This window comes from Salvia hispanica, chromosome 4, assembly GCF_029641045.1.
Source record: "Salvia hispanica isolate PSC_SH4W2 chromosome 4, Shi_PSC_v1, whole genome shotgun sequence".
NCBI lineage: Eukaryota > Viridiplantae > Streptophyta > Magnoliopsida > Lamiales > Lamiaceae > Salvia > Salvia hispanica.
The window spans coordinates 19473252-19544957 of record NC_142695.1 but is presented as its reverse complement, the minus strand read 5'-3'; the positions used below and the strand labels follow the sequence as shown (position 1 = coordinate 19544957).

Genomic DNA, 71706 nt, shown 5'->3' with positions numbered 1-71706 from the left:
AACATTTTAATGTGTCTGTGATATTTTTAATACAATGTGTTGATTAGTAAGTGAGTTAACTATTAAAGAAAAAGTAAGCATTACATATCTATCCATCTCCAGTCACATACATAATTATATGTGCAAATATTCAATTGTGCTAGTGAATCAATCACTTACTAACTGACTTTAGTAAGACAGGGGTAGTAGTTTAAATATGTAAGCAAGATAGGGGTAGTAGTTTAATGGGAGGCAATGTCGTGCCCTCTATGATGCAGTAAATAAACAAATGGATTAGCAATATATATAATTAGTTAATGTTAATATAAATTAGGTTGATTAATTAAAGAAACATGCATATGTGACGAAGGCTGTCTGCAACAGTGGGAGTTGCCGAGGCCGCCGGCAGACCGTCGCTGTCGCGGACCAACATCTTTACCGGAAAAGGGCCGCTTGGTTGGATGCCTGACGTGGCCCCCCTGGGCCCCACTGTCACCCCAGCATTGCAGCCGAGACTACGTGTCGGGCCCCCACCTTGTCCCCTCCCCGTTTTTTACATTTCAATCCGCCCGCGTCCTCTTTCAATGCACGTTTATTTGCTGCGCTGACGTGTCATCCTTGCTCCCCTATATATATCCGCAATCCTGGGTACACCACCACCACCACCACCATCTCTCCTTGACAAATTAAAGAAATAGCTCTCTCTCTAGAAATAAAGATTGTGTTAGTAAGTAATGGCGGTTGAGTCGATTTTGTCGTCTCCCTTGGGCCCTCCGGCATGCGAAAAGGACGCAAAGGCCCTTCAGTTCATCGAGGAGATGACACGCAACGCCGACTCCGTTCAGGAGAATGTGCTGGCGCAGATCCTTGCCCGCAATGCCGACACCGAGTATCTGAAGAGCTTCAATCTCGACGGAGCCACCGATCGTCACACCTTCAAATCCAAAATCCCCATGGTCACCTACGAAGATCTCCACCCCCTGATCCAGAGAATCGCGGACGGCGATCGCTCCCCCATTCTATCTTCTCACCCCGTCTCCGAATTCCTCACCAGCTCTGGAACTTCAGCTGGTGAGCGAAAACTCATGCCGACTATCAAAGAGGAATTGGACCGTCGCCAGCTTCTCTACAGCCTTCTCATGCCCGTTATGAACCTGTGAGTATTTTCCACAATTTCAACCATCTCCTATTTTTTCAAATATATTTTGGGTGATGAATAAGAAAATGCATGTGTTAATGAAACAGATACGTGAGCGGACTAGACAAAGGCAAGGGGCTCTACTTCTTGTTCATCAAGTCGGAGACAAAGACACCGAGCGGGCTGGTGGCCCGACCCGTCCTCACCAGCTACTACAAGAGCGACCACTTCAAAACCCGACCCCACGACCCCTACAACGTCTACACCAGCCCCAACGAGGCCATCCTCTGCCCCGACTCCTTCCAAAGCATGTACACCCAGATGCTCTGCGGCCTCTACGACCGCCACCACGTCCTCCGCGTCGGCGCCGTCTTCGCCTCCGGCCTCCTCCGCGCCATCCGCTTCCTCCAGCTCAACTGGAACCAGCTCGCCCAAGACATCCGGGCCGGGTCACTCAACCCCAAGGTCACCGACCCGTCCATCCGCCACTGCATGACCCGGATTCTCCGACCCGACCCGGAACTCGCCGATTTCATCGTCTCGGAGTGCTCCGAGGACAACTGGGAGCGGATCATCACGAGAATCTGGCCCAACACAAAATACCTGGATGTGATCGTGACCGGCGCCATGGCGCAGTACATTCCGACGCTGGATTACTACAGCGGCGGGCTGCCGAAGGCGTGCACGATGTACGCCTCGTCGGAGTGCTACTTCGGGCTGAACCTGAACCCGATGTGCAACCCGTCGGAGGTATCCTACACCATCATGCCAAACATGGCCTACTTCGAGTTCCTGCCCCACGACAACAACAAAAGCAAAAACAACTCGGCGGCGCGGCTGGTGGACCTGGCTGACGTGGAGGTGGGGAGGGAGTACGAGCTGGTGATCACGACGTACGCGGGGCTGTCGAGGTACCGCGTGGGCGACATCCTGCGGGTGACGGGGTTCCACAACGCGGCGCCGCAGTTCCAGTTCGTGCGGAGGAAGAACGTGCTGCTGAGCATCGACGCGGACAAGACGGACGAGGCGGAGCTGCAGGCCGCGGTGGAAAGGGCGTCGAGGCTGCTGAGCACGACGAGCGTGGTGGAGTACACGAGCTACGCAGACACGGCCACCATCCCGGGGCACTACGTGGTGTATTGGGAGCTGCTGGGTGGGGCCCCCGAAGGAGGCGTGCTGGAGAGGTGCTGTTTGGAGATGGAGGAGGCGATGAACTCGGTGTACCGCCAGTGCAGGGTGGCGGACGGGTCCATCGGGCCGCTGGAGATAAGAGTGGTGCGGAACGGCACGTTTGAGGAGCTCATGGACTACGCAATCTCGAGGGGCGCGTCGATCAACCAGTACAAGGTGCCGAGGTGCGTGAGCTTCACGCCCATCATGGAGCTTCTCGACTCGCGAGTCGTCTCCACGCACTTCAGCCCTTCCCTGCCGCACTGGGGACCACACCGACGCCGGTAGGGCGGCCATCACAAGTCAATTAATGCTCATTTTTCTCTTTGGGGATTTTTGTACTAATTGTGATTACGTTTGTAAAGTAGAAAGCGATGGTAGGTTCAGTTAACATGTGAAAGAGATGTAATCTGGGTTTCTTCAATGCACTCAACTGTTTCTTCCGTCCAAGCAACGATTATGGTGACACCCAGATACTCCTTTTTCAAAAGACGAATAATAATGTTCTTCATTTATCTTATCATTATTGTTACTCAAATCTTGATTAAAAATGGAACATGTTATTAACTAAATTGCGTTTCATGAATGAAATTGTATAGCTGGATTTCTTAGTTTTCCCCAAAATGGGGGTTTTATTTTCACTACGGAGTATATCATTATCATTTATCAAAAATCAAATGTTCAAATGCATTTTTATTGTGCATCACTATAGCCACTCACATGTTGTATCTATTTTCTTCTTCACTTGCATTTTATTTATATAACACCAACTTTGTGCATCGCTTAAAACATATTACTTTTCTCCAAATGAAATATTACTTTTCACTTAAGAACATATTAAAACAAAAAATTTATAATATAAATTTATATTTATAAAATAAAGAGCGCGATCGCTTCCGCAACAGGAACCACTGCACATCTCACGGCGTTCTCCCCGCCTGGAACGATCCTCTCGCCCATCTTGATTCCTAGTGCCCCCTCCCCACTGCTAGCAAATGACTACTCCCTCCGTCCCAATTCACTTTTTACCATTTTGGATAATGAACCTCATATTCCACTAACTCACATTTTATTATAAAACTAGGACCCACATTTCATTAACTTTTTTAACTCACTTTTCATTATATTTCTTAAAACTCGTGTCCGGTCAAAGTGATACTAAACTATCTAGGATGCAGGGAGTATTAAATTATAGCATATGCATTTTAAGGATGAAATGAAATAAATTTTTTGTGAGCTGATAAAATTGGCTTTGTGCATGCCATGCTTTAAACATAGTACCATATAAAGTTTTTCATTTACATTACATTTAAATCGTCGCATAACTTTACATATTTAAGCATGAAACTTCTGCAGAACAGACCCAAATTAAACCTTCTAATTGAACTTATAGTAGTATTAAATTTCCAACATATTTGCGAGTACTGCATACTAGGCTACTAGCATGAGTACTAGACTACTAGTGCACCCAACATGGGTTGTTATTGAAATTGAAATTGAAATTAAAAATTGATTTGTTAATAAAATTGAGTAGAACTCTACTAGTATTATTTCCTAGTCGTCTTTAGGTCACCTACTACTCCATAGTTTAGACTTTCACATCTAACTTTAAATTTTTTTTATTTCTCGACTTGACATGATGTTGGACATTCATAGTAATTAGTAGGAATTATGCCACTATAATAAGTCTCCTCATATGTAATGATATTCCAAAAACTATGGATAAATTTATGAAGTGCAAGGTAAAACATATCTCGTAAGTAAGCACATATAAAATGTGATTCACCTTGCCACTGACTTACCAATGAATTGCAGACAAAGCAAAATAAATTAAAGGTTTATGTCAATGACTGCTGGGTAAAATTAAAACTAATTACAGTTAAGAAATATTTAGTCGAAACAAATTAATTAATTGTTCTTGCCGACTTTTGATAAAAGACAATATTATTACTCCTTCCGTCCCATAAAATTTGTCACTTATTTTAATTTTCGTTCGTACTTAAAAATTTGTCACCTTTCATTTTTTCCATTTTTGATAGTAGATTCCACATTCCACTATTTCGTTCTCACTCACATTTTATTATAAATTTATATATATAATTAGGACTCACATATGCCACTAATTTTTTCAACCTCTTTCTATTACATTTCTTAAAATTTTGTCAAGTCAAATGGTGACAAATTATAATGGACGGAGGATGTACTAGGGTTCCATTTTCATCCCATTCAGTATTCAACCAAAATTTTCTCGTGTATTAATATTTTGGTGTATGTATATAAAAATAGAAACATTCAATAATTGTACACCATATGCAACTAGTTATATTAGTTTCATAGGCAATTGATTTGTACACTATATCAGTAATAGTAATATAAGATAATTGGTAAATGCATTTTTCCTCTTCAGCATGGATATATAATAAATTGAAATTATATACTTGTAGTGCCTTTGTTATTTATTCATTAAAGTATAAGCTTTCAAATGCATTAGATCTTGGCAGACAAGAGTATTAGAAAGAGCATGTGAATGCAATTAATACACATTTTCTGAAAGAACAAGCTGCTTCATGACTAGCTAGAAAATTAAAAGGCCCTTCGTTTCAGTGAAAAATCCGAGCAATATTAGTAATCATATCCAATAATGAAATTAATTTTGTTTTCTTTTTTATAACAGTTCTTCGGCATTTTCTGGATTATTGATATACGACCGTCTAAGCTGCCCATTATTGGAACAAAACAATCTGAACCCACAGATTGATAAATTATGTCCTCTTTCTCTCTCTCGTTATATTTTATTTCAAATTTGATTCAAACGTGGAGCAATATAATCTACCTTGTTGATGCTCAATAATTAATCGAGTAGTTTATTTGATTTAAAAACAGTAGTATCACATCCATGCGATGCATGCACAACCCATTTATACTAATAAAATAATTTTATGAAATAATAAATATATACTCCGTCCGTCCCATTAGAAATGAAACATTTGTTTTTCGGCACATGATTGTATGTAGTGATTAATTTGTGAATTAATGAGGAAAGAATAAAGTACTAAGGCCACGTTTGGTTGCCCGGATTCTGGCAGGGAAAGTAATTTGATTCCTCAATTTTTAAATTCCAATGTTTGTTTGATTTTTAAAGAAATTAGGAAAGTAATCAGAATCCTAAAAATGTGGAAAGTTGGGCAAAATACGCGGATTATGATTCCCTAGCCTAACCCAATTATTCTTTTTCCAAACCTGAGGATTTTAAAAGATAGCAAAAAATATACGCAAAAAAAATCCTCTCTTCTCTTCTATTTATTTGCGGTTCTTTTCTATTCTCCACACTTTCACTTTTGATTTGCAGTCAGTCAAATTTCTGCCCAAATTCTCTTCAATAACAAGTAAGATTTTTGCTTCTTATCAAGAAATTTATGATTTATATTCTAGGTTTCTACAATTTTTTGTGCACTGAGTCGTATATATGCATATGACTGCTTCTGTTTTGTATTTTCATATATACACGTATATTTGTATTGTACTATGTATATAAAATGTGTTATGTCCGTGAGATCTTATGGTGTATAGCTTTTAAATGTCACAAATTTTCAATTCAGATTATTTTTTGTGAATATGTGCAAGCTATTGTTGTAGTTCTAATTATTTATTCTTATCAGCTTTATATTAGGCTTGTTTAGAAATAATTTTGTTTTAGTTTTTAAAAATTGTTATGTCTAGTTTAATTTCTCAGGGTCTCTTGGGAAGGATGATGAAAGTAAAATCAAATTTGGGAAAACATCTTTTCCTTCTAATTAGTACGCATATGAAGAGAATGGATACATTGAAGCTAATGATGCTTATGATTAGAGCTATTGTTGCACATCACTATCGAAAATATTATTTAAAGACCCCATATTCCGTAAGTGAGATTGACCGATCACGTTACATTCACAGACTGATCTATGAGAGTGATACCACATGTCATGAACAATTACGTATGGATAGATATACATTTAGGCGCCTAGTTCACATGCTTGGAACTATTGGACGACTAAGACCTACGAATAACCTGACAGTTGATGAGCAAGTTGCTATATTTTTGTACATCCTAGCCCATCATCAAAAGAATCGTACAATGAAAACTAATTTCATGCGGTCAGGTGAAACAATTAGTAGGTATTTCAATAGGGTACTCAATGCGGTTCTTAGGCTTCAAGGTCATTTACTAAAAGCTCCCTCCTCTATACCTGAGGATTCAATTGATGCGAAATGGAAATGGTTTAAGGTATCCTAAAAACACCTTCTTTTTCATTATATAAACAAATATCTTTAATATTGATTGAGTTAAAATTGTAGAATTGCATAGGAGCTCTTGATGGTATCCACATTGAAGTGAAAGTATCCGAGGTTGATAAACCTAGATATCGCAATAGAAAAGGTCATACTTCTACAAATGTTTTAGGAGTATGTTCATAAGACATGCAATTTATATATGTACTTGCGGGTTGGGAAGGCTCAGCGGCAGATGGTAGAGTGCTTCGAGATGCTTTAAGTAGAAGAAATGGGTTACCAATACAAGATGGTACGTAGCTAGACACTTTTAAAATTTTAATTCAATATATATGAATAATCTAATCAATAAATTTTTAAAATTAGGTTACTACTATTTAGTGGATGCGGGTTACACAAATGGCAAAGGCTTTCTTGCTCCTTTTAGAGGGCAAAGATATCATCTTAGTGAATGGAGGAATGGGCGTCAACCAACAACTCCAGAAGAATTTTTTAATATGAAGCACGCATCAGCTAGAAATGTTATTGAGAGGTGCTTTGGTATGCTAAAGATGCGCTGGGGCATTATTAGGAATCCAAATTTTTATCCAATCAAGCAACAAGGAAGAATTATAATGGCATGTTGTCTTCTTCAAAATCACATTAGAGAACATATGCCAGTTGATCCTATTGAAAATGATTATGGTGACAATTTGCGAAATGAAGAAGAGGCTATTGGACTAGATGGAGAATCAATTACTTCTGTTGAACCAACTCAAGAGTGGACAAATTGGAGATATAATTTAGCTAATGAAATGTTTAGTCAGTGGATGGAAAGTAGACATGTTGCTTGATATTAGTATTTTATTTTTTTCTTTCATAATATCTGAATTTACAAGTGGCAATCTGACATTTTGTGTTGATTGAGGTTATTAATATCTTTTTGTTGATTTATCCGATAAATTCTTTTAGCTTTCAGTTTGATTTTTTTTTATCTTTTATATCATAACATGTATGTTAGTTTCTAGTATATTTGCTCATGTTTGATATCAAGAATCTCAGTATCTTGCTTCTTTGGTGTTTTTTTATTTATGTTTGAAGCTCATTCATATAAGAGAATTGTACAGTACTTGTTTCTATCAATTTTTCAGATGGCTCGCCGAGGAAAGAGTAATCATGTATGGACTATTGAAGAAGATGCAAAACTCGTAGAATCCATTGTTGAGTTGAAGAGGAGTAAGAATTGGGATGGTGAAAGTGGAAGTGGGTTGAGGAAAGGTTATCAAAAGGAGTTGGAAAAAATATTACAAGAAAAGCTTCCAGGTAATGGTCTTAAAGAAAAGCCACACATCGAATCTCGTTGTAAGTTACTGAAAAAACAATATCATGCTATCTATAATGTACGTGCTAATGGAGAATTGAGTGGCTTTGGCTGGGATGATGAAAGAAAATGTGTTACTGCAAGTGCAGATGTTTGGGATGATTATTTGAAGGTAAAAATTTGTATATTTCTTATTCCATTTTTATTTATTTGTTGCATGACGAAATATTATAATGAAATTGTGTTATTGTGTGTAGAGCCATCCAGATTGTACTTTCATGAAAAACAAGTCTTTCCCTTACTTTGATCAACTATCAATTGTATGGGGTAAAGATAGAGCTGCTGGATTACATGCTGAAGTTCTAGTAGATGTAGTCGAGGAATTAGATAGAGAAGAAAATGTAGATCAAGTAGATGGAGAATCTGGTGAAGATGGTGTACCTTCATTAACTACACCTCGCGACGAAGGAACTTCAAAAAGACTTGATCGTAAGAGGAGAAGAAGTTCAGATGGTTTCATATCAAGTTTGGAGCGAATGACTAATGTGTTTGCTGCGCATATGGATAAGTCGAATGATCAAATGAACAAGATTCTGGAAAGTGTTACCGGAGGTGACAAAGAGAAAAAAGACAACCGTCGTATGCTTTATGAGAAATTGCAAGAGATTGAAGCGTTAACTGATTCTCAGAGACAAAAAGCTGCAATGAAACTTGTTCGAGATCCTGATTTATTAGATTACTTTTTCACTCTTCACGATGAAGGGGCGAAAAAGATGTTTCTAATAGAACTATTAGGATGGAATTACTTTTATACGTTTTTGCTACAAGACTAGACTTCTTCAATTTCATGTTATTGACTATCTAAACATTATTTGCTTTTTTAATTATATTCAATCCGTGTTTTTTTTTTAAAGTAAGTTTTGTATTGTATTTTCTATATTTTCATAATTTATTAGATGCATGTAATGAGAATTATATTTAAGTAATTATATTTAATTAGCATTATTGATATTAGAAGGATGATATATATATATATATATAGGGTTTTGATCTATGAAGACCAGATTTAACTACAGAAACGTAGAACAAAGTCATACGTAGGGCATTTTTAGGTCATAGTTAGTTTATTTTTCGGTCATGCTAACAAAGCATGACCTAAAATGATCTTAATATGACATAAACCCAAATCTTATAATATGACCTAAAACTACTTAATTATGACCTTCCGTATTTTTGGTTAATTATTGACCATTAGATCATCTAATCTTAGGGTCAAGATTTGGGCTGCATTTTTGGATTTAAATGCATTCTTATTTTGATCATCTCCCTATATATATATATATATTTTGATTAATTGTTGTAGTTTTTAGTTTAGTATTTAAAGTTAATATAAAATTCAAAATCTTGACGTTTTCCAAACACTGGAAAGTAAAATTATTGGGAATCATATTACTAGGAATCACTTTCCTGGAAATCACTTTCCCTGCCAACTTTCCTTTCCTTTACTTTCCTGACAACCAAACATGCCCTAAGAGATAAGAAAAAGTAGAAATGAAGTTATTTCCATTTTATGAAACATTTCATTTTTAAATGAGAGTATATTTACACGTAAAATTTTGTATTAAAAATGGTATTACCATTTTATTGAATATTTTATCATATACTACTATCGTGTAATTTTAAGTAAATGAAACCAATTAAATACGTTAGTTAATTAATTAAATAGATTAAAATTAAATAATTGATAACGCAATTAATTACGTGAAGCCAATATCTATGAATTACAATCCTTATTACTAATTAAAATTTATTAAAATTATTGTTAATCTAGACAAATATACTATATTATCAGTTTTCTGAAAACACATGATAAATACAATTAATTCTCATTTATTAAATTCATTAAGCACATTTAAACATTATATAGAAATGCCCATATAATTCTGAAAGAATATTACTATTACCCAAGCCCATATAATTCGTTTAGTAATAGTATTAATTATGTTACTATTAACCTAGAATGCATCTTTATAATTACGCGCATCCTTTATCTTCTCATTCATCCTCCTCGTTCTTTCGACTTCTAGATGAAAAATATCGAACTCGTTTCTTTTTTATAATCAATCAATTTAAAAATGAACCTGATTTGTTTTGTTTTCTGCTTCACTTGACAATTACACTTCAATAAATGGGATTCTAGTTATCCCACGTGAAATGCTACACTAATTTGTAAAAATATTTATAGTTAAAATAAAAGAAATTGCATGTGGGTATAATTTGGAAGAGGTGTCCCCTACTTTTGGCCGTGGCCCGGACACGAGGAACCCAAACTTTACTAATGCCGGCCACCTTTGTCAACATTTTTCGAAAAATTATTTTGATCATACCATAAAAAGCATTCAAATCAATGTCTCTAGCTTTCTGTTGTTTGATGTTTCTCCACTCTATTTTCGTTCATGAATCTTGAATTATATGCTTATATCATCGGTGTGTATTGCAATGATTTTTCCCACTCTCCTAAAGATAGATGTCTCGTATATTAATTGCGTCAATTAATGGTTTATCATGACATCGGTGAATTAAAAACAAACTAGTATGATAATAATGTAGACATAAATTTGGAAACAGATGTTAATCAGCTTTGGTCCGTGAATGTAAACATATAAATTTCGAGTTGTTTTTCGCAAAAACTATATCTATAAGAACAATTATTTATAACGAGATGAATTAATATATGCGACTTTTATAAGGTTTCGTTTAGTAATTAGATTCACGCAATAGTGCGTATAGAAAACATAAATTGTACTCTCTCCGTTTAGCTATAGTTGAGGCGGAATTTTTGGACACGAAGTTTTAGAAATGAATGTTGAGTGTGTTAAATAAATAGATAAAAAAGTAAGAGAGAGGAAAATGTAGGGAAAATAAAGTATAAAGTGAATAAAGTAGAGAGAATAAAGTAAAGGAGAGTAAAGTAAGCAATAGAAAAAAGTTACCAAATATGGAAATAACTCAACTATGAAGAAACTTTTCGAAATGGTAAAATGACTCAATTATGACGAAACGGAGGGAGTACTCTGCTACTTAGATTATTTAAGAATTTTGTCCGCAAAATTCATTTCTCTCTAAGTTATTGCAGTCAATGAAATTGCTAACCCCGTAACAAATGTGGATAGTTCTTTCTCATCTTTTCCTCAATTACCCAAGTCGCTTCTTCGACTCCGTGATTTTTCCAAACAACTTTTACCATTGGAATATCTATTCTTCGCAATTGTTTTCGTTGGTGGTCCACTATATTGATAGGTTCTTCTATATAACTCAAATTTTCAGAAATCTGTATATCAGGATCTTTCAGAACATGTGAAGGATCAGATCGATAAAGCTGACTCCTACTAACGCAGAAAATATTATGAATCTGTGCCAACTCTGGAGGTAATGTTAACCTATACGCCAATGGTCTAACTCTTTCAACAATATCTCACGGTTCAATATAATTAGGACTCAACTTACCTTTTTGCTCGAATCACATGACTCCTTTCTGAGGTGAAACTCACAAAAAGAATTTATCAAGACTCAGATAGTAATTCGCGAATCTCTGTCAATATATAAGATACTAAAATACCATATAAGCGTTTTCTGCGGATGATGATGCCAAATCTTCAAAGCAAAATAATGTCGCTAATAACAGATTCTGAACAGAATAAGAAACTTCGTGCACTTGCGATTGTTACGACCCATAAGCAATAAACTTTCCATGAAGTCAAAAGAAAACCAAATCCATGTTTCAGCGCATCACTATAAATAACATAATATCTTGTACCTGCGGAGATAACCAAAATAGGTGACATATTCAACCGATGCCTCCACTCATTAGAACTCTTTTGATATGCTTCACTCCATATGAAAGAAGAATTATGTCGTACTAACTTCATCATCAATTTAATAATAACCCTAAAACCAGTTCAATCTTTTGTAGATCCACTTCTATTCCATGACCTGACACCACGTATCCCAACAATACCACATGTTCTAGCAAAAACTCACATTTACTCAACCTTGCAATAATTTGTTTATCTCGCAGAACTTGTAATACTGACTGCAAGTGATTAACATGCCCATCTGTTAATAGCAAGTCAATTGAAATAATCACTAACGGATCCTGGAATAGTTGAGAGAATTTGTTCATCAATGCCATAAATAATTGTAGATGCAATAGTTTATTCGAAAGGCATAACCAAAACTCATAATGGTCGTACTGAGTTCAAAATGGTGTCTCTGCAATATTCTCTTTAGCTATCTTCAACTGATGAGATCTTGATCGAAAATTAGTACTCGAAAATAGTTGCATACCTTGAAATTGATCAAATAAGTCTTCTATTCTCGGTAATAGATATTTATTCTTCACTGTCACTCGATTCGACTTCCAATAGTATATATAATGTCGCAGTGTATCATCTTTCTTCTTCAAAAATAATATTGGTGCTCTTCAAGGTAAAACATTAAGTAATACATATCTCTAAAAACTCTTGTAACTATTTCTTCAACTCTCGAAACTCTAATGAAGACGGTTGATAAATATAAATAAAAATAAATGCAGTGCCCAATAGAGAAATATGTCTCCCGATAAGGTGAAAATCCAGATAAATCTGCACTTCCAATAAATCAAAAAGCCGATATAGATAATATAAGAAAACCTGGAACAATATATTGATTACCGTAAAATATCACTTGATCCCGTCTCGATGATTATATTACCATTTCTTTTACTTGACAAGCTACCTTGGTTCGATGAAGTGAAAACCAATCTATACCCATAATAATATCAAAACTTGTGTATGAACAAGAGAATCAATATCCGCTGGCAGCTCAATTGAATTAACTCGCAACATATTCTCTAGAAAACCGTGTATATTGAAATAATGACAGCTCATAATCAACAAATATAGTTCCTTGATTAAAGACAAAACCTTCTTTGCTTCTTATCACAGTGCACTTCTTTGCTTTAACATTGGGTTCTCTAGAAAAATCGTCTGAACTGAATACCAAAGGTTGTATTATAGCTTGTGGGACTGTTTCCCACCAAGAGTAAGTATTGCTTCAAAGAAGAGATACCCTATAATCAAAACCTTCTTCTGACATACAACTCATCTGATTGAACACCGGTTCTATCACTTTTAACTATATCTCAGCCTCAGTCAGATTAGTCCCATAAAATCAATAACTTCTACTTTTTCGAGCTCTTTTAAATTTTCTACCTCTTTACCTCATCATTGGTCCATGTACTCTTTGTTCTAAAGTCTGGGAAATCCTCATATGATGCAACATGTATATGAAATGTTATAATTAATTGATGATGTAGGGCGGCTGACCCTTCTCTCCTCGGTGAGACATGTTCATGATAATTAAAATGCAAATGAAACTTATGATCAAAATATATCATACGATATGCACGAATGCTATGTCCCAGCGGGATTCTATCCCCTCTCTGATACCACCTAAACTGTCACTCCTCAACCCTTATGACGTATGCACTTACTATAAATAAATTCTATATATTAAATAAATTAACTCACGCTTCAAGTACATATTTCAAACATTCTAAATTGTAGTGGGGCCCTCTCACCACTCTATATACTATATATTTATCTACATGCAAAAAATGATGAGGAGGAGAATGTTTCCAAAAATGCGTCAGCCGCCGACCCTGATAACATGTGGAGTTCCTATGACTCACGTCAACCCAAAAAGTTCACTGCTATCTTATTCCTGAAAAATATTAGTGGTTTATATGAGCCACAACTCAGTGTATATAAATCTTACCTTTAATCCCACATCCCAGATATCAATATATTCTTTAACCAATATATATAACAATAACCAACAATTATTAGAAACAATTTCATGCACATATGCATATGCCACACTATTCAGTTTATTATTATGTGACAAATCAAGTCTGGTATCTGCCCGGAATTCCATTGTATATGACCCGAAGGTCCCATTGCCTTTGTACACACACATATATATATGACCCGAAGGTCCATTACCATTGTATAATATGACTCGGAGGTCCCATTGCCATTGTATACATATATATGACCCGAAGGTCCATTGCCATTGTATATATGACCCGTAGGTCCATTGCCATTGTATATGACCCGTAGGTCCATTGCTATTGATATCAGACCCAGAGCATGACTGTCACAGATCCTTTTTAATCCAATGATTCTAATAATTCCAACACCATACATCAAACATATCCATTGCATCAATTACATATCCATATATTCCATCAATTAGCTCCAATACTACAGTTAAACATATCCATTACACAAATAACATATCCACGTCATATTAAACCATCAATATCAAATAACGTATAACTATTTCAGGCTCACATCATATAATTCAAACATTCACTCTAATTTAACACATAACAATCAATCACATAAAATATGTAAAATTAAAAGTGTGATTTATACACACCTGATTACGACTGATAGTTCAATCATGCTCCTAATTTCATCTCCTGCTCTATAATTCTCAATCTTTGTTCTTTTTCTTTCTATGTGCTCTCGGCTCAATTTACTAATATAACTCATTCTTCTCTTTTATAGTCGGTCAGCCACGTTATATATATGCAGATCAAATGAGATAAGAAGAACACTTGTCATTTCTTTTATTTAAAATATTACACGTTGTTAGCCTAAATAGTTGACAGGTTTCCTTCATTTTATTTTCTTTTAATAATTGCATAATATATTTACATAATGACCGAAGTGGTGTAGTAATTAATAATAGGAATACTATTTATATTCCTATTCCATACGTAGACTTTAATATGTTATCATACTATATTTTTATTTTTCTTAAAGCTCAACTACAAATATTTCCATGCACACTTTTATATCTTTTTAATATTTATGAAACAAAGTCCCATTATCCACAAATCCTCTCTTAATGACCGAACTAGAGACCAAATTTGGACCCTTAGATGTAGTTTTTAATGGATGAGATTAGACCATGCTTTATTAATTTCACTCCTTCATTAGTTAAACAATTTACTTCAATCCAGGGGTATTTTGGCCAAAATACATTTAGAGTAAAAATTTTGCAGCAACCTTCATTCAATTCACGTGATTTTCTTCATTTTCAATTCTCTCTTTATCTTCTTCTCCAAAATCGACGAATTTCTTCTACAAATCGACGAATCTTCTGCAAATCAACGGATCTTATCATCAATTGAATTGAATCTCCTCCTCCTCCGATGAGCTCAGCTGCAGCAGCAGCATACTACTACACCGGATGCGAACACGACTACGAGCCGCACTTCCTCGATTCCTGCTCCCCCTGCGGCAGATCGCTCTGCCAAAACAACGACATCTTCATGTACAGGTAAAATGAGGTGAAAATCCAAGAGATTTGGAGCTGAATTGGTTAGCGGAGTTTCTAATTTGGTGGATTTTTGCAGAGGGAACACGCCGTTCTGTAGCCAGGAGTGCAGGCAGGAACAGATAGAGATGGATGAGGCGATGGAGAAGAAGAAATGGAAGAGGTCTTCTTCCTCCAAGAGATCGAGCGCTGCGAGACAGAGCTCCGACGAATCTGACATCAATAAAGCTGTACGCACTGGAGTAGTGGCTGTGGCCTGAGATTATATACTTGATTCCAAATAATTAAGTATACAGTATTTGAGAAGAGACTACTGATAAGTTCATCGGTGAATTCGCAACAACTGGATTCATTATAACAACAATTTAGTTCATTCAGTTGTGTTATTACTTCATTATAACAACAATTTAGTTCAATAAGAGTCGAATTGATGGCATACTTTAATGTGCAAACAACACATCAGTTAAAGATGTTACTTCATTATAATGTTTTATTACTTCATTTTTGTTGTGATTTACTTCATTATTTTGTTGTGATTTACTTCATTTTAGTAATAAAACCTACTGTATAAATAGATCATTTATATTACTTCATTATCATAACTTATTACTTCATTATATGAATTCAATACTTCATACTAACTAGATTATAGTTAATAGGAAAACAGATCATTTATATTACTTTATTATCATAATTTATTACTTCATCTTATCAATTTACTATTTTATCAAAAAGAATATGCAGTTCATTTTAATGTGTTATAACAACAATTTAGTTCAATAAGAGTCGAATTGATGGCATACTTTAATGTGCAAACAACACATCAGTTAAAGATGTTACTTCATTATAATGTTTTATTACTTCATTTTTGTTGTGATTTACTTCATTATTATGTATTATTACTTCATTTTAGTAATAAAACCTACTGTATAAATAGATCATTTATATTACTTCATTATCATAACTTATTACTTCATTATATGAATTCAATACTTCATACTAACTACATTATAGTTAATAGGAAAACAGATCATTTATATTACTTTATTATCATAATTTATTACTTCATCTTATCAATTTACTATTTTATCAAAAAGAATATGTAGTTCATTTTAATGTGTTATAACAACAATTTAGTTCAATAAGAGTCGAATTGATGGCATACTTTAATGTGCAAACAACACATCAGTTAAAGATGTTACTTCATTATAATGTTTTATTACTTCATTTTTGTTGTGATTTACTTCATTATTGTGTATTATTACTTCATTTTAGTAATAAAACCTACTGTATAAATAGATCATTTATATTACTTCATTATCATAACTTATTACTTAATTATATGAATCCAATACTTCATACTAACTAGATTATAGTTAATAGGAAAACAGATCATTTATATTACTTTATTATCATAATTTATTACTTCATCTTATCAATTTACTATTTTATCAAAAAGAATATGTAGTTCATTTTAATGTGTTGTAACAACAATTTAGTTCAATAAGAGTCGAATTGATGGCATACTTTAATGTGCAAACAACACATCAATTAAAGATGTTACTTCATTATAATATTTTATTACTTCATTTTTACTGTGATTTACTTCATTTTTATGTATTATTACTTTAAAGCGAATTGACGGCCACCGGCGGGAAGGACAGCCACAGCAAGGTCCTGACATCGCGAGGGCTAAGAGACCGCTGCGTTCGATTAGCGGTTAACACCGCGATCGAATTCTATGATTTGCAGGACCGATTAGGCTACGATCAGCCGAGCAAGGCGGTGGAGTGGCTGCTCGCGGCAGCAGCTAGCTCGATTGCAGAGCTGCCGCCGATCAATTCCCCCTTTCCGGCGGCGGTCGGTGGTAGCAGCAGCTTCGAGACCTCGATTTCCAGATCTGAGAAGACGGTTAAGGAAAATGAGAAAGAGAAATCTTCTTATGTTGCTTCCTTCACCGAGCTATTGAGCGGAGGCAAGGATGCATCCGATGAGAATTCCAATAGCGAAGCGGCCAGGCTGGCGGTGGCAAGCGGGCAGCGAAGTAGCGAGTTGGAGGGAGCGGTGGTCGTAGAAGCACTAATGAGGGAGAGAAAGAGAGCTAGAGAAGAGGATACGGTGGCGCCTTCTCTACGATGAGAGAGAATTGTAGAGAAAGAAGTTGGTTGGAATTGAGAAGTGAGGATGAGCTGCACATTACTAAACTACCCTTTACCAATTTAATTGAGTAAAAAATTCAGAAATTATTAATAACCATTAGATGTGATTAATGCATGGATGAGATTTAGTCTCTAGTTCGACCCTTAAGAATGGTTCGACATTGATCACAACTCTTATGAAACATATGTAAATGTATAAACATCAAATATATAATATTTATTATACAACTAATAATATAAATAGGCAAAAATAAATAAAAAATATGTCAATATGCAAAAAAATGATACATGTTTCAGATTAGGGATGTCACATATTATGGTTATATGTGAGATATGCAAATGAGTCTTTTGGGGTAACATGCAAGTCAAATTGCTTATGCCCCGCTCATCATTACAATAATTTGGTGTTTTTTGACCTTAATTCGTAGTCACATTTATAGTAGCCTTTATTGATAATGTCAATTTCGATAGTTGAGTTGGACTTTAGCTTTTGTTAGTGATTTAATTTGACAACGAAAAATGGTCATAATTAGCAATCACAAAAACATCTGCATTTAACAACTTTTAGGAAATGGATTTATACATCTACGTCTCTTAAAGTGACAGCGTGACACCACATATCCAGCAATATTATAAACGCTACACAACAATATTATAAACGCTACACAATAATTTATAGATTGTTGTATAGCGTGTTGGATATTGCTGGCCGAGAAAAAATTGTTGTATACAGTGTTGTATATTGCATGCCGAGATTTTTACAATTGTGAATTGCTGTCAAGTGTATTGCATATTGCTGTATAGTGTATTGCATATTGCTGGCCGAGAAAATTTACCCTTTGAGCATTTTTTTTATTGTCACATGACAGCTTATTATTCGTCCATATATACAAATGATTGGCTATAAATAATAGTATGACGTTATTTTAAGAGGTGTTGTCATTTTAAAACTTAGATTAAATGGCTGGCTAGACATTACTGAAACATTAGACCACTTCTGGAGTGCAAAATGAACATTGAAAATTTTGAATGTATTTTCAAATTCCATATATGATCGGTTGCAGTGAAGTTTTGATGAGGTGAAAACTCGGTTTATAATTTTACTCCGTCCGTGATTAGGAGTTATTGTTTATTTTTACAATAAATAGAGTACTAAGTAGGTCTCATATTCTATTAACATATTTTACTTGTATTTTTATTATTAATGAAACCACATTCAACTATCTTTTTCTATCTATTTATTTTTTATTTTTTTTAAACTCGTAGACTCATCATAACTACTAATCGCTGTCGGAGATAGTATATAAATGGGTTGTTCAGTTTGCATTTTGCAAGTTTACATCTCATGATACGTAGTAAGTATTATGTTTGATAGTACATAAACTTGAATCTCACAACTTAATACTTACGTAGTAAGTATTATGTTTGATAGTACATAAACATGATACGTAGTGATAATTAGTCATAGTCACTCTATCTAACTAAAATAATCTCACAATTTAATCTTAGATGGATAATAATATACTCCATATGTTCATGATTAAATGTCTCATATTTGATTGACACGTGTCTTAAGAAATGAGATGTGTAACCTACTTTTATACTACATTATACTGGTTTTATACTATAAAATATGAGCGAAATGAATTAGTTCATTGTAGGTCCACTTATTATATATAGTAAAAGTGAAATGAAACATTTAATGGTGGATATATAAAAAAAGAATAATGAGATATTTAATGACGAATGGAGGGAGTAATAATAACTCAGACATGGTATACATTATTTTAAGTTTGAGTATGAGTTGTTAGTCGGCCCATTGGGCCCGACAGGAGCACGATCACGCCGTGGCTGAATATTTGCGGTAAGACACGAACGGGCCCAAATATTGCACACGTGTGGCTGAGTCCCGCCGTTGCGCCACCGCACATGTCCTGCCCGCCACTTTCGTATTGAGGCCCACAACCTGTTCGACGTTTTGACTCTATCGGAGATTTATATAAAAACTGTGGCTTGCAGCCCAGAGGGCCCGGGGAAAGAGCAGAAGAGAGAGAAACGTGGATCGGTTGTTCATGGCAACCTTAGCCTCTTTTCTCTCCTGTTCTCCTTCCCCTCATCCTTCCTCCCTTTCATTCCGCCGCCGTATTCTACCGCCTTCCCTGTCTCTTCTAGGTTTTACCCCTACCGCAAAATTTGGTAATCTCCGTCGATCGGGAATCCAGGTGTTTGCATCTTCAGCTCCTTCTTCGTCTGATTGGTTATACGCCGGTGACGAGAGTTCGGGTTCGAAGGTAACCAAAACTCTCAATTTCACCTCTTTTATGCTTAGTTTTTTGTCAATTCGGAATATCTTAGTCGTAATTTTATACGAAAAATAACTCTGAGCTCTTTACTTGCGAAGTTGTGTGTTAGTCGTCTGGGATCTCGGGAAACTTGTATTTTAGCAATAGGCTTTCTCCTTGATGTAGAAGCTGCAAAATTGAAGATAGTTTTCATGTTGTTGTTATATACCCAAATTTTAAGTATGGTAGAGATTTCCTTGCAATGGGAAAAACTTGGAAGCGAACTAAATGATGGTGTGCCTTTCAGAAATCAGTCCTTTTTAATTTAATACGAGATATAGAGCCCTTGGACGTGAGCCTTATTCAGAAGGATGTTTCAAATACCACTATAGATGCTATGAAGAGGACGATATCGGGCATGTTGGGTTTACTGCCATCAGAACAATTTCAAGTGATGATTGATGCTTTGTGGGAATCCCTTTCCAAGCTGTTGATATCCTCAATGATGACAGGGTATACTTACTCTTAGACCTTAGTTGATGTTATATTGATCAACTTACTGTCTACAAAATTGAAAGCCTTGAACATGTGGAATTCTGTTAAAATGCTTTAAAATGCAGTTTGCATACTTAACACTGATGATACAATGAGGAATGATGAACCTAGTATCCTGTTCCTTAACTTTGTGGCATATTTTAATAAAAACATGAAGCAGGCAAGCTATGTGTTTGAGCAACTAAACAGTAAACATTCAAATCGAATACATTGCAGAACATTTTTTTTTATAAAAAATGGCTTTATCTAGTATCTAAAACATCATGTATGGACTGGCTTATGTTTCATTTTAAGAGAACGTGTAGATTGATTGCTGAAACCTTCCTTGCTAAGGTAGCTGCCGTTGCATGTATAAATATGTGATGCTTCTAGTTGTTACCTATTTATCTCTTGATTCATGCAGGTACACTCTTCGAAATGCTGAATATAGGCTCAGCCTTGAGAGGAATCTTGAGATATATGAAGGAAATACCTATAACTTGAAAAATGAAGATTTGCAACTTGAAGCTGAGGAGGCACTGAACGAAGAGGGTAAGTGTGGAAATAACACCCAAGAGAGATTGTCACCATCTGATGCTTTTGAAGAGTGGACATGTAACATACCGAGTTTTGGTGAGATGACTCCTGAAGCTCGAAGATACATTTTGACGATGCATTCTCGTTTGTCTTCAGTTAAAAAGGTATGTTTCTAGAAGTTTGTGATGGATATAGTTTATATTCCCTGATTGACCTACCTTCTAGTTGATACTTGCTGTCATCTTGGAAACATTGACAGCTGGTCTTTTAGGATTAACTGGAGAATATAGTGGAGCATTTGCACCAAAAGTTTTATGAACATTATGAAACAACGAAGTATATTTTCCAATTTCCAGAAGACGTCTTACCATTATATCACAGCTTTTTTTTTACCATTACATCACAGATTGATTACGCTGGCAATGTTTAGGGATAAGTTTGTAGCATGTTTCTATTATTTAAGCTTTATTTGGAAACCTGTTGTCTAATTTTCTTGATGCGGCGGGGGAGCATAGTTATTAAAGGTGCAAGGTACACCTGTGGCACAAAGGCTCCTGGAGCCTTAAACACAAGTGTCCTGTTTGAACAAAAGGCACATATATAAGGGGTGGTACGAAACTAAACACTCCATCCATCCCATCTCAAGTTATCAATTTCTTTTTGGCATGAGATTTAAGAAATTATATTTATTGAGTTAATTGGAGAGAAAATAAAGTAGTGAGGTAAAGAGAGAATAAAGTGAGAGAGTAAGTGGGTTGTTTTTTACCTCACCATCGAAACAACCTTGCCCTCGATTTGTTAACCTCCATCCTCAAGTGTACATTTCACCGCAGTCGTTTTCCACTGCCACTCAGTTCCACCACAGTCTGCATCAGATGAAACCCTAGTTTCACGCACAACCTTGATTTCCTCCAACCCTGCTATTCTGCACCCCGTTTCCTGTATTGTTTCCATGCCATCACATGCTCCACCACTGCCCACTGCAGAAGAAACCCTAGTTTCACTGACCACTCGTACCCCGACCCGTGCTCCCCGTCACAAGTCACGACCTCATGTGCTCAATCTCACCTGGTCCGCTTCCACTCTGCTCCTGTGCGTGTGTATCCAATCTGACCCTACTGCACAACGTGGCTCTGCCCAACAGAGTTTGATGCCAACTGCCAAGTTTCACTTTCCTTAGGATGTGGTTGTAATTGCTTTGCACCTTGCTAGTGTTTACTTGTGGGTGCAATACTTTTCCCACTTGATGACAAAATTTGGGAGCTTACTGACAGTTGAGATATGTCAGTTGGAACAGTTTCAGACCTTATTATGCTGTTTAGATGGCAAGGCAATTGATTGCTGCACTCTAGTAATTGTTAGTTTTGTTAATTAGGTATCTCTTCATTTATTGTTGAGTCATATTTTATTAGTTGGGTCTCTAATTATTTTGTTTATTTTCAAATGTTAAGTTGTTAGTTTATACTATTATTGTTGCGTCAAGCCCATAAGTATATGGATCTTGGTTTAGGGTTTAGGCTGTAAATTTAGTTACTTCACTTTCTCATCTACAGCTATTGTTTCCTACATTTCATCATTTATTATGATTTGGAGTTTAGTAAATAGGTTGTGACAGTTTTTTTAGTTTTTTTCTTCTGTCCTTCGTTTGTTTTATCATCTCAACCGTCTTTACTCTACCATTGAACCTTTTGTTTTGTTCATATTAAACCCTTTGAATGTCCATGACAGGAACATCGAATATTTCAGATTGTAATTATTCATTTCGCCTCTTTTTTCCTTCTTTGAGTAAAGAATTAGAGGTAGAATACCATGCCACGTCCAGCCTCTGACATGAATACATTGTGGTATACTAGGATCTAATTACTAATATAATAATATATTCATATCTTTGTCTATTGTTTATGTGATAACTTGATAGATAGATCGAATCATGTTGTCCTTGATCTGGTATTCGAAAGCTATCTCCTGCATTATTCATTAATTTAAGAGACAATGACTTATGTATTTCAATTATTTTAGTCTTATCATTGTTTCCATTGTGTTTGTGGGTTATAAAATTGATAGTTTTGGTTTGCTTTATGTCTTTTGATGCCTTTTGTTTGAGATTTTAAGGCCTATTCTTGTTTTCTGAAATTTATATTTGATATTTCACCATTCTCAGGAGCTCCATGAAGTCAAGAGGAAAAGTGCAGCTCTTCAGATGCAGCAGTTTGTTGGGGAAGAAAAAAATGATTTGTTGGATTATTTAAGATCATTGCAGCCTGAGAAGGTGAGGCTTCCATTATTCCATATACTCACTAACAACTGTTAACTATGAACTAGTGCATGTTTTGCTTCGATTACTTTGGAAGGATAGTGAACTAAATTAGCTTTCTATTTAGTCATATATTACATGTCAATGGTTGTCACAGCTTTAAATCTCCAGCAAGCAACTAATTCCACCTCATTGAAGGCTTTATAGTTTCTCTCACTTTTCAACCTTTTTTTGTTTGCTAGGAGTTTATTTATGCTTCCAATGCATGTATTTTCTTTTATGTGTCAAAATCAAGTGTATGTTGGTCTATCTTTGAGTTTAATGTATTTATACCCTCCAACTTGATCATTAGTATCATTTTAGAGAGAGAAATAATCTTGGGAGAGATAAGTACATTTTAGAGATCTTCTAATGTAAATTTCTTGTTTGCTTACATAACATTGTCAAAAAGCTATATATCCCCCACTTTTTAAATAGAAGAAAGACAGGCTTCATAAAGTAGGATCATGGTTGCTTTCAGTCGACTTATTCTTCATTCCTTTTCCTTTTCTTTCTTATCTTGATGTTACCCCCATCTTGGTAATGAACAGGTAGCAGAGCTGTCAGAACCAACGTCGCCTGAACTAAAAGATACAATGCATTCAGTAGTACATGGTCTATTGGCTACACTTTCTCCAAAGATGCACTCAAAAGGCCCTGATCTGGCTAACAACAGCACTATAGGAACCGTAGATAGTGTAATCGAAGGAGATTGCATTGACCTTGTCGAGAACACCTCTCTTCAGTTTCAGCCTCTTATCTCATTGCCACGTGATTACCTCGCTCGTTTACTATTCTGGTAAGTCCATATTTTCTACCTGTTTCTACTTCCACGTCAAGACCTTAAAATCTAAAGCCATATAGTTTGCACTTAGTTTGTTTTCATTTATTTACATGAATGGATTCTTTGTTATATACAACCCCTGTACTGTTTCAAGTTGAATATTGGGAGAGCTTTTCGACCATGATTTCACTCCTATCCATTTCTCAAATCAAAAGTCGACAAGTTTATGAATCTTAGTAATTGGAAATATGATAGACCTGAACAAGAGATGGTGTTTGTTTATGGGAAGTAACAATAGGAATGTAATGTGTGTGTTTTTAGGTGCATGCTGCTGGGACATTACTTGAGGGGCTTAGAATACCGACTCCAACTTATGGAGCTCCTTTCATTACCAAACGACACTTCCAGTGGCCAACACTTTGTTTAAAGAGATATCAATAGTACTTGTCAGCAATCCCATCTTTCAAGATGCCTACAAATCAGCAAGTGATTTCTGGTGGAAACCTCGTCGATCAAAAAAAGATATCAACAATTGTCTTTAACATTTTCTTCATATGTCTCTGTATATGTCATTATGTAAATCATCTTCTTCTGTACCTAAACCTTGGATGGATTCAACATCTCAATTCTCAAGTGTAAAAGACTGATAATAATATCAAAGTTGGGGTTTTGTTTACTTATAAATTTGAGCTATTTGTAACCTCTAGTTCTAGCTGCAGAATCTCACCCCTTAATTTCGCAAGTTAAAAAACGTCATTTTGTAACTAATGAAACTATGAAGCGCTTATAATGCATTGCTTCCGAACCAGTAAAATAAAATCTCTATGAATCCGCTTGTCATCCGTGTAAATTGAAAATTTGAAAATTTCCCCTTATGAAATCTATGAATTTGCTTATCATACATGGGAATTTAAAATTTGTATGCTTCAAGACCGAAATCACGAATTCATTCAATAAAATAATGAATCAGTCCATGAGAGAGTTTTGAAAAAAAAAACACTAGCAAATTCTTATATCAAAATTTTTTTATTGAACGCGACAGATCTTTACAAAAAAAAATTATACAGTAAGGCTAAATTAAAGAATAAATTTTTGATAGCGATGGAATATTCGATGATGTTGTAATTGCATTTTTATAATGGATGCAATGTTGTAGATTTATTGTACACTAGTAATAATGTTGATCTTATTATTTCTTAACATTGTTTCAATTACTTTATCAGTTTATCTATCTATTTAGTTTTTCCTACTTAACAAATTTTTGCTTTAAAACTATCCAACATCTATGTAACATATAGGAGTATCTCTACTCATTTTTAAAATGGCAGAACAAATCATAATTTGTTCGAATTGCCTCATTATTGTTATGAATGTTTTTCACCATTGTTTAAACTTAAAATCAACAATGAAAGATTATTATCCGATACTCGCCCGACTATGCATTGCCTCAAGCGACGTCGTTCACTCTGTCTCCATCATCCTCGACTCAGTCACTCCGCCTCTTCAAATAACCCCACAAGCGACCTCTCCCGCCTGCTGCAGGGCCCCATCCCACGCGCTCAGCTTCTCCAAGTTCACGCTCGCGTCTTCCTCCTCCACGCACACCAGAACGACCTCATCGCCACTCGTCTCATCGGCCGCTACCCCTCCAATTCCGCTCTCAAAGTCTTCAATCATCTGCGAAACCCTAATGTCTTCCCCTTCAACGCGATCATCAGAGTGCTAGCCGAGGAGGGTTTTTCCTCCAACGCTTTTGTTATTTATAAACAGCTGAAATTCCGCCAAATTTCGCCCAATGATTTGACATTTTCATTTCTATTCAAGGCGTGTTCTAGAGGCGCTATCGGTGGGGATACTGTTAAGCTAGTGCATTCTGATCTCTTCAAATATGGATTCATCTGTGACCCTTTAGTTTGCAATGGATTGCTGATGGTTTACGCCAAGGCGGTGAAGGATTTGAGCTCTGCTCGCAAACTGTTCGATGAAATGCCTGACAGAAATTTGGTTTCTTGTTGGACTTCTTTGATTTCTGGGTATGCTAAGATTGGGTTGGCTAGTGATGCCTTGGAGCTTTTTGTGATAATGCTCAAGGAGAATTTGTGCCCTGAAAGCGATACTATGGTTAGTGTATTATCTGCGTGTTCAAGCCTCACTGCTCATCAAGTTGAGAAATGGGTGAATTCATTGACACAGTTAGTAAAGAGTGCAGCTTGCAGTGATTTAGCTCGCGATTATGTGAATACTGCACTCGTTTATTTGTATGGTAAATGTGGACATGTGGAAAATAGTAGAAATTCGTTTGATGAGATATCTGATGATGGAAAAAAGAGTGTTCTTTGCTGGAATTCTATCGTAGGTGCTTATGTTCAAAATGGTTGTGTATTGGAGGCTTTGGACGTTTTCAAATCAATGATGGAGGACTATAACTGTCGTCCAAACCACGTAACCATGGTTAACGTGCTCTCTGCCTGTGCTGAGGTCGGTGATTTGGATCTTGGCTCGTGGGTTCATGAATACTTGAGGAGTGGAGGGCAGAAGGGTTTGCTATCATCAAATGTCAATCTTGCTACTGCATTGATTGATATGTATTCAAAATGTGGGGATTTGGACGGGGCGAGAGGGGTGTTTGAGCAGATGAGCAAGAAGGACGTGGTCTCGTTCAACGCCATGATCATTGGCCTTGCTGTCAATGGCAAGGGTGATGAAGCTCTAAGGCTTTACTCCAAGATGCAAGAGCTTTGTCTTCATCCTGATTCTGGAACTCTACTTGGAGTGTTGTGTGCGTGTAGCCACTCTGGTCTGTTAGATACAGGGCGTGAAATTTTTGAAGGGATGCTCCAGAGCAATTTAGTTGTCCCTAAATTGGAGCACTATGCTTGCTATGTGGATCTCTTGGCCCGGTCTGGTCTAATTGATGAAGCACTTGGTGTGGTCGCCTCCATGCCTTTCGAACCTAATAACTTTGTGTGGGGCGCGCTGCTTGCTGGCTGTGTGCTCCACAATAGGTTGGAGCTGGTTCAGGCTCTCTCCACCGATCTTGTCAAGGTTGATCCCATGAATTCTGCTGGTTACATCATGCTGTCCAACTCGTTTGCCTCAGATTGTCAATGGCGTCGTGTCATGAACACTAGAGGGGTTATGAGGGAGAAGGGGGTCGCCAAGCAGCCGGGGTGTAGTTGGATCAAGATTGGTGGCATCGTGCACGAGTTTGTTGCTGGATCTGCGTCATGTCGTGAGTTTGAAAGTGTTCATCAAGTGTTGGAATCATTATCGAAAGAAATGAGAATAGTTGGTTCCTAGTCTATATCTTTTTCCTAGTATTTGGTGAAGCTCGTCGATGCAGAAAGAGGAGAGCCTCGTGTCAGATTGTCTGGAGATCGGAGCATCTGGTGATTTGAGATACCTTTAGCTCTCACATTATGTCAATAGGCTAATGTGTACATAGGCTGCCTCAGAAATAGTATAAAATTCAAACAAAAAAAAAAAAACATCATGCAGCAAGTTTGATTGCTGCATTGTTTGCCCGTTTGGAATACTACTGAATAAGCTCTGCTATGGAAATTTCACACCCCCATTATTATTTTGACACGAACAGATTTATTATTGATCACAGTCAGATTTAAGAGATTTGCAAATTACATACCGGACAGTGGCGGAGCCAGGAATTTTGGGGTGGGGGCCCAAGAAGAAGAAAATTTTGGCTCTACCACTGTTAATAGTTGTAGGTATCTGACTATTTGTCGATGACTTTTCCATCAAAATTAGTCAGAGGAAGACTCTTATGTTTTGCTTTTTTTCAATTATTTAAATTTTAGAAATAAATGCATATCAAGTAAATTTAATCGAATCAAGAATAATAGATATAAGTACTTTGTAATGCCCTTAAAAAGAATTTTACCTATAACCATTAAAAGTTATGAACTAGAAATATAGCATTGGGTAAAAATAAATTTTAAAAGTCATTCGATATATATGGCTCATATGTAAAATGATTTTGACATGAAATGAACATTGGGCAAGAAATATTTGGCATTGGGTAAAAATAAATTTTAAAAGTCATTGGATATATATAGCTCATATGTAAAATGATTTGACATGAAATGAACATTGAGCAAGAAATATTTGGTAAAAAGTGAAATTAGTAACATTGTGCAATTTAAAAAAAAGAAGGTGCGTGTCCCCAACCATATATATGATCTAATAGCCGAAATCGCTTGCCAATTGTGCTATCGAACTTTATTATTATCGATTATGAATATATATATTATAGTAAAAGTTCAAATGGCTTGGGGGCCCAAGGGCCCTCATGCCCCACCGTAGCTCCGCCTCTGATACCGGAATGAAGAAATAAACATGCTAGAACGAAGTAAAATAGTTTTGTAATGTAGGCCAAAATAATTTACATATCAACAAATCTTATAAAAAAACTAGATCTAATAGCCATAATTTGGTCTTTAGTTCGTTCTTTAAAAATAGTTCGACATTGATCACAATCCATCTAGCTATTATGTAAAATTATCTAGAACTATCGATATTAGAATTAGCTAGAGATAGAATTCTCCAGATATATAGAAAATTTTAAAATAGAAAGTGGATGATATAAATATGGGAGAGATATAGCATTTTATACCAGAGAAATTTGAGAATAAAGATTTGTTAGTTTCCCCATGTCACATCTTTAAAGTTTTCTCATTTATTTAATCCATGGTCATCTTGAATAGTATTTCCTCTAAACTAAAATACTTCTCCAACATATAGTATCTTATATTCCAACATAAATAACTTTTAGTATCTTAGTATTTCCTCCAAACTAAAATAATTCTCCAACATATAGTATCTTATATTCCAACAAAAATAACTTTTAGTATCTTGAATAGTATTGTTGGAATTAGTAGTTTATACGTTCCAAGACATTGGAAGGATACTTTTATCTTCTCTAGGAATATGTCATTAGTAGAGTATGTTTCCAAGTATCTATTTCCTAGGTACATTTAAGTAGTCTTCTCCTATATATAGGAGTGTATTTTGTACTCTAAAATAATTAATACAAAACAATGAAATACAATTCCTAGTTCAACATGGTATCAAGAGCAGCTTTTCGATCCAAACAATCCAAAATTTTCTTTTGAACTCAGATTTTTGAAATCATCATCGTTCTACCCTTCTCAAACCTTTCAACCAAAATCCGGCAAAAGTCCGATCAAATTCAGCCTCTCCTACAGCCAAAAACAGTCAGCCAAAATCAAGTGAGCATCAAAAAATGTCCAAAACAATCGAAACAGTAAACATAGGGATCAAACTCGATGGGAGAAACTTCCCAGTTTGGTCTCGGCTTATGAAAGCAGCCATAGGAAGCCGGGAGAAGCTGGAACACATCGAGGGGGACTCACAGCCGCCTCCCGACGACCTGAAATTCAAGCAATGGCAGACCGACGATTACACAGTATACTCTTGGCTTATTCAAAATATGGAGCCAAAATTAGTGATGCAATTCGCCCAACATCAAACAGCGAAAGGAGTATGGAAAAGCCTCACAACAACGTTCGAGGTCAGAGCAGATCCGCTCCAAGTATACGACCTCGACACCAAAGTAAGCAGATTTTCTCAGAACGATCAAACATTGGAAGACTACTGGAGTGAGATGCAAAGCTTATGGGTAAACATTGAAACAAGAAAGCCATGTCCATACACATGCTGCGATAAGGGAGTCGCAACTTACCAACGGGAGAACGAGAAGAGAAAGCTATACCAGTTTCTATCTGGCTTGAATGACAAACATGATAGGCTACGACGGGAATTACTCAAGGAATCCCCGGAGCCAACCGCAGAAACAGCGTTCGCCGCCATCAAACAAGAGGAGAATCGCACTCAGATCTGGAAACCGGCGACTCAGGAGTCGGGTTTCTCCGATATAGGGTCGGGATTCGGCGCTAGGAACAGCGGAACACCGCAATTTTCCCGACCGAACAGGGGACCTCCACCACCGCCGCACAAAGCAACACCACCATCAAATCGGACCGGAGCAAAAATCGACAAGTCAAGACTCGTCTGCTCTCACTGTGGCATGACAAAGCACACACGGGAGACATGCTTCCACCTCATTGGCTTCCCGGAGTGGTGGGAAGATGGCCACAAAGAGAATCGGAACTCAAAAGCGAAAGGAAAGATGGTAATCGTAGGACAGGAGGCACCTCAAGACTCAAAATCTCCGGCGGCCAACCAGGAGGTTGCCTACGCCGGAGGAATCAACGGGAGAACAGAGGCAGCTCCGAGGTGGTGGGCCGCTCAAGTACAGACGGAAGGAGGAGAAGGAGGAGAGAAAATGAAGGAGGCGGCGGATGAAGAAGGTAAAGGGTTTAGGTTTTTTAACCTAAACCCTTCTCTTTTTCCTATATATCAAAACGACCCCCAAGATATTAAAATTGCTCCTATCATCCCCGAAAATTGTGATTTCTTAAAAATTACCCTCCTCGAAAAAAGGCATACTGATATTCTTTGCAAAAATCATTTTTCTGTACTTGAAAATGACCCTACCATTGCGATTTCGTGTCAAGTAAGAGAAATCAGTAGACATAAAGATAGGAGATGGATTTTTGATTGTGGAGCTACTGACACTATGACATTTGACAAGTCCGATTTTGAGTCTTTTCATAAATCCCGAAGGACACATGTTGAAACAGCTAATGGAGAAATCTCACCAGTCGAAGGAGCTGGCACGGTCCAAATATCCCCAAATTTGAAAATCTCAAATTGCTTATATGTTCCATCTTTGACTCAAAAACTAATGTCTGTCAGTAAAGTTACGAAAGAACTAAACTGTGCTCTCCTAATCCAGTCTAAATTTTGTGTTCTTCAGGATATTCGGACCGGGACGATTATTGGGCGTGGCACTGAACGTCACGGGTTGTACTACGTGGACGAGGAAGCTCAAACTGGCAGGGTGATGTTGACTCACGGAGCTACAGAACGGGATGCATGGCTGTGGCATAGGCGGTTAGGACACCCGTCATTTAGCTATCTGCACACTTTATTTCCCTCATTTTCTAAACTTGAGCATCTTAATTGTGAAACATGTGTGTTGGCAAAAAGTCATAGACATTCTTTTCAATCCAGAAATACGAGGGTTGACTCTGTTTTTTCCTTGATTCACTCTGATGTTTGGGGACCTTCACCTGTTATTGGGGGAAATGGGTTAAAATACTTTGTCTTATTTATTGATGATTGCACAAGGATGACATGGGTTTATTTCCTGAAAAAGAAGTCTGATGTTTTCTCAAAATTCACAGAATTTTACAAAATGATCCAAACTCAGTTTCAAAAGAACATTAAGATTCTTAGATCTGACAATGGGGGGGAATTTGTCAACACTCAAATGAAACAGTTTTTTGCCGAAAAAGGTCTCATTCACCAAACTTCATGTGCATATACCCCAGAACAAAATGGTGTCGCTGAAAGGAAAAATAGGATCATTCTAGAAATGACGCGATCAATTATGCTTGATTCTAAAGTACCAAAGTTTTTTTGGCCAGAAGCTGTTGCCACTTCAGTCTATCTTCTTAATAGACTTCCCACAAAAATCCTGAAGCTCCAAACCCCGATCTTTGAGTTATCCAAACTTACCACTGTGTCCGCACCCTTATCCCTTCCACCTCGTATTTTTGGGAGCTCTGTCTTTGTCCACATTCCAAAACATGAACGATCCAAACTTTCTCCTTGTGCAGTTAAATGTGTCTTCATAGGATATGGGATAAATCAAAAAGGCTATAGATGCTTCGATCCAAAGAAAAGACAGATTTTTACTACAATGAATTGTGATTTTTTGGAATCCGAATTATTTTACCATACCCAACTTACCAGTCAGGGGGAGAAATCTAGTGACCCGCTAAGTTGGTTGCCTATGCCAAATGTCAACATTCCTACTGCAGCTCCACCCGAGTCAACTGTTCCTGCTGCCGAGCAGGCCTCGCACACTCCAATGCAAACCGTGGGGCTCAGTGACACACCCACTATCCCTCCGAAATCTGAGGTAAACATTCCTAGTAATCAAGAAAGTTCTTCTTCTTCTAACAATGATGATACAGAGACGAACGCTATAGATGGGGATACCGGGAGGTACATCTTGCCGGATCGGATCAACAGGGGAGTACCACCAAAACGATACTCCCCCGAGAAGGACAGGTCCAGGGCAAGATATGCAATTGGAAATTTTGCCAAGGCCAATCTTTCCAAAATGGCCCGGGCATTTGAAGACGCTCTATACGAAGAAGAAGAGATTCCCCAAACAATTGAGGAAGCATGGAAAAGCAAGAACTGGAGAGAAGCCATGAAGCTGGAAATGGGTGCACTTGCACGAAATAATACATGGGAAAAGTGTACGCTTCCTGAAGGAAAAAGGCCCGTGGGATGTAGATGGGTGTTTACAATCAAAAGGAGACCGGATGGGACGATTGAACGATATAAAGCTCGCCTGGTGGCCAAGGGGTACACACAGACCTACGGTGTTGATTATTCAGAAACTTTCTCACCAGTAGCCAAGATGAACACTGTTCGGGTGTTACTGTCAATCGCAGCAAACAAAGACTGGCCTCTGCATCAACTGGATGTAACCAATGCCTTCCTCCATGGAGAACTGACGAAGGAAGTATATATGGAAGTCCCTCCTGGATTTGGCGAAGAATTTGAAAATGGAGAAGTATGCAAACTGAAAAGAACTCTATATGGGTTGAAGCAATCCCCGAAAGCCTGGTTTGGGAGGTTCACTGAAGCAATGAAGAAATATGACTATTCTCAGAGTAATGCGGATCATACTCTGTTCATCAAAAGAAAAGGAGAAAAGATCACATGCTTGTTGATTTATGTGGATGATATGATCATCACCGGAAATGATTCAGAAGAGATAGAGGTGTTGAAGAAAAACTTGGGATCTGAATTTGAAATGAAAGATTTGGGGTATCTAAAGTATTTCTTGGGAGTTGAAGTAATGAGGTCACCGCAAGGGATTTTCATTAACCAGAAGAAGTACATTTTGGATCTCTTGGCAGAAACTGGAATGGTGGACTGCAAGCCGGCCGAAACACCTATGGCTACAAATCACAACTTGAAAATAAATGAAGAATCAGCATTGGCAGATCGTGGGAGGTATCAACGACTGGTAGGGAAGCTAATCTACTTATCTCATACAAGGCCAGATATAGCCTATGCAGTGAGTGTTGTTAGCCAATTTATGCACCACCCTCAGATCGATCACATGGAAGCAGCGGTTAGAATTGTTAGGTATCTAAAGGGTACCTTTGATCATGGAGTCCTATTCAAAAGAAACGACCACTTGGAGATCCATGGTTACACAGATGCAGATTGGGCAGGGAATCCAGTCGACAGAAGATCAACTGCAGGATATTTCACGTTTGTTGGAGGAAACCTTGTATCTTGGAGGAGTAAGAAACAGAAAGTCGTAGCATTGTCAAGTGCAGAAGCGGAGTTCAGGGGAATCAGAAGTGGTCTCATGGAAATATTGTGGCTAAGGATTGTTATGAACGAATTAGGCTTGTTATCCCCTAAAACTTGCCAACTTTTTTGTGACAACAAGGCTGCAATTAGCATTTCTGAGAATCCAGTCCAACATGACAGGACCAAGCATGTCGAAGTCGACCGACATTTCATCAAAGAAAACATTGAAGCTGGGATTATTGCTTTTCCCTTCGTCCGATCTGGAGATCAACTTGCAGATATTCTTACCAAGGCAGTTGGAGCGAAGAATTTTGCGAATGTGCTCCGCAAGTTAAGTATCGGGAATCCCGTCACTTAACTTGAGAGGGAGTGTTGGAATTAGTAGTTTATACGTTCCAAGACATTGGAAGGATACTTTTATCTTCTCTAGGGAATATGTCATTAGTAGAGTATGTTTCCAAGTATCTATTTCCTAGGTACATTTAAGTAGTCTTCTCCTATATATAGGAGTGTATTTTGTACTCTAAAATAATTAATACAAAACAATGAAATACAATTCCTAGTTCAACAAGTATTTCCTCCAAACTAAAATACTTCTCCAACATATAGTATCTTATATTCCAACATAAATAACTTTTAGTATCTTGAATAGTATTTCCTCCAAACTAAAATACTTCTCCAACATATAGTATCTTATATTCCAACTAAAATAACTTTTAGTATCTTGAATAGTATTTCCTCCAAACTAAAATACTTCTCCAACATATAGTATTTTATATTCCAACATAAATAACTTTTAGTAACTTTTAGAATAGATACTAGTCACAAATTTTAGCTTCATGGAGATTTAAAAAAATGAGAATTCATACCAATATATGTTGAGAGGTCACAAATTTTAGCTTCATGCAGATTTAAAAAAATGAGAATTCATACTAATATATGTTGAGAGGTCACAAATTTTAGCTTCATGCAAATTTAGAAAATGAGAATTCATACCAATATATGTTAAGAGGTCACAAATTTTAGCTTCATGCAGATTTAAAAAATGAGAATTCATACCAATATATGTTGAGAGTTAAAAAATGAGAATTCATACCGATATAGCTATAAAAATAAAGTCATTAATAAATCACAAATGATTTAGAAATGAGAGATTATATTGCAATTCTCACCACTTTATTCCAACTTACTAAGTTTTACTTTTATTATTGATGTTACTAATGGACCTCATACTCTATTAGCTTGTTCACTCACGTACTTAATCTCACTCATGTTACAAGTCAAAATGATGAAACTAAGTGGAGTTTCAACTCACATACTTATTCTAGACATTACACATTCATTAAAGCAAGTGAAAAGTAGGAATGGGTATTGAATACATAGAAGATGTGTGAATTAATATACTATATGATTAATTGAACACATTCGTGCAGCATATATTGAACGTGGTAGCCGATCAATGGAGATAGCACAAGAACGGTTGATGCGTTCTCCACCTCGTGGAGCACTCTGCTGGCGACACACGCGACCGCCTAATTAGTGAAATCAACAATAACGCCATCATACTCTCTGAACATCTCTACGGTTAGTTCATGTTAATCTCAACCTTAATCTCACTCATTAACTTCTATCTTATCTCTCTCTAACTATAACTAATTAATTAAATAATTCCATGCAGCAACTACGTGGTTCAGTACATACTGGGGCTGAAAATACTGCAGGCGACAACGGACATCATCGCACAGCTTCGTAGGAGCTTTGTGCCTTTGTCGATGAGCAAAAACGGGTCGAATGTGGTAGAGAGAAGCTTGGGAATAAAGATTTGTTGGTTTCCATGTTAGCATTTCCCGTATATTCCATTCATTGTCCTCTTCAATAGTATTTTCTCCAAACTAAAATACTTCTTCAACATATAGTATCTTATATTCCAACAGAAATAACTTTTAGTAACTTTTTTTAGAATAGACACTAGTTACCAATTTTAGTTTCATGAAAATTTTAAAAATGAGAATTCATACCGATATATGTTGAGAGTTAAAAATGAGAATTCAGAGTTTTGATCTATGTAAAACCCATTCTTAATACAAAAATACAGAACCAAGCATACAGAGGTCATTTTTAGGTCATCGTAAGCTTATTTTTACGTCATTTTAATAAGGATGACATAAAATGATCTTAACATGACCTAAAACCCGAATTTTATAATATGACCTAAAGCTTCTTTATGATGACCCACCGTGTTTTTCTTTAATTATTGACCATTAGATTGAAAAATCTCATGGTCAGGATTTGGTCTGGATTTTATATTGAGATGCATTTTTGTATTGATCATTTTCACGAGAATTCATACCGATATATGTTCTACTGATATATGTTGAGCGTCAGAGAGTTTAGCTATAAAAATAAGGTCATTAATAAATCGCAAATGATTGTGAAATGATAAAGTATGTGATACAAAGAATGAGCTCATATATATTTTTGTTGAACGTCCTCAATACCATTAATTATAAATTAAATCAAGAATAAATGACTTACAATTTTTAAAACTTTCAAATCATATTGCTAAATAACAATAATAAACTGTAACGGTTAATTAATCAAAAATAATTTTAACTAATAAATAGTAGTAATTTTTTAATTAAAATAACATTCATGTAAACATATATAGATAGATATAGATAAATACATCTGTCTAAAGTTGTTGTTCATATGGTATCCTTCCACATTTCTAGTCATAAAAAACGATAACAAATGCCGCGTTTTCAGCGCTGCACAGGGACGGACCTAGGCATGGGCCAAGCCGTCGCTCCAATAAGGGCTTGGCCGGTGCCGGACCCAATACTCACCATGGCAGCTCCGGCGCTCCCGGCCTGTTTCGTCGTGAAAAACTCAAAAGCCAAATGTGATTTTATGTTTTTTTACATAGGAGTAGAAGAGAATAGAGGGTAAGGAGAGGGCCGAGGTTATCTATCTATCTATCTATACATATATAGAATGGGAGTTTTGAAGATTTTTACAAAAATGCCATTTTTAATAAAAAATTATTTATTAATAAAAATCATTGTTGTAAATGACCTGATTTAATAGACCATAATTTGAACGGTCACAGAATTACTGTGCATAACGTTTATTATTTATTTAAATATCTCTAAAACTGTTTTTCATTAATAGACCCTAATCTGAAAGGTTGAAGATTTACTCCACAAAATATTTACTATTCATTTAATTTATAAAAATGATATTGTATTCAAAGAGTCATTCCAACCGAGAAGAATGCCAAAGAACTACTAAATTTCTATAAAAATGACCATCTGGAACAATGAAATTCACTCACTCACCATGTCTCACATAGGTTTGTATGAATAGAAACTCTCCATTTCGTAGGAACTATATATATTGATATTTGGTATCCAAAAATTCATTCACTCACTACTTTATTTTTCATGGATAGGCGTCTGATGTTCCAGTTGCTCGAGTTCTTGCAAGAGAGGGGGTCAGTGGCAGATCTAGGGGGGGGTCGCCCCCTCCGCGCAACTATTTTTCCTTTATCGGGACGTAAAATTACCATGTTCGCCCCCTCCGTTTGCCTCCGCCGTCACCCCGAACAACGAAAAAAATAGCCATGTCCGCACTAAATCAAGCTAATACTATATATTCCGCCCCCTCCGTTTCCGGATCCTGGATCCGCCATTGGAGAGGGTCGTATCTTAAGAAAGATCTTTCGAACGCGAAGAGTGAGCTTCTTAACCACACAAATCCTCTACCGAACGGAAGATATTCCTAAGGGTTTGTGTTTGTGTAATATATCGGGCGGACAAACTAGAAAGAGAGTCAAAGATTTTCACTAACAAAGAATAATAAAGAGAAATAAGAGAAGGGCTGCTTATATAATGTTGTAGGTGGTTCCGACTTCCGAGAGCTAAATTATAGGGATATTTTTCTTTTTGAAAATAAAATTTTACTATATATGTAATGTATAGGACGGTTTTTGTTGTGAGGTGGATTAATATTCAGCTTAGGCTTGCAAATGGAGTTAGTTGGAAAGTTAGAAAGTTGTTAGAAACTAGCCATTGGAATAGTAAGGGTTTGAGTTAGTTTCTTTTGGATTAGGCGGAGAAGTTTCTTGCTTCTTGTTTTGTGCTCATTCATATAAGAGCATTGCTTGTATCTAGAGTTGTAATTGAGTTCAATAATAGAGTCTCACTTTCTGTCAAACATCTCTTCTTCTCCCTCAAGTTTACACTCCTTCTTCAACACACAAATTCAGCTCCATTCTCTAACAATTGGCACCGTCCGGTGGGAATCGAATCCACGATCAAGAGTTGAAGACGGCGACGCGACTTGATGCGGAGAAATTTACTGGAAAGAATGACTACGGTCTATGGAAAATTAAGATGCGTGCCATTCTTATCCAGCAAGGGCTCGCGGCGGCTTTAGCTCCGATAGATTCCGAAGAAAAAGCAAAAGCAGCTCAAGGCGCACAGCACTGTGATTTTGTGTCTTGGTGATAAGGTACCAAGGGAAGTCCAGTCAGAGAAGACGACGGCTGCAATCTTGGCCAAGCTTGATGAAGTTTATTTGGCTAAATCTCTGGCCAATCGACTTTATATGAAGAGAAGGCTTTACTCATACAGTTTTATAGAAGAGAAGTCCATTATTGAACAATTGGAGGACTTCACCAAATCGATCAATGATCTTGAAGCCGTGGATGTCAAAATTAGTGACGAAGATAAAGCAATTATTGTCCTCAACGCTCTACCAAATTCCTATGATCAAATGAGGGATGCTATCCTATATGGAAGGGACAAACCGATCACGCTATCAGAGGTTCATGCGGCTCTCATGGCCAAAGAATTTCAGAAAGGAGCAACAAGGCGATCAGAACCTCAAGCAGAGTCTCTCAACATCAAGAAGTTCAGTAAGAAGAAATTCAAGAAGAAGTTTGAGGAGCCGAAATCTAAGACCAATGGAGCCAAGGAAACTCGTTCATGCCATTGATGTAAAAAGCCTGGCCATCTTAAGAAAGATTGCTATGCTTGGAAAAGCAAGCAAGCCACTAAAAATCAAGGGAATAGCAATGTGGTGAGTAGTGATGGGGTGACACGGCTAAGGTTATGAATGTGATAGAGATAAATGATAAGAGTTCATGGATTATGGACTCGGGCTGTTCTTTTCACATGAGTGCTAATCTGGAGTGGTTTCAAGATTTGGTGGAGACCTCTGGATCTGTTCTTCTTGGAAATGACCAAGTCTGCCAAATAAGAGGTATTGGCAGAATAAAGATGAGGATGCATGATGGATCTGTCAAAATCCTCAGTGATGTGAGGTTAATTCCTCAAGTCAAGAGAAATCTCATTTCACTTGGGACATTGGAGCTTAAGGGATACTCATTTACTTCTTCAAATGGAAAGATGGTAGTTCTCAAGGGCTCTGAAGAGAAGATGATTGCTAAGAGGGTCAGAAGCCTTTATTATCTTGATGCTACTGTCATTGTTGGGGAAGCAAATGTGGTGAATTTGCCACAATTGAGCCTATGGCATCTAAGACTTGGACACCCTGCACAGGGGAGCCTGAAGCAGCTCATCAAGAGGGGCCCGATTGGTGGTGATGTTGGGTAGAAGTGTTAGGTTTGGTATACTGAAAAGCATGTTTCGAGCAAGTTTCGCGCGAATAGAATCTTGTTTGTATACGTAAAACTCTACAATCCACTATTAACCCGATTCAGTATTATTCGAGCAGTTCCGCACGAATAGAATCACTATTATTATTACATTGTGTTTGCTTGTGCATTTATAAGATATTTTACAAACATTTAAATGCATAAGAAGTAAACAAAGTCTAAGTCTTTTGCTTAGTAGACCGGTTGTGGGCGTCGTCCACTTTAAGGTAACACGGTCAGATCTACGCAATGCTTTGCAAAAGAAAAAGAAGAATTTCACAACCTAGATAGGCTTTGGCTACCTATCGTGAAAGGTTGCAATGTCAGTCCGCATATTTCTAAGCCTTACTGAAATAAGATGACATTGGTGTGGTATAGCACTGAACGGATCTAACAGCAAGACGTGTCTTTATGCTATCTACTGAAAGACTAGGTCTTGATAAAATACTATTTCTTAATCTACATATGTTAGCATTGAGCATACGGTATTGATTATGCACTACTTTGACTTGTCAAATGGTGCGGGTTTTTCGCAACCCAATAATCCTGATATATTAGGTAGTGGTGCTTAATATCTAGCGGTGCTAGGATTGCTATTATGTTGAAACGTGCACGAGGTGAGTCTCGTTTAATAATGTCCTCAAGAGGAGCTCGAACAAGGTTTTATTATTCGGAAAACTGGCCAGTTGGAGTATTATTACTCTATGAATAATAAATAAATGTTTCTTGCTAAGTCCACTCTTGGAATTAATAAGATGTTAATTAATTAAGTCCATAGCAGGCATTAATTAATTAATGGTCATTTATATCTTAAGCGCGGGAAATAAATAATAAACAACGGAAACCCGGATTACTTGTAATTTCGGATTTGGATGGGGAGAGTTCAATATTACTTCTGTAGTGGCTGCTCGTAATATTCCAATATAAGCTTGTATTAAATTGTGGGTTCAATTTAATTAGTAAAAAGCTAATTGGGGGAGCCCATATCCAAAACCTTCCATAGATCCCTGTATGGGCCCATAAGGAACTTAATATAAATAGGAGAATAAAGGAGACAGAATCATCACAATTTTATTTCTCAAAATTTTCGAAAATTTCGAAACTCTCCAGCTGAAGGAGATTTCGAATTCTACTCCTATTCCCAAAAGGATTTCTTCTGTCTTCTTTATTCGAGTCCTAGTATTTTGATAAGATCAGCCCACCCTGATATCGAGATATAGTTCGGGAACCAGAGAGAAGATCCGTGGTCTAGTATCGAAGATCATCACGTGGAGAAGGCGCGAGCAATCGTCGATTCTTTGGAGAATCAAATCGGTAACTCTAAACCGTAGAATTCATGTTTTAGGATTTACTTTTCATGAGCATGAATTATTTGCGTTCTAGCATGCAATTATCTGTTTAACATGTGAATTGATTAATCGCATAATCAGTCAAATAGATCCGTGTCTGATTTATTTGTTTTGTACAAGTCTTCCGCTGTGCAAGGGGTACCAAACCCCATCAAGAAGATGGATCCATGTGAATATTGCTTGTTGGGAAAGACCAAGAAAAAGTCATTTCCAGCAGGTAAGCATGTTTCTGCCTCTTCTCTTGACTATGCACACTCTGATCTGTGGGGACTTGCTCCTGTGAATTCTATGGGAGGGGGCAGGTACTATATGTCAATAATAGATGACTACTCTAGGAAGGCATGGGTCTATATTTTGAAAGAAAAAACTAAGGCCTTTACTGTGTTCAAGAATTGGTGCAGTGAGGTTGAGCTTGAGAAAGGCTCTTCATTGAAATGTCTTAGAACAGATAATGACTTAGAGTACTTATCTAAAGATTTTGATGTTTTCTGTAAAAGCAAAGGAATGAAAAGACATAAAACTGTACCTGGAAATCCACAACAAAATAGTGTTGTTGAGAGGTTAAATGGGACACTATTGTAGAGGGTGAGGTGCATGTTGTTTTCTTCTGGTTGAAAGGGATAACAACAGACTTTGGCATAGTACAACAAGCTGTGACAATCCATTGTGATAATAATGGAGCTATTTGTCTTGCAAAGCACCAGGTGTTTCATGAGAGGTGCAAGCACATAGATGTGAGGCTTCAATTCATCAGAGATGAGGTGGAGAATGGTCAGATAAGGGTGGTGAAGATTAATACTGCACATAATCCATCTGATGTGCTAACTAAGTCTTTGAGCAAAGAAAAATTTGATTACTGCTTGAAGTTGATGAATATGAGTCCAGTTGATGTCTGAGGCTGAATACTTAGTCCAAGGTGGAGATTGTTGTGAGGTGGATTAATATTCAGCTTAGGCTTGCAAATGGAGTTAGTTGGAAAGTTAGAAAGTTTTTAGAAACTAGCCGTTGGAATAGTAAGGGTTTGAGTTAGTTTCTTTTCGGTTAGGCAGAGAAGTTTCTTGCTTCTTGTTTTGTGCTCATCCATATAAGAGCATTGCTTGTATCTAGAGTTGTAATTGAATTCAATAATAGAGTCTTACTTTCTGTCAAACCTCTCTTCTTCTCCCTCAAGTTTACACTCCTTCTTCAACACACAAATTCAGCTCCATTCTCTGACAGTTTTAGAGCTAGATTATAGATTTATAGGGATATTTTCTTTTAAAATAACTAATTGTATACACATATAATATTGGAAACGGTTTTTTATGACAAGATATTTTTATTTATTTACTTATTTATTTATAAATATTTCTTATTTCACATACATTTCTTATTGGAAGTAATATAATATGTAATATTTTAGGGAATAGAAACATTTTCGGCCAAACCTAGGAATTAATGCATATATAGTGTTCCCATGATTGTTGGAACAAATTTATTTATCTACTATATATACATTTTTCAATCAAGGCATAGCATATGAAGCCGTGTAATCTTATTGAAATTAATAGACTATTTTTCGTAAGATCATAGAGTTCAATTGACTCTATTATTATTTTATTTTTGAATTAAAGGTAATTTCCATAACTAAGTTGTTTAAATCCGGAAAAGATCCATGCCCTTCAATTTATCATGTCACACTAATAATATTGCCATTTTGTAATTTATTCTTAAAACATAATATTATTATACACCCAAACTTTGGATGAATCAATCTCAATAATTAATAACTAATCCGAAATTTTAAAAATAATGGTTTATAATAAAACAAATGCAAATGAGACACCAAATGACATAAAATACTAATTAAAATTTTACAAAATAAATAACAAAAATATTTGAAAAAAAAAGAAAAGAAAATGTAGTTTGAACCTAGCCAAAGAATCCCACTTTGGAATTTTTCCTCTATTTGTTGAGCTATTGAATGATAATTTTGGTGGGATATGGCAGGTAGTTAAAAAGAATGAAATACATACAGTTATGTACTTATGTTAATTCAGTTAAATATTTGTGTAAAGTAAAATCATAATCTTAATAAGTTGAGATTCTTGTTGCTTTTAAATTTTTGGCCTTTCAAATCACGATCTATAAATAAAAAAATTAAATAAAGAGAAGAGTTTAGTCATAATCGGATTCGGAAAAAAATATCCATATAAATATTGTGATTTTGTCTTTGATTCAATATTATGCCTTTTTTATACTGATTATGTATTTATATTTTAGGTGAATTGCTAGTTTATTCAAATATAATATACTTTGAATATCTTTGATTTTTGTTGTATTTCTCTATTAGTAATATAAAAAGTATTAATAGTAATTTAAATTATAAAATTTAATTAAATTTTAGTCAATCTATTAGGTCTAAAATTAAAATATTTAATTATATGTATATTTTTAAATTTTTTCACTTTTAAATATTGTTTAAAATTAAAATATTAAATTATGATTTTTTAAGTTCTTTCACTTATCTTATACGTGTACAAAATGCTCCATCGACTTAGGATGCTATTTAAAATGATGCATTTTATTAAAATAAATATTTTTCTTCTCTTACTTTAATGAAACAACGTTGTTTCAAATATACCAAAAGACAGAAAATTAAAATTTCGTAATTTAACATTTTGATTTCAAATGTTACGTGATTATTTGACTAAACTTTGTGAAATAAGTAGGAAATGTACGATTTATGAAAATATCATTTATATGGAGTATTATTACGTTTACCATTTTTTAGAATTTTAGCTCCGGCTTATATAAATTTCTAGTTCCGTCCTGGCATGCACAAAGGAACAAAATCCAAAATTTTAAATTTATAAACTCGTCCAAAATGTATATACTACTAATAAAGAAATTGTCAAGTTTGAATCTTGTTTGAATAGGAGCTTAATTTAACTATATATCTATGTAAATAATAATTTAAGCACTCTTGTGTTGGTGAAAAAAGATACATGGTGGTGTTCACAATAAGGAACGACGCATTTGGAAAAAAATGATCTATTTGTTGAAAAGATTTCATAAAGATAAGGAGATAATTATGAGAGAAATTAAATTAAATACATATAATGTGTGTATGCATGCAGACGATTAAAATCTCAAGTAAAACCCTAATAACGATCGGTTCCTTATTTTGTGGTAGAATCAAATCTTCTCCGATTCGGCTTCCCATATATATAGCCGCCTTCCTCTAAAGTCTAAACTTTTTAAATTTCACCATTAACTCTTAATCAAGAAATTGCCTTTGCTGCTCCATCGGTTACCATGGAACGTCATGATGATGTTGATTGGTTTCCCTCTCATGAATTCAACACCATGCCCGGAAACCTTCTGCCGGCCCCGGATGCCTTTTTCGCTAACCCCTATCTTCAATCGGACACCGGAAGCCATTCCAATTCCACTTTTTTGCCCTTCGGAAACCACAATTCTTCCCCTTTCCTCTCCCTCGGCACCAACTCCGATTTCCACATCAGGGAAGCTCTACTCGAATCCCAAATCGCCAACCTCACCCTCGGCCCGCCCGCCGCCCAGTCTAATTATCTTCCCCTTTCACAGCTGCCGCTGCCTAATTACAACGACAACCGCCTGCCTAATTACAACGACAACCGCCGTAGCTACGAGAGAAATGGCTACGTGAGAAACGGCTACGAGATGAGGCAGATGAGGGTCCAATCGGCAGCGAGAGGATTGCAAATCAACTCCGATTTGGAGGAGATGGGGATGCACTCGCCCTATGATTACAACATTAACATGGGGTATAATCATCATCATTATCAAGCGGCGAATTCGATGGGGATGGAGAGGTACTTCGGGCGGACGTGGCGGCCGCGGCAGACTCGCAGCCTGACGTCGCTGGAGGATCTGAGGGGGAGGATATTTGCGGTGGCGAGGGATCAGCAGGGGTGCAGATTCTTGCAGAGTAAGTTCGAGGAGGGGAAGGTGGAGGATATTCAGATGATATTCATGGAGGTAAAAGATCATATTTGTGAGTTAATGGTCGATCAGTTTGGAAATTATCTTGTACAGAAGTTTCTGGCAATCTGCAATCACGAGCAAATGACGCAGTTGCTCATGAATGTCGTTAGTGACGAACACAGATTCATGAATATCTGCGTTAATACTCATGGGTATAGTACCTATTTCTCCTTTTACATATTTTTGTTTATTGATTAATTAGGGTTTGTTGTTGAATGAAGAATGATTTTGTACACGTGCAGAAGTAGATCTGTGCAGAAATTGTTGGAGTATCTAACGACGGCGGACCAAAGACGTCTTGTTATATCTGTTCTAAAGCGTATAACGCTTCTTCTTACAAAAGACCCCAATGGCCATCATGTCATTCAGTATTGCTTGAAGCTATTTACTTTTGAAGAAAAGAAGGTACTTTCATGAGATCATCTTATACATTATACATTATATACTACGTTTCATAATGCACCCATTAAAAAAATGACAAGTTTATATACTCCTATATTTCATAATACACCATTTAAAAAACTGACAAGTGGTCCAACATATTTGATCCACTTATATCCTCATAACTGTCGTTGTATCAATTTAAAAGTATACTAATATTTTTTGTATTGTATCTTGAAAAACATTGCAAACATCTCTCATCTCTCATTCTAAAAACACACAACATATATTCCAAAACGGAATAATTCATGAACTCAATGAAAAGTTAATTTTTTCTTTATTCATATCTTATTAAAATCATACTTTTTATATTATTAAATACAGAATAAGTGTAATTGAAACTTTTAATACACACTATCTTCAATAATCCCACTTAGAACTAGCTAAATGACTAGTTATTCTTATAGTATTTATAATTGGAATTTATACTATTACTACTATACTATTATTAGTATCTAAATGAATATAAAGGTATACAAAATCTTCTACAATACTCTACAATACTATATATATGATTCAATTATAAATCAGTAACTCTAAAAGTAAATTTGCACACTAATTCAGGATGAAAACATCAATTATAAAAATATGTAAGAACATAGTTACTAAAGTTGAAATATACAACTATATAAAATACTTTAATATGCAAACGTATATTTTACAGTTTTATTGAATGGAAAGTATTTAAAAGACCTAAGCAAGTTAATCAAGGTTTTGGGGTGATTATATAAACCTTCCCCAGAGCATGATTAATTGAAATAGGTTTTGGGGTGATTATATAAACCTTCCCCAGAGCATGATTAATTGAAATAGTTTTGGGGTGATTATATAAACTTTTCCCATTTTTAAAAAAAAAAACTGAGCATAATTAAGTGAAATAGTATTAGAAAAAAAAATAGTAAATTTGACATTATTTATTTTGTTTTATTAAAATTTGAGCATATGAACTGAAATTGATTTGAGTAAAGTACGATTTTAATATTTGGTATAAAGTTTAAATACCTCACGGAGATTTTGTTGGAAATATTAGTAACTTTTTTTTTATAAAATGAGATCCACTTGTCACTTTTTTAACTATGTATTATGAAATGTAGTATATAATGCATGAGGTGATCCCTTCTCATCATTCGCTACTAGTACTATATTTGTTTAGTTCATCTATATTTGTTTAGTTCATCACTAAATATTTTCACTCAAGCATTTACAAGTGCCTTAGTTTTTTCTCAAAAATAAAATTCTGATTGTTTAACCGCGACCTAATTTAGAGTTACTAGTAGCATTTTGTTATGGCACATGTACCTAGCAAAAATTTCTTGGTGAAGTTCTATAGATACTAATTTACAAATCTCAATTGACCATTTTGGTTTCTTCCAACGTAAAAGTCTTAGTATTATTAATGGTAGCTTACTATGATTAATTGAACACGTTTTTGCAGCATATACTGAACGTGGTAGCTGATCACTGTATGGAGATAGCCACGGACAAGAACGGTTGCTGCGTTCTCCAACTCTGCGTGGAGCACGCTACAGGCGACACACGCGACCGCCTCATTTCTGAAATCAACAACAACTCAATCATGCTTTCTGAACATCTCTACGGGTTGGTTTATCTTAATCTCACTCATTCATTAGCTTCTACTATCTCTTTCTCTATAATTCTAATTAATTAATTAATTTTATGCAGCAACTATGTGGTTCAGTACATAATAGGGCTGAAAATACAGCAGGCGACGGCAGACATAATCACCCAGCTTCGTGGGAGCTTTGTGCCTTTGTCGATGAGCAAATATGGGTCGAATGTGGTGGAGAAGTTTTTGAAAGAGAAAGATATATTACAAGAGAGCCAAAGAGTGTCAATCATTGAGGAAATCATCTTCAGCCCTCATTTCTTGAGGGTTCTTCAAGATCCCTACGGAAACTACGTTGCTCAGACTTCATTTACAGCAACCAAGGTAACTTAACAATTCCAGCATCTCTGTCCCTTTTTTTGTTTTGTTTTAAAGTTGTGACTAGCTAAGATGGTTGTTGTAGGGAGCTCTGCGGAGTGCAATGATAAGTCTGATTCAGGCGCATCATCCAAACTTGCATAGCCATCCACATGGAAAGCGTGTGCTTCAGTGTATCAAAGGAAACAAGCCTCGTGTATGATTCCTTTACAGCTTGCTTCTTGTCTGTCTGTTTCTCTCCCAACCTCCCATTTTTCTACCTAATTTCGTCTTGTTGGACTGCTTTCTTCTCTCCTCTATCTCTCTCTGTGTGTTTGTTGTGGTTTTGTTAGAACAACGTTTTGTCTGGTTGGGAGGCGTTTGTTATTAAGTATGCACTGTGCGATTGAGGCAGTTAATGGACAACTAGTTTTTGCACCTTGCCTAATGATTACCCTAATATAATCTTAGTAATATAAATTTCAATAGCAAATAATTCAAAGAATAAAAAAAGAAAAGACAAGTCGACATTTTTGAATTGGTAGTACGAAGTTTACAGGGTTAATTGGTTTGGAATTCCATCTCTATTTTGATTTTCGTGAAAAATCAGATATCCTATCTTCCATTGCATTTTGATTAAACAAGCTCTTTCTCAAAACACGATCACAGCGTTCTTTCAACGATAATAATGACATAAAGAGTCAAATTAAAATACACGGACCGCATTTTACCTAGTGTTGACTATAAGATCACATTATTAAAAAGTTTGACATTTTACTCAAATTTATAACATACATTTAACTACAAATTCTTAGTATAATAATTACTCTTTCGTCCATGAGATAATGTCGCAATCTAATTTATTTATAGTTTTATACATATATAAAAGACGAGTTTTGGGAGGTTTTAAATAACTATTTTGTGTAATGGATGTAAATGCAATAATTAAAATTAAATTTTGATTAAATAAATTTAATTTTGAAAAATTTTAATGCAGTAGTTACAATTATTATTCTCATTGATTACTTTTAATTCATTTCATTTGGTAGTAATAATATTCTTTTGGAATTTGACCAAATGATGTAACCGCCATTAGAGTGTGGCATTAAATTACTTTAATTTTGCATCTAATAATTTAATTATGCATCATTTTCAAATACATTGTCAAAAATAATTTCAATTATTTACTCACAATTTAGTGAATGTAATAATCAGTATGAATTGAATATGACTATACCAATGATTTCTAACGTTGTTTTTATTTATATCATAAATTAATATTTGTCTTAATTATACTTTTTTTTTTTTTTGGTTTGACCACAGGTGTTCCGAATCCACCTTTGGCGGAATCGTATTAATCCTGTCCGACCGGGCTTGCGGATTAAGGCCGAAAGTCTCCCAGCGGGTGGTGGGGTTTGAACCCGTGACCTCAAGGTCACCACAGCTCTGCGCTGCCAACTGCACTACAACTTGTTGATTAATTATACTATTTTATTAGCTAGACAAATGTTCTTTCATCTTTGCGATGTATAGTTGCATTTGAAAGGTTTTAGAAATTGTTGGTGATCTTTGTCTATAAATACATGTTCTATCATTGTAGAAACCGTAAATGAGGTGGAGCAGGTGTCATGTGAGAGAGTGAAAGATGAAGTGCCGAAGATGTGAGTCGGAGGTAGGGGAGAGAGTTGTGCAAAAGATGGTAAAAGACAAATAGCACTTTAAATCCTATTTTGAAGATCATTCTATTTTACTAATATTAGTTCATATCTAAGTATTTTCTTCACGTTAATTTGTTTTATTTTACCATCTAGGTTACAATATTTTACTTTTTACAAATAAAGGAATCACATAAGTTGTTGGCTATCTAAAATATTTTGAACCTACAGGGTTATACATTCGTCGTCAACTTCGTCACTTTCATAATTTTCATGCAAAGAAAAACGCCTAAAAAGGCAACGAAATGGCGAAGGAAGCAAAGAAGACAAAAACCATACAATATCACATTTGTATTTGCGCATATGCATACAACATAAGTCATCAATTTAGAGATTAAGGAGAAAAATAAGTTGAAGAAGAGTTTAGCAGTAGATGTGGTTTGTGTTTTACTATATCTCTTTTCTCTATTTTTCATGACTTACTAACTTTTATTTTATTGTTCTAATGTTTATATATGTGTATTTTTTATTTGTTTTGTTGTTTATTATTTTATCTTTTTATAGCGATAATATTGTCCTACTTATATGTTTTAGCTATATATTAAATAATTAAATCAACTGAACATTGATAGTATTATAATATTAAAGTGTGTATGTGTTAAGGATGGTTATTTTCTTTATTGTAAAGACCAATATAAGTGTTGTAATAACAAATATTTTCATGTTGATTTAATTTATATTTATAATTATCTAACATATTGCGACTATTACGTATTAAGTATATTTTATTTTTTAATCTTATGTAATGATGTTATTTTTTTTTTTTATTTGAATTATTCACAATGTCTAATTAATAAAACAAAAATATTTTATGCCGTGCATAGTGCGTGGGCTAACACTAGTTTACTATAAAAATACAGACATTTGGAATGACACGTGATGTAATGCATAAAATAATGTCCCAATTTATTATAAAAACAAAGACATTTGGAGTGATACGTGATATAATGCATAATTAGTAAAGTAAAATATATTAAGAGAGGTAGAAGAAACAGTTATTTAAGTATATTAGTAGAGAATAAGGTTCACCTCATTATGGTGAAAGAAGATACCAAAAATATGAGTGAATTATTTTTATGGGACAAATCAAAATGGAAATAGTCTATTTTTAATGGGAGTGGATGGAGTATAAAAAAATAGGACCTACGTTTTACTAACTTTTACTATCACTTTTTTCACAATTCTTACAACTACGTGCCGAGTCAAAGTGAAATTATAAATTGTGAACGGAGGGAGTATAACTATAACTTTAATATCAATAATCTCTATGTACATCGGTTTTGATTCATACACAACAAATATACTCATGTTAAATACCCCTCTATCCCCTATAAGTGAAGCGTTCTTTAGGGTACAAAATTAAATGAAATACAACTAATATTTAAAGACTTGATGGAAAGAAAATGAAATAGGAGAGAAAATAAAGTAGAGGAGCTTAACGATGATAAAGTAAGAAAGAGTAATTGTGTTATATTTTGCCAAAAAAAATGACTCAATTTGGATGTAAGGTCAAAAAAAAGATTAAGAGTCCGCTTATAATAATGAGTCTGGGGAGTATAAAAAAAAATAATAATAAGATAAGAAACATATGCATATTTAAAGTAGAGTAAAAGCCAAAATCGGTCCTGAACATATGGTCATTTTACGTTTTTGGTCCTAAACATTATCTTTTGGATTTTTTGGTCCTGAACAGATGGAAATTTGATCATTTTGGTCCTGGACTAACTGTTCCGTTAAAAACTAAAGGTCAACCCCCGATTTTGACCAAATTAAATTTTTTATTATATTTTCTACTCCCTAATTATAAAATAATTCTAATTGAATGTGCAGTTATCTGGATTTGTTTGGTGAAGGAAGGAGAAGATCAAAGAGGGGATTTCAATTGAGAAATTTGAATACTAATTCCAACAAAAATGACGAGACAATTTAGGCTGCCCGCGGCGTCGTCGCGGCAGCCGCTGCTTGACAGCGACTTCTCATCGTGCGGCGGAATGAGGCGGGGGAGGGTGGAGATGGCCGGGTGGAGCAACGGCGGATTGCGCGGCGGTGGACTGCTGCTGCCCATGCGGGGTTCTGGAGAGATATTGGGAGGGTTTGGAGAGGCATTTTTTGATTGATAAAGATTGGTATCGATCAATTGGGTTGTTGAATCTCCTAACTGCACAAGTGTTGATTTTTCGATTCCGGATAACCATCTCAAATCTGCAGATCTCTAGATTGGGAGAAATTGACAAGAACAAATAATTCACCGCTGTTTACTGAGGATTCGACGATTTAAATGAGCATAATTTAGAAGATGACGACGACGGTGACTACTTCTTCCAGCTTGGCAGCTCCGAAAGCAGCAGGAGCGTCTCCACCGCCTTCGATTCGTCGCCGTACGAGAACGCAGAGGTGATTGAGCTTGAGAAAGAGATGCTGAATAAATTCTTCGGCGCCGGTTTCTGGCGTACTTAGTCAGAAAAGGGAAACCTCCGACCTCTAATTTTAAAAGAATATTTATAAAAATAATTAGAAAATTAATTAGGGAGTAAAAAATCAAAATTAAAAGTTTAATTTGGTCAAAATCGAGATTAAATCCGTTGACCGTTAGTTTTTAACGGAAATGTTGACGGATGACCAAAATGATCAAATTTCCATATGTTCAGAATCAAAAAATCCAAAAGATAATATTCAGGACCAATTTTGGCCTTTCCTCTTTAAAGTATTAGTCTTTTCAAGTCCACCGGTAATTTGAATGGACTAAATGCAAATTTAGGCCCCTAGAATTAAGGCAAACAACAATGTTTTTTTATACATAACAATATTGTAAATAAGATAATTACCAAAAAAAATACATTATAAATAGGGTACTTTTTATAAGTACAAAACTTAAAATCATATCCCGATCTAGGAGTGTGATCAATTGCTAACTTTCTTAAGTTGCTAACTTGCAAACTCATCAATGCAATGCATTAAAAATGTAAACACGATGACATTAAAATGTCAACGCATAATTTTGTTGAACTTCATATAATGTGTTGACATTTTGATATCACCATGTTGACATTTTGATATCACCATGTTGACATTTTTAATGCCCTGTATTGATGAGTTTGCAGAGTTAGCAACTTAAATAGTTAGCAATATAACGCACCCCTCCCGAGCTATTTCAAACCTCAACACACATCATATCCTCTAAGATAGATCCATAAAAGAAAATGAAACTAAAAAACTGTCGAAATAGATTGTCACAAAATCCAGCAATTCTACATTTCTGCAAAGAAATTGGTTGAATTGTCAAGTTTGCTTCCCTTGCTTACATTTTTCCTCTTGGTCCCTGCAAACATTACCAAAAGCACACTAGTTCATAAGATATTTGTAGTAATTATTTTCAACAAGATTAGCTATTCTCAATCCAAATAAATCTAAGCTAATAAACCTCACAAGATAACTCAAACATAAATAAAATGATGCAGTTAATTATAAGATGCATCAACAACACACACAGAGTAGCGTGGCTCCAAGAACACTAACTACGATCAAATAAAATGAATTCTACCAGAGATGAAAATTTCAAGAACTTTACCTTGCACTCTATAAATTGAAAAATGAAATGCGAATAAACAATATTGGGCTTACCTTTAGAAGGTTTTGGGATACTTGCATCAACTTCCATCCCATCGCTATCACTATCTGAAGCAGCAGAACGATTTGCCATGGTAGTTTCAGATCCTTGCAGCAATTCATCCAGATCCCAAAGCTATATTTATTCACATGACATAGTAGGTTAAGAACATAGATTATGTAATCCAACATTTAAAACAAGCAATATACAGATAAAAATAGATAGATAAACCAAACGTAGATTTTCATATATGAATATAGCAGTTGTGATGTAGATAGACCCTGACCTTAAGTGTTTGATCATGTGATATGCTACCAAGAAACTTTTTATCATGAGAAAAAGCTGCAGTGCAAGACAACTAATTAGCAGTGAGAGATAACCAAAAAACGCAAAAGAATTATCGAATTGGTTTGCTTCTGACCAAAAGAACTAAAAACTTCAAATTATCAGTTTGGGAAAAGGAAATGAAGTCATACCAAGACGTTCCACAGGGTATTCGGAATGCTCAGCAATTGGCTGAATTATTCTATTGGGCAGTATACCCACCAGGCTATCAAGACAATAAGAGAAACTGTAAGTTAACCTTAAAACTGAAAAATGTGAATTGTTTGGTTTTATACAAAACCCTCACCTGATTATTCCATTCTCTGAACCAGTTATCAATCTCTCTTCATCAAGCTTCAGATTTAGAATTATTTCATTAGACAAAATGAGGAAGCAGAAGAGAACTTGCAAAAAGGAAAAAGATCATCATGAAAGTACTTACCTTTAGCATGGTATCAACAGAGTTGGGAGAGAGATCAACAAAACGATCGCTAATAAAAAAAAAACTATTATCAATATCAGCCTAAAATAATTAATGCAAACCAAAGTAAAAAAGGATCGTGCAGGGTCCTCTATTCCATACAAATATGATTAAGACTTGAACATGTAAACATAAAATAGACATCTAGGAAAAGAATATACCTGCAATCCTTGAAAAATCCCCATGAGTACAACAACAATGTTCCACTTTGTGTTCCACATACAACCTTTCTACCGTTCTAGTCCAAAGAGGGGAAAGTGAAATGCAACAGTTAGGCATATAAAAAATTAATTAATCTGGAAAGATATAAAAAATACGTTTCATCGCTCACTGAAATAATAATAAAAGCAAAATCAGTGAGTGTCTTCCTACAGGAAGTTAAGACCAACCTTCATAATCACAACAGAAAGCAGCTCGTCCTCAGAGAACTCGGATCGAGTTTGAACCTGATGTACAATAATAACCCATATTCATTTGTTGACAAAAGGTAATTGATGAAGGCACTGACAACACGATACAATCAAAATGACCAAATACTAAAAGAAGTTAAAGAACATACCTTATTGCTCCTTAAATTGCAAACAGATAAAGTGCCATCCCCACTGTTTTAAGAGATTTCATAAAAGAAAAAGAATATATAAGAGAAGTGGAAATGCCATTAAGTGGTCGGCATCCTATGCATTGGATGTAGAAAAAATGTTATCATGTGATGAATTTGCATCAATGCAACAAACTTACAAAAGATTTAAACTATGAACCAAATAGAAGATAGATAGTATGTTCTCTCTTCACATGAAAATAGGGCTGTCTACACCCAGCATATGAAATTTGGTTTCAGAGCTGAATGTTGAAATGAAGGAAAATGGCAACAAAATTTCAGAAAATCAATAGATTCTACTTCCCTGCCTCCCAAAACACAAAAGCAAAGGAAATAAAGGACAAAAAGTGTGGAGGACCCTGCCCTATATCACAATAAGTTCAACTAGAACACACTTGATAAACACGAGGGCCTATATTTTAGAGAAAAAAAAATAACATTTTGCAGGACTTCAACAGACAAAAGTTTGTGAGAACACACACATGCACACATACAGAGGACAAGACTACCTTGTCCCAATCAACTTCATGGAGTCCGATGCAAATGTCATATCTGAAATGTATTCTTCATGAACATGTAAAGTGTTGCAGCAAGTACGTTGCCTGGTATCCCATACCTGCGATAGCAGTGCGAAGAAGAATGAAAATATCTTCATTACTCATGAGACAGTTAAAAGAGAATGTCTAAGCAGCTGGCTACTTGGAAAAAATGACACTCTCCCTACCAATAAATAGAGACTCAGCATTCTATCACTGAAACAGAAAGTGAATCTATTAATAACATATCAATGGCTATTGGCTAAACTCTCTTTACTTGAACAAAGAAGAACTAGGAGCAGAATTCTTGATTTTGATGTAAAAGTTGGTGCCGGGGGATAGATTGCATTTTAAATAACAATGCACAGTCCATACAAATATTCCAGGTTGAAGCTAGAAGGTGGACTCAGAGTCTCAGACTGATCAAAAAGTGATTTTACTAGGAATTTCATTGGACTCAGACAAGAATAAATAGGATAATAAATTCCGATGCATTTAAGTATGTTCAATCTGAGGGAGCTACACAGTAGCATTGATGTTTGAAAATATTTGATAACTTTGATAACTTAAAACCACCAAAATACATCACTCAATTGCTGCTCCTAGAGTTTTACAGAGTTTAGTATAAGTTAAAACAAGCACAATTGATTCATTTAGCAGCGTCAAACACCCTACAAAAATAGCACACAACTACAGTACACACTTTTGAGTCATAAGGTGTATGGAACTTCACCTTGATACAACCTTCATCATCACCGGAAGCAATGGTAGATTCTGTCAAGTTAACTATTCGATTTACAGCAGCCCTACACATATGACAAGTGATCATTCTAGTTTCAGAAAAAGTGACTCTACATCTATGATAGATGTTAATATAATGAAAAAAAAATATTTGTATAAAAACATACTCATGAGAATTATCAAGGCGTGAAATCGGCGCACCAGTTTCGACATCTGTTGCAAGAATGGAAAAATCTGGAGAGCCGGTGACTATAGCTGAGCACGAAATTCAATTTCAGTAGATGAAACTAAACGAAAAAAAAAGTGAGACATCAATAATCAGTACTAGAGAACAAAAATTACCACGCCCTTCGTTGACGAAACGGAGAGCTCTACATGATTCGGTATGAGCATTCACTTCCAGGAGCCTGATAATCAATAGAAGCATAAAAGTTTAACTAAATCAACACATGAAATTGAGAATATTGATTCGCCAATTATAAAATTGTACCTTTGAGGCGTAGCTTCTGCATCATAACGGTACCTAATGCATAGAGACAAAGGATTCATCAGTAACATGATTCATATGATAGAGAATTGGATAGTGCAACTGAACTCACAGTAGGAGGTGGCCGGTGATGAGACCGGCGGCAACGAGATTAGTTGATGGATGAAAATCGAGATCAAATGGAAGCTTTTCCAAATCAATCTCCATTTTTCAATAATAAAAAAAAGAGAATGCAAAAGATACGCTACAGCCTACAACTGAATATTGTGATTTACAGAGGAAGTAATAAACCTTAAAACCCCAAATTATAATCTCTAAAACCTGAACACAGAAATCACATAAACCCTAAATCCCCAAAATATAATCTCTAAACAAAATACGACGGATTCTACTCGGAAAACGGATGGGTCTAATTGAATTTTATTTATTTTGGGCCTAGGCCCAAAAATTATAGCACTACTATATTGTATACTACTTCCTCCGTCCCACTTTAGAAGTCCCGGTTTACCATTTTTGGGTATCCCACTTTAGGAGTCCCGGTTGGAATATTCCATAAATGGTATTAGGCCCCACATTCACTAATATTTTTCTACTCACATTTTATTATAAAACTAATATAAAAAGGTAGAACCCACATTCCACTATCTTTTTTCACCAACTTTTCTTTACATTTCTTAATACTCGTGTCGAACTCATCCGGGACTCCTAAAGTGGAACAGAGAGAGTAGTATTTAAAGAGCAGTAATATAGCGCAACCATCCCTTAATAAATCTCAGCCACACGATCAAGAAAATTAAGGGCTGATATTCAACATATGCTTTTGAAATTGTCCCAGATTTTACTTCATTACAAGAATGAATTAGTACACTATAATAAGGCGGGGGCAAAATAGTCATTTACAAAAGTTAGGGTTAAAATCAATTACACTCATTTTGAAAAATATATCGTTTCGCCATAACCCACTGCGCTTCTTCTTCTCCACTCTCTTCTCTCAATGGAAACCTAGGGTTCTGCCGTTTCCTCTATCTCTGTTGCTCATTTCAGCCGCTTCTCTTACTTCCCGATAAGTTTCAACATCTAGTCATCGTTTACGCCAGCGTTGGGGTAGGGCTGGGCTATGGGATGTTTGCGGCGAAGGGTCTCGCCGGAGTGGCGTCGGGATAGAGATCGGTGGTGGTGTAGCCATTGTTGTTTTTGGTTGGGATCGTATAACCATTAGTAGTGACTGTCATCTCTCTCTCTCTATATATATATATATACTTACTACTCTAATTGGATAAAAGTATATATGTTTATGTCTCTATTGCAACTGTGCTTCAAACTATAATTGTGCATTACGGGAGTGAAAAAAATACACATTTACACACACTAATCTTATTCTTATGCATAGTCTTTCTAGAGAGAGAGAGATCTGCAGGGATGAAAAGAATCACGATTGGAACTTGATGAAGTATATTATGCTTACGGTGAAGTATACTATGTTTACAGTGAATTAGTATTGTGTTTATAGTGAACTAGTATATTGACATGTGAGTTGACATCTGAGTTATGTATATTGTGTTTATAGTGAAATATATTGACATATGAGTATACTATTTTGACATTTGAGTGATGTAAATTGTGCTTGTATTGAAGTATGTTGTTTTTATAGTGAACTATATTGGCATATGAGTGTACTATTTTGCATTTAAGTGATGTATATTTTGCTTATAGTGCAGTATATTTTGTTTATAGTAAACTAGTATAATAACATGTGAGTGTACTGTTTTGCCATTTGAGTGAAGTATATTATGATCACAGTGAAGTATATACTGATTACAGTGAATTATTTTGGCTTTATATTGAATGTTGATATTAATCTTTTTTTACTTTCTTTAAATGATAGGACTTTCTGTTAATCTTTCGAAAGCTACAGATATACATAAAGAAAGATGAAGAGAATGATATAGAGCAACTGAATCAGAGACTAAGATCAAAGTATTGCAGCGCATTAATGTTATTGAAGATGAACCATGAGTCATTGACTAACTTATGGCAACATCAAGACAGTATGAAGATTGTAGCAAACACATGGACATAGATGTGAAAAAATGGTTGCAAATTTTATAGAATATGATATAGTTAATAACATGTGTCATTTAGTTCACCGTAAACATATTCGATTCATTCAAATTCAATAGTCAATTCATAACTTACATTAATATTCTGTTAAATTCTTTTTTATTTATTTAGTTCATAGCTATGTAGTTTCAGATGATTTTTACAAGCTATTTTTTTTAATAATTGAATACTTGTACTGTGAATATGCTTTATAGTGATGTTTCAATACCTTATAGTGATGTTTGAATGCCTTATAGCGTACATACATGTTGATCACAAACACTTCACTCTAATCATGGAATACTGCACTCTAAGAACCTTTTATTTCATTAAAATGAAAAAATAGTGCACTATAAGCATGGATCATAAACACTCACTCTAACCATGGAATACTTCACTTTAAGCACGTTTTACTTCACTGAACTGAAAAAACAGTGCACTATAAGCAAGGATCACAAACACTTCACTCTAACCATGAAATACTTCACTTTAAGCACGTTTTTACTTCACTGAAATGAAAATATAGTGCACTATAAGCATGGATCACAAACACTTCACTCTAAGCATGAAATACTTCATTTTAAGCACGTTTTACTTCACTGAACTGAAAAAACAGCACTATAAACAAGGATCACAAACACTTCACTCTAAGCACATTTTACTTCATTAAGATGAAAAAACAGATCACTATAAGCATGCATTACAAACAATTGACTCTAACCATAAAATACTTCACTCTATGCACATTTTACTTCACTGAGATGAAAAAATAGTGCACTATAAGCACGGATCACAAACACTTCACTCTAACCATGAAATACTTCACTCTAAGCACGTTTTACTTCACTGAAATGAAAAAATAATGCACTATAAGCATGGATCACAAACACTTCACTCTAAGCATGAAATACTTCACTTTAAGCACATTTTACTTCACTGAACTAAAAAAAAACAGTGCACAATAAGCAAGGATCATAACACTTCATTCTAAGCATGAAATACTTCAATTTAAACACGTTTTACTTCATTCAGATGAAAAAATAGTGCACTATAAGCACGGATCACAAACACTTCACTCTAACCATGAAATACTTCCCTTTAAGCACATTTTACTTCACTGAACTGAAAAAACAGTGCACTATATGCATGGATCACAATCACTTCACTCTAAGCATGAAATACTTCACTCTAAGCACGTTTTACTTCACTGAAATGAAAAAAATAGCGCACGATCACAAACACTTCACTCCAAGCATGAAATACTTCATTTTAAGCACATTTTACTTCATTGAACTGAAAAAACAATGCACTATAAGCAAGGATCACAAACACTTCACTCTAAGTACATTTTACTTCACTGAGATGAAAAAACAGATCAATCTATGCATGCATCACAAACACTTCACTCTATACACATTTTACTTCACTGAGATGAAAATATAGTGCACTATAAGCATGGATCACAAACACCTCACTCTAACCATGGAATACTTCACTGAAATGAAAAAATAGTGCACTATAAGCATGGATCACAAACACTTCACTCTAAGAATGAAATACTTCACTGAACTGAAAAAATAATGCACAGTAAGCAAGGATCACAACACTTCACTCTAAGCATGAACTATTTCACTTTAAGCACGTTTTACAAAAAATAGTGCACTATAAGCAAGGATCACAACACTTCACTCTAAGCATGAACTATTTCACTTTAAGCACGTTTTACAAAAAATAGTGCACTATAAGCACGGATCACAAACACTTCACTCTAACCATGGAATACTTCACTCTAAGCACGTTATACTTCACTGAAATGAAAAAATAGTGCACTATAAGTATGGATCACAAACACTTCACTCTAAGCATGAAATACTTCACTCTAATCATTATATTCTCATATTCTGATTGGTCCGGACTGGTGGTAAATCCCAAGAAATCGATTCTATTTTATCTAACGGATTTGGCAGTGTCTGGTACATAGCAATTTCAACTTTCTCACTGCGATCTAACTATGTTTTAATGCGAACCATCTAAGATCATCTGAAAATTATCTTCAGCTTCAGGCTTCGCATCTTCCCAAATGATAATGCCTCAGATCAAAGTAATTTTCGTATGTTTTTTCTATAAAGTCCATTACAGACGTAATCGACGAGTGAAAATACAGAATAAGTGTTGGATTGATCGAATGTGATCCTTGATTTCGCGATTGAAATTCCAATTTTTAGTTTCAAACAATTTCCACAATCGACAAGCAAGACGACGCCATACACACGCAGATCTCAAACTGACGACCGAAATATGAAAACTAGGTTAGGTGATTTCAGCCACGCCTTAAGGTGCATCGACGATTACAAGTTGCGATCTGCGCCGCTAGTTAGACGAACTATTATTTGGAAGCTTACTACGTCACGCCGGAGATGAAGACAAAGCGGTAGGAGGTTGAAGGGGAGCGGGAAGTGACGATGACGCAGCCGGTGGGCCACAAAGATGAAATGACAGGGGGAGGCAGCTGCAAGAGGAAGCCGGTGGAAGAGGGCGTCGCCGGAGAGGAGATTGAATCGTGTTCCTCCACTTCCTTCATGTAGATAGACAGAGAGAGAGTATGTATGAATGTGATGTGTATGTCAGAATCTGGAACAAAGTTGATTTCCCAAACTACCGCCATACAATTTTTATTAATAGAAAATGAATACTTAATTTAGTCATTAGATTAAGATAATGAGTGGCTGAGATTTATTCTCTAGTTATACACTTAAAATTAGTTAGACCTTGATCACTTCTCGGTATTTATATATTGAAAAATTAATCAAATTAGTAATTTGTAAATTGGATATTTGAATGTTCAATGAGCTAGATCATCTAATTTATAACCTAGATGTTTGGTTTTCTTGTTCAGCGATTTTATGCTATCTTACGTAAGTAAAAAAAATAACAAGTTCATTTAGTAGTGTGAAGGTGTGACCGTTGCAACTTGATGATTCTATTTTGAGCTGGGAGCATCTAGGCTCAAAAAAGAGAGGCAGAGGGTGAGCTCGGTTGTTGGAGCTCAACTAGCCGTTGGAGAAAGCGGTTATAACAGTTTTTCCTTGAAGAGTAGTTAGAAAATCTTGATTTTAATCTCTAGTATATAGCTCATTGAATCAGAGAGAAACACACGACGCACACACATTCTCATCTTCTAGTTGCAGTTTGATAGTTACCTCTTCTTGTGATTAGCTTGAGCGTTTCAAATTGTAGAGAGGAACTCATCTCATCCTTTACACTTAGATCAATAAACCCCATCATTTCTTCTCTGTGGATGTAGGCAAGAGATTGCGAACCACGTAATTCATAGTGTGCTCTTATTTCTTGTTTCTGTTGTTCTCGGTATTAGTTTGTGGTTCTTGGTAGTTTTGGAGCCCGAATCCTTACAAGTAGATCGAACAACACAAATATTCGTCTCCAACATTAATTTTATTGTTGAAGTCATATCTGAAATATTTATAACATTAGACACACCAGAATCTCAATAATATAAAATTATTCATGTGTAATGGCACACGATTTTCATATATTAACATTAAGAGCATCCACAATGGGGCGGAGGATGCGTCGGACGATGCATCTTCCGTCCCTTCGTCCGCCACTGTGGCATCGTGGATGATGGCTTCTCCATCATCCGCGGACGATGCGCGTTGCCCGTCGCATCGTTCACCACTGTGGGCGACGCGTTTTCGTTTATTTTTTTTTATTATTCAATTTTCACACACTATATATATATCTCATTTTTCACTCCATTTCCACTCCTTTCAATATTTCAAATAAAATGAATCCCGGAGATTACCCAAGTACGAATAATCCTATGTTTGGTGGTGTTGCACGGTGGCCGGGTATAGAACCCGATGAATACTGGCCCTTCGACATCAACACCCAATATGATCCCAATTTCTGCACGAACTCGTACGGACTGTCAGACATGGAGCCTTCTCCCACCCGCACACCCGCCCCACCTCGCCGGCCGCGACCAAGAAGAGGCGGCCCAAGGCAAAGAAGTTGTCGTTTCCGGCGGTGAATGAAGAGTTCACCCCGGGGAGGACGAACTACCAGCCAGAAGAATCCATCGTCTTGACGAGGTGTTGGATTGACATTTCAGAGGATCCGGTGTTCGCCAACAACCAGAAGATTACTGCGTATTGAGAGCGCATCGCTGAAAAATACAACGAAGCCAAGCCGCCGAATGCCTACAAGCGCCAAAGAGAGCCGTTCCGCAAGCACTGGGAACAAATAAAGAAGCAAGTCAATTTGTTCTTAGGGAGTACAAGAAGTGCGCGAGGGAGCAGGGCAGCGGCGAGAGTCTCGCGGATGTGCGCGAAAAAGCGGTGAAGTCGTGCATGTCATTGTACGGCGATTTCAAGCACTACCAGTCCTGGGCGCTCTTGAAGGAGAAGCAGAAGTTCGTTGGAGGTGTGCTGCCCCAATCGACAGCGGCGAAGAAGAGGGCGAAGCGCACCTTCGCCGGTGATTATACGAGCAGCGACAGCGGCGCAACCCAATGGACCTCAACCATCCGGTGTACGAGGATGAGACTTCTGCCACACTGATGTCCTCCCGGCGCCCCGCTGGCATCAAGGCTGCCATGGGCAAAGGCAAGGCGACATCCTCACAAGCCGCGCCGCCTGACCAGGCCCCGAGCCCGACCCTGAGCGCGACCACAGCCCCGACTTCGGCTGCAGCACATGCCTACACGGAGTTAGTGGCCTCCTCCGACTATAGGACGTTGTTGGAGACGCACAACGCCCTCATGCAGACGAACAACCCGGCTCAAATCGCGTACCTCCAGGATATGATCGATGGCCTCCGCCGCAAGTTGAGAATGCTTTAGACTAGCCTCTTTTTATATGTAGTGCACTTTTTTTTTTCCTAATTTTGTAACTTTTTTTTAATTAAGTAAATGTAGGATTTGCCTTAATTGTGTTGCTTTTTTTTTATATTTATGTTGCTTGATATATTTGTATACATAAATTAAATACAAAATAGAAGTAAAAACTATAGGGCGGGCTATAGTCCGCCCATTACAGATGAAAGTGACGAAGGATAGAATGCTGATGTGGTGGAGCATAGGGCGGGGATTAGGGCGTCGCATCTTCCCCTCCATTATAGATGCCCTAAATAGTCCATTTGTGAACTCGGAGTCGTCGCAATTGGAAAGATTATATTTATAGCCCGCCCATTACAGATGAAAGTGACGAAGGATAGAATGCTGATGTGGTGGAGCATAGGGCGGGGATTAGGGCGTCGCATCCTCCCCTCCATTATAGATGCCCTAAATAGTCCATTTGTGAACTCGGAGTCGTCGCAATTGGAAAGATTATATTTTTGTTGAATATTACTATAAATTTTGGATCATAGCGTAATATGCTTCATATGTAGGCTGTTGGAGTCAAGTTGTGTCTTTAATTTGATCGGAGACTTTTCTCATTATGGATGAGAGTTGTGACTTGAGCATTTTCCCTTTTATAGAAAAATAAACTAAAATACTTAATTTCTAATATGCATTATTTTATGGGATAAATCAAAATATATTATACTAGTAGATAATATCGTCTCGAAATAAATTCTTGTGTAACGTGTGTTGAAGGACTTTATTCGGACATATCATGGTACCATTCGTGTAGACACTTTTGCTTTTCACATGTAATAACAAAATAAAACAATCTAATTGAGGATCCTTCATTTGGAAGCAACTTATAATTTATAGAACCTCTTGTCCATGCTCTTTCTTAATACATTTTTAACTATATGAACAAACAACACACGCACTTGACTTGACCCATGTGCAAACATATAATTGTGCATAGTAGATTAATACTCTCTCCGTCCTTAATATATAAAATGGATAAAATTGTAAATAATATGGTTTTTAATGTATAAATATATTGTGCATAATAATAGATAATTCTCTCTCTCATTTTACATTCTCTCTTCTTAAACTATTTTATACATATCATTTTTCCAAAATAAGTATAAAAAAAAAGTTTCATGAAACGGAGAGGATACTAATTAATACTCCGTATTCATCACTAAAAGTTAATGCTTGAACAAACTATTTATTCCAATTTAAAATAGTCAATCGTAATAATTCATTACTGAATAAAATCCCGTTTGAATGTAAAAAAGGTAATCATAAATCCTAATTGGATCCAAATGACAATTGTAAATATACATAAGACAATAGAGAATGAAAATTTGGAGTACTTTTATATAGTCAAATAAATAAAGCACAATTTTAGGATAGTGTACGTTAAAATCCATTTTATATGCAATTGCATAAATGTGTATATAAATCTAACTCAGGTGGGAATGAGTGGACAACAACAAAAATACAAACGGCGGAACATGTTAATCAATGCATACGTTGTCCTCCACCCCATAATTATTCCCACTAAAATCCACAGTGCAAGATAACAACTTGCCAAATTTATTTCTCTATCAAATTTGATTTAGATTTTTTTGAGCTACCTCAACCTTAGTTTAAAATGATAGTATATTCATAAAATGAAATTGATCTGATGAACAAATGATCGGCAATACATGATTTCCTGAACAAAGATACGCTAACAAGCTTCGCATATTTATTTTGAAACAATATATACGTGAAAATACACCCCGTGTTAATAGTTTTCCGTTTAATGATATTTAAACTTTAACAAACAATCATTTAAATATAAAATTTAGTAAAATTATGTTGAATTTGAAATAAAATATTTATAAAATTTCAATTATCTAAATTTTTTGGAATATTGATGACATGCCAAAATATATATGAGCCGAAAGGCAAAAAAAATTCATGACATGTAGTAGTAGTAAATGTTTATTGTGGTACATATCTATGATTTTCTATATTCTATGCACACGTGTATAATATTCAAAACTTATTTATTATTTTGAGTGGGGTTAATGGAATAATCTAAATACAACATGGCAAAATCACGATGGAGGATCAAACATATTTTTGTGTATACATAAATATAGCATCAAACAACAAGTATTAAATCCGACCTAAAAAATTCTTAAATAAGATATACTCCGTATTTAGGTTAAGAGGCACATGCAATTTTGTGAAGAAGAATAAGATATTTGAATTAAAGTCCTGGAATGTTAGTAAATTTACATTTGAGGCCGCCTCACCTTTCACACTCATAATTCACCAGTGTGTGTGAAAAAGCAGCAGCACTCCTTCCGCAAGTCGCTTTCTCACTACTTTCTCTCTCTAAATAACCCTCACACTTCTCTACTCATTACTCATTCAATCACTCCCCACTTCTTCTCTAACTAAAAAGTAAAACACACACACACACATCACTCTCTCTCTCTCTCTCACTGCCGCCGATATTCCATCTTCTGCTAACAGAAAAAAACATCTCACGCCGAAATGGCAGTCGTAGTCTGATTTCGTTACATACACTATTCATTTACATATTTGATTTACGGCGAGGAGATGGAGAGGAAGCGGAGCCAGGGATTCTTCTCGGCATTAGAGGACGTGGTGCGCGGCCTATCTCCGGCGAGGTCGCGGGGGAAGAGTCCTGGCCGGAGCAGATCGCCGATGTCTGGCCTCCTCCGCCGGAAAGTCGGCGCCAGCAACTCCGACTCCTTGATTGCGAGATCGGGCAGCCTGAGGCCCGTCGGGGAGACGCTCACGCCTCTAATGGAGGGTCCGGATCCGGACGGAGACGAAATCGGCGACTCCAAACGCCTCGGCTCCGGACTAGGCCAGTGGATGCGCGGCCAGCTCACTCGGAACCCGTCCGTAGCCGTCGATGAGAGCACCGGCGTCACCAGGAGGTCCGATTTGCGGCTGCTGTTAGGAGTAATGGGGGCGCCGCTCGCTCCGGTCCACGTTTTCGCCATGGACGCTTTGCCTCATCTCAGCATCAAGGATACCCCCATTGTACGCGTTCTCCTTCATCAATTTCTGTGAATTTATGATTTATCTTCTCTGGTGATGAAACAATTGGCACATTGTTGAGATTTAGTTAAGAATTTGGTGTGCTGAAATTTTCTAATGAGGTTTTGACAATGTGGTAGGAAACTTCATCGGCGCAGTATATAGTGCAGCAGTATACTGCCGCTTCGGGCGGGCAGAAGGTGCAGAACGCGGTGAGGAATGCCTACGCGATGGGGAAGGTGAAGATGGTGGCTTCTGAGTTCGAAACAGCGACTAAAGTAGTGAAGAACAGAAATGTGAGTAGAGCTGCTGAATCAGGCGGATTCGTGCTATGGCAGATGAGCCCCGATATGTGGTATGTTGAGCTTGCTGTGGGAGGGAGCAAGGTTCATGCTGGCTGCAATGGGAAGCTGGTTTGGAGGCACACGCCCTGGCTCGGCGCTCACACGGCCAAGGGGCCGGTTAGGCCCCTTCGCCGCTCCCTTCAGGTGAAAACAGTGGCATCAGATCGTCTTCGCACAGAGTGTTTCTTTACTCATCTTGATGTTTGAATATGCAGGGGCTTGATCCAAGAACGACTGCTAGTATGTTCGCTGATTCGATTTGCATTGGGGAGAAGAACATCAATGGGGAAGACTGCTTCATTCTGAAGCTTGCTGCTGATCCTCGGACGCTCAAGGCGAGGAGCGAGGGGCCTGCTGAGGTCATAAGGCATGTCCTGTTCGGCTACTTCAGCCAGAAGACAGGGTTGCTGATTCACATGGAGGATTCCCATCTCACCCGCATCCAATCCAGCGGCGGCGATGCGGTTTACTGGGAGACCACCATCAACTCGTTCCTGGATGACTATCGGCCCGTTGAAGGGATCATGATAGCTCACTCGGGGCGATCTGTGGTGACTCTCTTCCGGTTTGGGGAGATGGCGATGAGCCACACCAAAACCAGGATGGAGGAAGCCTGGACGATTGAGGAGGTCGCCTTCAACGTCCCAGGTCTGTCGATGGACTGCTTCATTCCGCCTGCTGACTTGGGGTCGGCCTCAATCAGCGAAACGTGTGAGCTCCCGGTAGAGGAGAGGGGGAAGCTGGGTAACCGTGCGAAAGTTGCAGCGCTGGAGAAGGCTCAGCCTACCACCACCATTGATAACCTAATGTGGAAGGTAGAGATATGAGGGAGTAGTGTGGTAAATGTTGATATATGGGTAGTGCAGTTTGTAATTTTTATTACTAACACAGCAGGAAATAACAAACTAGATTTGTAGTAGGTTGTGGGTTGTTCCTCCATTAAATCTCTGTTTGTAACAGAATCCAACTAGAGGGGTTGGTTGGAGGCTAATTTTTTGGTTAGTTTATCTCAAATGGTGAAAAGCTTTAATATTAGTATTGGCAAATCCATTGGGATTTTGTTCTTATTCACCAATTTGTTTTTGTGCCTAGTATAAACGGCAGTGGCAGTCGGAAAAGGGTAATACTGCTGCTGCTAATTAGTTCTTCAAGATTTGTGTTTGTTGATTAGTTGAAGGAATTTCAACATGATGTAATACAGCAGGAAAGCCAACACAGCTGTTTTGCATGAGGTATATGAGTATTATTTTGGTTAGTTTGAGATATAGTGGAGAGCATCATCTTCATCTTGCTTTAATAATGTGGGTTGCTTTTCCCGATTCTCATTGCTACCTTTTGGTTTGACTTGGACCCGAATTGATGTGGGATTATAGATTTGAACCCAATTTCTTATGATTCCCCCAAAACCCATGTGATTTTTCATCATCATATCCCCTTTTGCTACTTTTCTCTATCACATCCTATATTTTTCCGAATTAGAAAACATTTCATAAACAAAAATATGATACTAAAAAACTTGTTTTCTTTGGATAAATTTGTTTGTCATAAACATTGTTGTCACAAATGTTCGCCAAACGTGTAATGTTTTAGTCGACGATTTTGCGTGATGACAGCAGGAAAATTTTCCCAAGTTATGAAATTTTATGCAAAACTAATGTTTAAGATTTGTGCTGATAATGGACTTGTCATAGTACTTTTTAGTATAGTTTTTTACACGAATTTGACAGTTACTAAATAAATTTACGATTGAGATATTTTTGCTAAATGGGTACTTAAAGTGAGATATACCTTTTCCATGGGTATGTATTTTACGTAATTTTATTGTCACCAAACATTTGCTACTATTAATTGGACAAAGTTTGTAGGGAGTAGGCACGGAAGGTTCCACAATATGATGATGAGTGGTCTTCATGAAAAGGTGAATAATTCCCCATTTGCAGGGTAAAGACATCAATTATTAACATTTGTATAATTTGCAATGCATATTAATCATAAATTATTAATCTGACAAATGCATTTATTGGCGAGTAAATGAGAAAATGTTAGTACTATCATTCTCAAAACTATATACCATTTGTGTGGTACATATTGTATTTTGGCTTTAGCCAATAAATTTGGATGCAATGTGAAAACTCAGTGCCCCAAACTAGAAAATTTGGCAAATCTTTTCACTTGCTATTCGATTTATTTTTTCATGTCAATTTTTCTGTATACATGTAAAACAAAATATGTAAATTACAAGCTTTATTGCAATAGTAATTGTTATATGTCAGTATTATATACTACAACAATGCATATTACACAATGCACAAAACGATATGAATCTTATCTAGCTATGAAAAGAAAAAGGATTCATAGGCTTATCCTGTACAAACTCCACACCCTTCATTTGCCTTTTATCAACTTTTTCTACCCTTTTTAAACTCGCTTTATTCTGATTATGACCGCACGGATATATTTTCCTCTACTTTAATTAATTCACTAATAATATTATCATGTTTTCTGTTTTTCCTTTTTTTTTTTTTACTATTAGGGACAATCGGTTACTTGTCAAGTTGTCATTAAACTGATACGAGATTAACTGAGATTGATTTAATTGAGATTAATTTTACCATAAAAATATCAAATGCTCATAAGTCATAGCCAATCATACGTGTATTTATCCCAATAACATATTATAACAAGTGAAAAGATTTGTCAAATTTACAATAGAACTTGTAATTTACATATTTTGTACATGTATACAGAAAAATCGACATATTTATATAAATTAATCATGTCTAATTCAGCTTTGATAGTATGAAGCAAAACATAAAAAAAGGAGAAATTGGTATCATGTGAACTCGTTGTATACTCTTTTTATTCCCCAACAAAAAGTCCTAAATGTCAATAGTCATATACTAAAAAAAGGAGAAATTAAGTTGTTGAAGTATGAATGTCTTGTTGAAAAAAAAGTACTCCTAGTCCTTAAGTAAGTGTTTTAGCTGTCTAAATCCATGAACTAATTAATAAAGAGGAGACATCCAATGCTATGTATTAATATTTCAATAGTATTATTTAAATGCCTTGTTTCGTTGAAAAGGGAATGCCTTGTAAAATAAGTAGGATGAGAGAAAGAAGAGGCGCCATTCTCTCTTAATGACAAATATCACATCAGATAATGCATAGAATCTCACTCACTTCTTGCATCTCAAAAATTATATCAAAACAAATAAGATGCACATTAAATGCGTGTGTATGTGATTCAGAAATCAGAACATCGAATCACATTAATGCTGGAAATCTTTGGTAAAATGAAGTGTCAATACCCCTCTTTGCAAGACTGTAAATAGTTTTATTTCAATTAAATAGAGTATAATACAACGAAGTCACCGACGAACATATATTCATCTAGTATAAAGTATAAAATATTTATATACTAGAATATGCATAATCTACAAATTTATCCTAGCGACATAATTATATACTAAATTTTATTTATATTGTTGTTATAAAAAATACAAATTATAAAAGTCACTAACATATTTTCATAACTAACACATATATACTGCTACACAAATATAGTACCACCACCAATTCTCTTAATTATTTACTAATAATTTGGAAACAGATGGTATCTCATTCCATACTAGTATAACAATAATCCCATCTTCATCTTCATTTCCAATGATATGACAGTGTTTAGATTCTAATATTGACTTCTTGCTGTAATTTCAACTGCCTCGTACTTATAACATATTAATTATTAATAAATCTCAATATTGATTTCAAACATTTTATACATGGAAAATAAAGCTCAGCACAAAGTGGTAATTGAGAAACATATGGGAAATTTCGATTCCTTAAACATGTCGACGTTCGATTCTTGTGTGTGTTCGATTCTTGTGTGTGTATGTTGTTATGAGACCACTTTTCTCCGGTGAATAAAGACGTCAAACAACAATCTTTTAACTAGCTTTTGTTTTCTTGTTTCTATAGTGATTTTTGATAAAATGTTTGTTTTTTGTCAATACATCGATTTCAATATTTATACTTTCAACTGCTTTGCTGTTCTTCGCCACCTTTTTGTTTTGATCATATTGTAACTCATCAAAAAAAAAAAAAAAATGCACCCCTAAACCTAAGGAGTGTTATCGAGTGGTATAATACTCGTTCATCCTCAATTAAATCATCAGAGGTTCGATTCTTGCTTTTTAACTTCAATCATCGGTCATCTGTCCATCTTTCGATATTCCTTAAACTGGCACATAAAATAGTCACGGGATTTACCAACGCATACTCTTCAATTCCTTAATTGCTAGCTATTAGATCTTAAACAATTTGTTGAATTAAATTGACGAAACTCGAGTCCGCCTCAATGTTATCAAAATCTCGCTGGTATTCACTAAATTGATTCATTTTCAATAACAGCAAATTAAAGCTTGATTTATTAACATATAGATCTCATAAAGCTCCAGTACATAATTACAAGATGTGTTGCAATAGCTCGTGAATTATTAATTAGATTGAAATATCTAGAAGAATATTTCATTTTTATTATATAGTAGATAACATGCTATCGCTTAATCGACATATATTTTAGAATCTATGTTTTTTAGTTCTTTACGTAAACAGTAATACTATAACATATTCTGAACAAATATAATTTATACAGCAATATATACAGGATCAATTGAAATGCGACCATTCTTACTTTTACCTAATAAATGTTCATTATAAAATAGTAAACGTGAAATTGACGATGGAAGAAACAAAATTCTCACTTGAGGGTTTACCTCGAAATTATTACTACTATTCTATAAACAATAAATTAATATATTTTTTTTACTGGGGAACCCTCATTTGACTTTATTCACTTCCATATTTTGTGGGACATTTATAGTTTAAGGAGATGCCGTGAAATTGTTTGACATTATTCAGCATTTCAAGGTGCACATTAATTTTGATAAAGAATATACTATGAAAATACTATTAATGAAAATAAAATTGAAAAAAAATGCAGTATGCATGCGTGTATAAAGTGTCGGCAGAAGAAGAAAAAGAAATGGAGAAGGGAATTAATGTGAAGATGATAGTAAAGAGAGTTGCAGTATTTAATTAATGGAGGCTTCTTCTTCAATGCTATACATGTACTCCATATCTTAGCCCATTCCACGTGCTCGACCTTCTATCACAAGCTTTCCAATTTAATACTCCTATATTCATTCAATTTATTTTTATAAATGGTTATTCTCAATAGAATGCCACCTACTTTGAATATAGTAGTAAGAATTTATTTATTTTTTGTTTATTTTATAGCCCGAATTAAATAATGGCGAGACTTAGTGAGTTATATTGCTAACAAGTTGAATTAAAGTTAAAATGAACAATAAAGATAATTTAAACTATATTTATAATAATATTTTAAATTTAGGTTATTAATAACGTAATCAAATGCAAATTCTAAATATAGGTACAAACTCCAAACTGTGATTTGGACCGTTAAATTTTATATCTGGTGTCAACAAAGTACAAAATAACATCAACAGAAAATGTCAACACGGTGTCAATCAAGTTGAATTAATGTTAAAATGAGCAATAGAGATAAGTTTAAACTATATTTATAATAATATTTTGAATTTAGGCTATTATGTTATCAGGGATGTAATCAAATGCAAATTCTAAATATAGTACAAACTCCAAACTGTGATCTGGATCGTTAGATTTCATGATGTGATGTCAACAGATTACAAAATAACATCAACAGTAAATTTCAACACAATATTCACATTTTCTGTTGATATTATTTTGTCATCTGTTGACATCACATCATGAAATTTAGCGATACAGATCATAGTTTGGAGTTTTTAGGAAACAGTAATGTAGTTCGCATTTTAACATGACCCTAAGTTATCGTGTCTTTAAAGCTAGGATTTTTTTATAGAAAAATCATTCTATATAAAACAATTTCGAGAAAACATATCTATTGGTTCCTATATTTTGATGGTTTGTTTCACTAGATTCCTATACCTTTTTTTTTTCATTTTAGCAAGTCTATGTTTTTATTCGATATAATTCGATTTTATTTAACGAAATTGTTAACTTCTCCATTATAAAATAAGAGATATTGGTCCCTAAAACCATGAACTTTGACTAGAATTTGGTATTTCCATGAACTTTAAAATTGGTCTATATCACAAAC

The 71706-nt window shown here is 35.8% G+C and overlaps 8 protein-coding genes across 8 annotated transcripts; 7 read left to right on the top strand and 1 right to left on the bottom strand.

Moving 5' to 3' along the window:
• Positions 1-631: 631 nt before the first annotated feature.
• On the top strand, positions 632-2807 carry LOC125192170 (putative indole-3-acetic acid-amido synthetase GH3.1). Its single transcript, XM_048089674.2, has 2 exons — positions 632-1135; positions 1225-2807. The coding sequence occupies exons 1-2, from the start codon at positions 714-716 to the stop codon at positions 2573-2575; spliced, it is 1773 nt and encodes a 590-aa protein (XP_047945631.1). The 5' UTR covers positions 632-713; the 3' UTR covers positions 2576-2807.
• Positions 2808-5626: 2819 nt separating this feature from the next.
• LOC125194800 (uncharacterized) lies at positions 5627-8692 on the top strand. Its single transcript, XM_089056587.1, has 3 exons — positions 5627-5673; positions 7690-8031; positions 8117-8692. Exons 2-3 carry the CDS (start codon positions 7690-7692, stop codon positions 8690-8692), a joined length of 918 nt encoding a protein of 305 aa, XP_088912713.1. The 5' UTR covers positions 5627-5673.
• A 6402-nt stretch (positions 8693-15094) lies between these two features.
• On the top strand, positions 15095-15508 carry LOC125192536 (FCS-Like Zinc finger 3-like). Its single transcript, XM_048090140.2, has 2 exons — positions 15095-15251; positions 15328-15508. The coding sequence occupies exons 1-2, from the start codon at positions 15124-15126 to the stop codon at positions 15506-15508; spliced, it is 309 nt and encodes a 102-aa protein (XP_047946097.2). The 5' UTR covers positions 15095-15123.
• Positions 15509-19424: 3916 nt separating this feature from the next.
• On the top strand, positions 19425-24513 carry LOC125199655 (MAR-binding filament-like protein). The gene is made up of 6 exons (XM_048097600.2): positions 19425-19698; positions 19997-20202; positions 20648-20924; positions 22922-23029; positions 23605-23852; positions 24159-24513. The coding sequence occupies exons 1-6, from the start codon at positions 19480-19482 to the stop codon at positions 24262-24264; spliced, it is 1164 nt and encodes a 387-aa protein (XP_047953557.1). The 5' UTR covers positions 19425-19479; the 3' UTR covers positions 24265-24513.
• A 694-nt stretch (positions 24514-25207) lies between these two features.
• On the top strand, positions 25208-27425 carry LOC125199653 (putative pentatricopeptide repeat-containing protein At3g08820). Its single transcript, XM_048097599.2, has one exon. The coding sequence runs from the start codon at positions 25275-25277 to the stop codon at positions 27135-27137; it is 1863 nt and encodes a 620-aa protein (XP_047953556.1). The 5' UTR covers positions 25208-25274; the 3' UTR covers positions 27138-27425.
• Positions 27426-43552: 16127 nt separating this feature from the next.
• LOC125194797 (pumilio homolog 12-like) lies at positions 43553-47081 on the top strand. Its single transcript, XM_048093018.2, has 5 exons — positions 43553-44452; positions 44543-44705; positions 46177-46340; positions 46425-46692; positions 46772-47081. Exons 1-5 carry the CDS (start codon positions 43590-43592, stop codon positions 46886-46888), a joined length of 1575 nt encoding a protein of 524 aa, XP_047948975.1. The 5' UTR covers positions 43553-43589; the 3' UTR covers positions 46889-47081.
• A 4120-nt stretch (positions 47082-51201) lies between these two features.
• On the bottom strand, positions 51202-55540 carry LOC125192374 (WD repeat-containing protein 55-like). The gene is made up of 15 exons (XM_048089911.2): positions 55267-55540; positions 55158-55190; positions 55010-55074; positions 54835-54922; positions 54660-54732; positions 53900-54006; positions 53352-53394; positions 53182-53238; positions 52954-53030; positions 52754-52802; positions 52619-52665; positions 52464-52537; positions 52274-52329; positions 52002-52122; positions 51202-51699 (listed from the first exon to the last, which is right to left on the bottom strand). Exons 1-15 carry the CDS (start codon positions 55359-55361, stop codon positions 51629-51631), a joined length of 1056 nt encoding a protein of 351 aa, XP_047945868.1. The 5' UTR covers positions 55362-55540; the 3' UTR covers positions 51202-51628.
• Positions 55541-64488: 8948 nt separating this feature from the next.
• LOC125192147 (uncharacterized) lies at positions 64489-66596 on the top strand. Its single transcript, XM_048089621.2, has 3 exons — positions 64489-65184; positions 65322-65669; positions 65741-66596. The coding sequence occupies exons 1-3, from the start codon at positions 64732-64734 to the stop codon at positions 66350-66352; spliced, it is 1413 nt and encodes a 470-aa protein (XP_047945578.1). The 5' UTR covers positions 64489-64731; the 3' UTR covers positions 66353-66596.
• The last annotated feature ends 5110 nt before the right edge of the window (positions 66597-71706 follow it).

Coding starts and splice junctions, on each gene's coding strand:
- LOC125192170 (XM_048089674.2), top strand. CDS start 714: ATGGCGGTTGAGTCGATTTTGTCGTCTCCCTTGGGCCCTCCGGCATGC. Junction 1,136..1,224: donor CTCATGCCCGTTATGAACCT/GTGAGTATTTTC, acceptor TTAATGAAACAG/ATACGTGAGCGGACTAGACA.
- LOC125194800 (XM_089056587.1), top strand. CDS start 7,690: ATGGCTCGCCGAGGAAAGAGTAATCATGTATGGACTATTGAAGAAGAT. Junction 8,032..8,116: donor TTTGGGATGATTATTTGAAG/GTAAAAATTTGT, acceptor TATTGTGTGTAG/AGCCATCCAGATTGTACTTT.
- LOC125192536 (XM_048090140.2), top strand. CDS start 15,124: ATGAGCTCAGCTGCAGCAGCAGCATACTACTACACCGGATGCGAACAC. Junction 15,252..15,327: donor AACGACATCTTCATGTACAG/GTAAAATGAGGT, acceptor GGATTTTTGCAG/AGGGAACACGCCGTTCTGTA.
- LOC125199655 (XM_048097600.2), top strand. CDS start 19,480: ATGGCAACCTTAGCCTCTTTTCTCTCCTGTTCTCCTTCCCCTCATCCT. Junction 20,203..20,647: donor ATATCCTCAATGATGACAGG/GTATACTTACTC, acceptor TGATTCATGCAG/GTACACTCTTCGAAATGCTG. Junction 20,925..22,921: donor GTTTGTCTTCAGTTAAAAAG/GTATGTTTCTAG, acceptor CACCATTCTCAG/GAGCTCCATGAAGTCAAGAG.
- LOC125199653 (XM_048097599.2), top strand. CDS start 25,275: ATGCATTGCCTCAAGCGACGTCGTTCACTCTGTCTCCATCATCCTCGA.
- LOC125194797 (XM_048093018.2), top strand. CDS start 43,590: ATGGAACGTCATGATGATGTTGATTGGTTTCCCTCTCATGAATTCAAC. Junction 44,706..46,176: donor TTACTTTTGAAGAAAAGAAG/GTACTTTCATGA, acceptor ACGTTTTTGCAG/CATATACTGAACGTGGTAGC. Junction 46,693..46,771: donor CTTCATTTACAGCAACCAAG/GTAACTTAACAA, acceptor TGGTTGTTGTAG/GGAGCTCTGCGGAGTGCAAT.
- LOC125192374 (XM_048089911.2), bottom strand. CDS start 55,361: ATGGAGATTGATTTGGAAAAGCTTCCATTTGATCTCGATTTTCATCCA. Junction 55,075..55,157: donor GCAGAAGCTACGCCTCAAAG/GTACAATTTTAT, acceptor ATTGATTATCAG/GCTCCTGGAAGTGAATGCTC. Junction 52,803..52,953: donor GGATTTTTCAAGGATTGCAG/GTATATTCTTTT, acceptor TTTTTTTATTAG/CGATCGTTTTGTTGATCTCT.
- LOC125192147 (XM_048089621.2), top strand. CDS start 64,732: ATGGAGAGGAAGCGGAGCCAGGGATTCTTCTCGGCATTAGAGGACGTG. Junction 65,185..65,321: donor GCATCAAGGATACCCCCATT/GTACGCGTTCTC, acceptor ACAATGTGGTAG/GAAACTTCATCGGCGCAGTA. Junction 65,670..65,740: donor CCCTTCGCCGCTCCCTTCAG/GTGAAAACAGTG, acceptor TTGAATATGCAG/GGGCTTGATCCAAGAACGAC.